We start from the raw sequence: 58,293 nt of genomic DNA on the forward strand, positions 1-58,293 counted from the left end.
TTATCAAACATACTGATCAGCTCTAGGAGATTTCTAGGGGAATCTTCACAGGCTCTTATGTAAAACATCACATCATCTGCAAGCAGAGATATTTACACTTTTACTAGTGTTTTCCTTTATTTCTCCACCAGAACTTTGTGTTGGATATTTGTCAACATGACACAAGCTAGATTTATCTGGAAAGAAGAACCTCAATTGAGAAAATGAGTTTTACCCTTATTTCCTTCATGGATGGCTTGTGATATGAAAGTGGTACTTTTGGTCATGGTGTTTTATCCCTGCAATAAAAATCCTAACAAGGACAGATTTTTGGTACCAAGAGTGGTATTGTTGTGACAAACCTGACCATGCTGATTTGGGGGAGTATTATGGAAGAGTTTAGAACTTTGCACTAAAAAAGCCACTGAGTACTCAGAGCCTACTGGACTGCTGGAGGTGGACATGGTGGGCTTGGAAGATGAGAATGCTGAGATCAGTGCAGATGAAGGAGCCCTGGCTTATGAAGTTTCAATGAGAAGGAAAGACTCTAAAATGGCCGTTTATGAAATATTCTAATTAAGAATCTGTAGTTCTGTTTATGTGGAGCAAAAGAATCAGCTGTGAACCACTAAAGTAAAACCCTTGCTTTCCTGGGACAGGTGGTACTGGTCACTGGGGTTGAAGACTCAGCATTCATTAAGAAGAGATCAACATATTGAGACAAAAACTTGTGTGAAGTGTTTCCACACAGCACATAAAAGCTGTAGTGCAAGAAACACAGTGCGGGGGCCAAGCCCTGGCTATGGCCAGGTCCCACAGAGGAGATAAGGAGTCAGCGAGGGAGGAGTGGGTGAGGCACAGGGATCAAGGGGAGTTTTACATACTCACTGACTGGTACTCAGTGTGCTTCTTTATTTATACAGAACTCAGTAGGCAGGGATAGATGCATGTTGTTCCAAAACATAAATCATAACATTTTTGTTCCTGGGCACATGTTTGAACTTCTGTTTGGTCATAAGCTTAAGCACCATTGATAAACCATGACAGAACAGATTTATCTTCTAAAATCATTTTCTCTCATCAACCCCTCAACCCACCTTTTAACAATATTGTAGTTCCAAGGGCATATTTTAGCAAAGCAGGACAGCCCATTTTTCAGGCTGGTAGTTTTTGTTGTTTTTTGGTTTTGGTTTTGTTTTTTGGTTTTAAGGGCACTAGACCGAAAGAAAATCTCCAAGCCAGCCTGGGCAGATTTTTATGTCCCAAGTAGTGCATTATCAACTTTTAATAGTCAGAGTGCTAATTGTCATTGGTCTCAGAAAAATGTTCAGGCTAAAGCTGCTCCCAATTTTTGGCATAATACAATGTTCGTGTTTTGCATATTTGTAGAATCTATTTATATGTCTAATCTTTTTATTATTTGGTTCCTTGGTCATATGCACCACAGTGGCCCTGAATGAGTTAACATTTTTTTAAGAAGATGGAGATCTTAATACTTGATTCTTTTATCATTTACCCACACCATTCTTGTCCATCAGTAGTAGAAGAGGCTTTTAATTTGATCTGCTGCCAACTCCTCTATCACACCGAATCTTGTTTACCTTTTTAAGTTTACTTTTTTCCTATTATCACGTTCCTAAGTAAGTTCAGGACCAGATGTGCCAAGGGTATCTTTAATTCAGAGCCTCATAAGGAGGTCTCTGGCATATTTACTTGAGTCACAACCTCCAGAGCATAAGGAAGACCTTCAAGTAGGGGCAGATAAGGATATCTCCCTAAAAACAGGAGGAGGAGTATGGTCCAGACATTCCTAGGGAAGCTGAGAAGCAGTACTTCTGGGAGAAATCATAAAAGACTCATAAAACTTTCCATCAATGCAATATTCCCAAGTTGTACAAATAATAAAAGCCCCCAAGCATGTGGCATGTAGAGATTGTTATTGATTATTAATATTTACTATTAATATTTACTTAATTTGTCTTTCAGTTAAGTAGTGGTTATTCCTAAACCAGCTGTATACCCAAATCACCACACAGAGACTAGGATTTGTTTAATTAACCTAGAGCACAATGCTGAGCAATGATTTTTCCATCCTAAACTGCCAAGCCCACCTAGCTTCTTCCCATTCAGATTTTCCACGTTATACTTCTTTTTTCGTCGTATTTCCTGACTTTTTCAGGTCCTCGCCTCTCTTATCTCTCTCCCTAATCCCTCCTCCCATTTGCTTCTTTCTCCTCCCCTCTGGACCAAAATGTCCCACCCTATTCTCTCCATTGCTCAGCACTGGCTGGTTGTTTTATTGACAATACAGAGAATAAATGGTGGCATATTTACACAAACTTGATACAGGGGATGCTTAAAATAAGCATCACAATGCAATATCCCGATTAAAACCAGATAGTGGGGTAGAGAAATTAGCATGTGAATGTGCAAGGGTAGGCTGTATACATTCCACAAGAATATTATACCAACAAGAAATTAAGGCCAAAAGAGTGGGAGACTATACCACAGCGATTACATCACTCGGCTCAGCTTTGCTGGATCTTTGTCAAACAGCTGTGCTGGCTTTATGATTTTTCTCTGTTTCTATTAGATATGGCTGTGCTAAGACAGCTCTTATCTTCAAGAGAATAAAACTTTAGCATTTATTTTAGAGTAAAAAAAATGAATGACCATTCTTGGGAATATAGATTGAGCTTACCCACCCCAAACCTTGCTACAGTGTTATATCATTTACATGCATTTTCAGTGTAACAGAACAAAGTCATAAATCAAGGCTTTTTTCAAATATGTTGGTAGAAACATTGGATAGGTTATGAAGATTACGGTGAAATAGAGACATCTCTCTTATAGGCATTGGATTTTGTCAGAGGCTATTCTTAGCTCTGGGACTCATGGACACTGAAAGTCTTTTTAAAGGCAATGTGATAGGCACAGCATGTCTATGTAGCAAAACAATAGAAATAAGCCTCACTGGTAGGGCTTATCTCCTCCCCCAGACACAAGCTTTTGACCACAAATAGTATTAGACATGAATTTCTTCTGTGGAGTGGGCCTCAGATCCAATCAGAAAGCCATTGGTTACACCTGTAACAGCCATGTCACGGGTGCAACAGTGGGTGTCTCTTGCCTGCACAGCTCTTTATTTACTTTCTGTTTTTATATACGATCTTATTAAGTTTCTCATCTTACTCCTGAATTTTATGAAAATTAATATTTGATCAATGAGGACACCCCCTTGTTTACGTGCAAAATAGCTCTTCTTGATGCTGTGATGAAATGCCTATCAGAAACAACTTAGAAGAAGGATTTATCTTTAGTTCACAAATTCAAGGGTTTCAGTCCACCATGGTGTTTAGTGTGGTGAACTAGCGCAGGGTACATATAGCAGACAGGAATCAATGCAGGGTGGTAACAGGAGAGGCCAAGATATAGCTTCCCAAGGATACACCCATATTGACCTACATTCTCCAGTTTGCATAGTCCTACCATCTCCCAACAGCCTTGAATCTACCAATTGATTAAGCTATCCATTCATTTGATCAGATAAACTAATTTTCCCTAAAACTTCTTCCTACAGACATACTTACAGATGTGCTAGATTGATCTCCTACACATTGGGCATCTCTCAGTTTAGTCAAGTTGACATTATTACCCATTACAATTTCACCAACATTAGATTCTATGGTAGAGCATTGGAACAATTGAAGATGAACTGAGGTTTGGAAGATAAGAAGCGTTAACTATTTAAATGTCCTACATTTTATATGGAGGATAGCTCTAGAATATATAAAGTAGATTGGAGTATAGTTGTGAGACAGGGAAGCCTATTTGGAGACTCTTGAAATTAATCCAGACAATAAATGGAAGGATTCTGATCTAAACACAGAAACATTAATATATAAGAAGGATGATCTTAACATGTATTAAGAATTGGTAACTAGTCAGCTGGCTAGATGGCTCTATTTCCTTTTTCCACCTAGAATAACTCTCTAACTGGATGTGATAGTATGTGGACCCTTTGTCTATAGATTGAGTACTCTGAACAAGAAAGAGAAATCCATAGCTAGTATCAGAGTCTGTTCTTGTGAGCATGAAACATTGAGAATGAAATGTAGCCAATTTATCAAATGACTTGTTGATTTTCTTGAAGAATGCCACACAATGCTCAGTACGAGTCTTCACCGCTCATGTGCTGGATATTCAGAGGTGGCAGTAGCTCAGGCTCAGAAAGTAGAAGCCAGTGCTGTTGTCCCTGTATGTGGCCTCTGTATCCAACACTTTGACCACCACTTTCATGTGTCCTTTGTACTAGTGCCATGGTAACTGCAGGCGAGGACTGACTTACACAACAGTCCAATTGATTTGGGGGTGGAAGCCTCTGGGGATATTAGGATGTGACACACACACTTCACACCTTCTGCCCACGCCCAGATGTCCATCCTTATGCTTCTTCGCTAGAGTCCCTTGCCGCTGATCATTCCATCTTTCTTTCCTCACAGGACCCTGATGATTAGAGAGAACTTTCACTACTGTTCACAAGTCAATAATATACTGGCACTTTGAGTCACTTCTCTACATGAGACAAAAGACCAGATGTACTGCTCCAAAAGTTCTGCTGGGGGAGCACAGCCTTTGCTAGTCTTTCTAGGCCAGTCCTCTTGTTAGATTTGCATTGAAGTTTTCTCACCAAATCTCTACTTCCTTACATCTTTTTTCTATTTTAGTATTATCCTTTTCCCTTCTCAGTAAGTTTCTTTCACTCCTTATTCTCCGCAGGCTCAGCTTTTCTAAGAATCCAGCTGACAACTTTGTACACTGGAGAAGTGACATTGAGCAGGAGGGTGGAAGAGGAAGGTGCACTTGTAGGCTGAGGCTTTTTGTGGAAGGTTATGGTAATTGTTTTATTGGGTGGGCAGGTGGTAAGAAAACAGGAAGAACTTAGAAGGTGTTGGGATACTCTCTTTGTGCACTGTGCAAGGTTGTCTTTGTATTATTCAAAAGAGAGAGCTGAGTACTGTCCGGACTTTGCTATTGTTATGTTTATGAAGCATCACCTGTCTCAGTGTTTTGTAAACATTTTCCTCAACTTCTGATTGATTTAGTAAAGAGCTGAAGGCATATAGCTAGGCAGGGAAAGAAAGCCAGGGCATCCAGGCAGGGATAGAAACTCGGGGAAAGAACTGAGAGATACAGATTTGCTAGCCAGACATGAAAGAAGTCAAACATACTGAGACATAGTGAGAGGTAGAGGGCTACATAACCAATGTGGATTAATATAGATGGGATTAATTAAGTTATATAAGCTAATTGGGAAGAAGCCCAAGCTATAAGACCTAAATTCATAAATAATAAAAAGCCAGACATGGAGGAAGTTGGACATACTAGGACATAATGAAAGGTAACGGGCCATGAAGAAAATGTGGACTAATATCGACAGGATTAATTAAATTTTACAAGTTGGTTGGGAACAAGCCTAAACTATAAGGCCTAAGCTTTCATAAATAATAAAAAGTCTCCATGTCATTATGGGGAGCCAGTGGGTCGAAACAGTCCAGCAATAAGAAGGAATGAAAGGGCTAATTCTCCTCCAACCTTGAGAATTTTGGGAAAATTTGTGATGTCTCCAGACTTCCCATGTTGTACAGGTACAGTATTGTTTTATTTGAGTGCTGGGGGAAGTGGGTGGGGAAGCATCACAAGGCTGGAGAATTCTTGCTACAGTGAATATTAAATAAACACTAGATTAAAATGATACACCAGGACGCATGTGAGGAAGGTGAAGACAAAACAGAATGTTAACTGAAAGTTCCAAGTCTGGCCTTGAATTCCATCTCTGTTATCCTGGCTTGAGAATCTTGGTCAGTCGGATTCACCTTGATGACCCTCAGTGTCCTCATCTGTAAAACCATAGTAAGGAAGGGTTAGTGTGAATATGAAACAAAACAACACTTGTAACAACATAGTTGATATGGTTCCTGGTCCAGGCTACATATACTATAAACGGCTGTTGACAAATTTCAGGAAACTTTTCATTCCTCAAATAATAATTATAATGCCCATACAAACTATACCATCTTTACCCTTGCAAACAAATTATTCACCTCATAAGATAACTCCCGCACCTCATCAGTCCCCTGAGGAAGACAAACATTTCCTAAGAATGCAGACTGGGTTCCTCACTCTTCTCTCACACATAGATACGGCGTTGTTATAGTTCAAGTACAGCCCACAGATAAATGTCGAAAAGGATATATTTGCCAACTGTACTTGTAAGTGTGTAGTATTTCTCCCCTACCTGTGCCTGCCACCTGACACATTAATGCTGATCACTTAGGATAGTAGTCACCAGTGATCATTTAAATCTTTGCCTGTACCACAATCAGAACACAGAAGATCTCAGCGTTGTTTAGTTCTTTTCAAGTGTACTCGGGGGAAACTTGCATTTGCATCCTCGATTTTGGGGCTTATATTCACAGCTGTGTTATAGCAACAGCCATATACTGGTGCAATTAGGACATGTAACAAAGAGAAAAAACTATATAATGTAAGTAAAAAGTATGAAACCCCAGTAGATAATTGTATTTTACCTCAGAACCTGAGTGTTTGCCCTATTGCTTTCTATTTGCCAATATCTAAGTATCTACATCTTATTCCCCTTTGATAAAATATCAGCTTCCATTCTCCAAAAAAAAGCAGTTTGAGGTCAGGAGTGTCTCTTACTGACTTCAAACTCAGCACAGCCCTGTAGTTGATCTACTCAGTGCTTCGCTACAAGAGGCATCTTTCATTTGGTTCTTACCATTACCTTGAACCTACCCTGTACTTAGATGACTCAAAGCATGTCATATATAAGAAAAAAACCCTCTGCCCTACATGCTACCATTCTGTATAGAAATATGATGAGATGCTTATGAATAATTTGCTTAAGAAACAACAGTGACTTAGACCAGAAAAGGTAGCCCTGCATGTGTAAGAAGGATTCCCATTTGGAATATATATAGGTTGTAGTTTTAATAGTAATCTCATCTCTCCATCTTTCTACTTCAGCAAATAGTTCCAATTTTATACAACACTCAGGGTCATATGTAAGAGTCATCCTTCATTTGTCCTTCTTCTTACCTATTCTTCCCACATTACTAGGTGCATCGTATTAATGAGACTACAAACAATGTGTATTCCAAATGAGACCACTTCTTATAGAGGCAGGGGTACATTGTCTGGCCTAAGTCAGTGTTGTTCCTTGAATGAATTATTCATTGGTTTCTCATCATATTTCTAACTTCACCTTTTACCCTCTTCAGTTTATTCTTTATGTAAGTAGACAAAGAGAATTTAAAAGGCCAACCAGATAAGGAAAGAAGCCACAGTAAGTGGATACACTGCCAACCATATAGGTTAGTCTCTGAGACAAGAAACAAATGAACAAAGTAGGCCCCAAGTCTTCTGATCTTACACTGCCTAATATATAACCCACAAATAAGACAACCAGAATGTTATTTCCCTTGTATGTTAAGATACTGACAGTAAAGGAAGGATCCATGGTGACAGGAGACATGCCCCTTTTTTTTCTGACACTTCACTGGACCCATAACAAGATGTTAAAATGAGATCTTGTTTCTGACCATCCTGTTTATATTTGTTGGACTTGAAGATACCAAGTCCAAAAAAGAAAAACAGGTGTTCAGTGAGATATCAAAGAGTAAGATCACAAGCTTATTTCTGCTCCCTTACTTTCTGAAAGGTGAATGAGTCAGTAATAAACAACACAGAGTGCCGACCTGAGAAGTTTCAGTTATGGGTTGTAGTAAAACAACTTTTCTGGCATTGTTATGTACATAAGAGCTTTATCACTGAACCACATACATAGCCCCAGAAAACCACTTCCTTCTACATTCTTCTGCGCCCTTTCCTGTGAAGTAAGGAGGACCATTCAAGCTATAGTAAGGTCCTTAGTTGGCAAAGAGAGCCTCGAATATCTTCATACCGTACTCATGCAGTCAGGAGCTTTCTTCTGCCCACGTCTTTCTGTGCTCTTCCCCATGTCCAAGTACCCACTTAGTCTCTTTTCAATCACTATAGATTAGTGTGAAATTTCTAGAATTTCATGTCATTACAATTCGTTACATACAATTACACAGTACACATGTTTTTCACCAAGACTACTTGTTTTTTGATACACCCACGTTGTACATATTAAGAGTTCACTTCTTTTTATTGTGTGTTATATTTCACTGTATGAATATATACACTTTGTTGTCTATTAACTGCTTTTTAAATATCCGGGTCATTTCCTTGTTTTGACAACCACAAATGATGAACACTTATCATAATAGTTTTGTATGGACACATGCTTTCATTTCTCTTGGATATAGATCAAGGGCTGGAGTAGATAATGTATATTTCATGAGTTAAGTCTTCCCACAGGCTGTTCTTCAAAGCGGCTGTACCATTGAACTTTCCCTGTACTATGTAAAGGTCAAGGTGTTCCAAACCCTCATCAAAACTCATCATCTTACTCTGTGTTGGATTGTGCAACCCACCAAATCTATGGCATGTCTTGTTATGCGTTCAGTTAGCATTTCCCTAATTAGGAAATGGTACCCAGCATATTTTCCCGTATTTATTTGCCAGTCACACATCTTTGGTAAAGTTCCCTCCTCTCTTTATGATGTTATGTTATGATAAAGCATGGGTTTTATCCATGCAGCAGGTTTTTCCTGTCTATGTGTGAATACTCTTTGCTGCCCATCCACAGAGGGAAGTTTAAGATATTTTTAAGTACACATGAGTACACAATGCATGTGTGTATAAACACATCTTAATCAGTTCAGAAAAAAAAATATGTTTTGCAAGAACATATCACAGAGTAAACTCTCCCAGAAATCTCAAAACCATTGCCCATTGGGTGGAGCTCCTTGGTTAGCTATATCTTACCATAGAGGTTTCTTTTTAAGCAATGGAAAGCTCAGAGCCCAGAGTCAGGGCTGGCTGTATGCTAACAGGAAATGCTGCTGTAGCTGATAGGACAGAGAAGCCAGTTAACAGAGTTCCTATGGAAACAAGATAGGTACCAAAAGCTGGGAAAAGCCATGTATACCCATGACATGACAGTGAGTTTAAATGCATAGATGCAGAGGTCAGGGAAGCTGGGCTCTGAATATCCTCCAACTATAGATGAAGGGGTCTTAGGCAAGTTTTATACAGAAATGTTCAACAAAAGAATTCTAGGCAATTGTGATATCGATTTTAAAAATTGAAAACCATTGCCCACTATCTTTGATTAGCATGAGTGCCTTCTGTGGAAGAAAGGACAAAGGAAGGGAAGCAAAGGTTTGTAGTGTGTCCACACATGCCAGGTAGTTCTTGCATAATACTTCACTTGGTCCTAACAACAACACCAGTTTCATTTTAGCAACAAAAAGGCTGCCATAATTTGAATTGGATATCCCCACGGCTCATGTGGCTAAGGCTTGGGCTCCCATGTAGCTCTGTCAGGAAACAGGAAGATATGTACGGGGACCAGTAAAAGGTCTTCTAGTCACGGGGAACATGTGCTTGGAGCGGACATGAGGGCCTCAGAAAATTTTCATTTCTAATCACACCCACAACCAGAACCTGCTCTAACCTAGTATGAGACAGTCACCAAAAGCCTCAAACTAGAGGCCAGCCAAAACAAACCTTTCTCTCTCTGAGTTGATTTACCTGAAATGGCCCACTGACCAACACAGAAGCTGATACCCAGTGAGGCTGTAACTACGTAAGCCGTGGGCTTGTATCTGAGCCCCATCCCAGGCCCTAGCAGTAGCTTCCTCCCATATCTAAGCCTCCCGAAAACATCCCTGTGTGTCCCCCCTCAGAACAGCTCATCCCACCTGCTTTGTCTCCTCCAGTGACATCTACATTTCATATTCCTTTTACCCTGAAATTATGCTGGACACAGTGAGTTGAATGCTTTTTTTAAGCAACTTGTAACTTTCCTGAACTTCCTCATTACTTTCTCTTTCCACTACCTGTTCCTCCGCCTCTTTAACACATCTTGCATGGGCTTTAAACCCTTTATTTAGAGAGCACAAAATAAAATCTGAAGCATTATGCAATTACTTTTCCATTTCTTTTTGCCCTAAAGGTCAGGGACAGAGGTGTTTACCATCACTCTTCAAATAGTCCACAGGCAGCCGCTCTACACTTCTGTTTAGCTTTACTGTCTCCTGACAAGCACCACACAACTGTTGATGTCTTCATTTAAGTTCCTCATTCTGGTTTGAAAGCACTTTCTATGGTATTATTTTCGCCACTGTGTGTGTGTGTGTGTGTTTATGGGTAAGAGAAACTAAACATTGATCCTTAAATCAGTGCTGCATTCCATGCTGTAAGGTTTAAAGATCTTGTCTTCCAACAGGTGTTTTAGTTTTCAGATTGATGTTTTATTTGTCTGACTCACTATCAGTTGTATGAGGCAAGAAGATCTTTACCTCCTTTAAATTGTCTTTACTTTCTTTTCTTCTTTCTTTCTTTAATTTAGTGGTCTTGTATTGCTAGACTATCCCTAAACTCACAACCCTCCTGCCATGACCTCACAAGCTCTGAGCCTACATATGTGCCACTATATCTGGCTTAAAACCTCTATGGTTAGTAATAAAAGAACCCGTTTCCCTCCCTCTTTCAGTTGTACTTCTGAGTAAAAAGTGACCAATCTTTCTTGAGTAAAAAGTGACCATCTTTCTTGCCAGCGTCAGCTGTCCTTAGCTTCCACATCCTTCTCATGAATCCTGAGGGTGTGGCCACATGACAGAGTTCAACTCACGTCTGTTGTCTTGTTGCTGTGCCGAACAGGAGCTGGGCTTTATTTGTAAACCAAAAAGTTGCCCAGGAGGAAATAGCACATTTAACTATTCCCTAAGTACCTATTTTGTTCAGAGCCAGCCTCTCCCCAGGAAAGGGCAATAGCTTATATTAGGAAGCCTTACCAATGCTACAGGCCACTGTGCACACTTGTATTACTATGCAACTGAAGTCACTAGGCTAGAGCAGATATGCAATACGCTTAGCAGCCCTAGTGAAGGAAGCCTTTCTGTGCACATGATGGGTTCCTTCATTTGTCTGCGGATCGTAGTTGAGGGGATATGTATTAAAACAAGACGTACTCTCTGCCTTATCCTTAACATTTGTCTTCAGGGTGGGGGTGTTTTTATTATACTCTCAAGTAAACTAACATTAAGAAAATATTTATTTGCTTTTGCTTTATGTGTATGAGTGCTTGCCTGTATGCATGCATATATCCAGTTCTTCACAGGCCAGAAAAGGGTGTTGAATCCCCTGGAACTGGAATTACAGACAGTTGTGAGCCACCATGCAGACTAGGGAACCCAGCCCGAGAGCAGCAAGTGCTCTTAACTGACAATGCATCTCTTTAGTCCTTGACCTTTGTTTTTGTTTTAAAGGACAAGTACAAATAATTTGAGAAATAAAAATAAAACATTACTTAGAAGATGAAAGTGAGTTGCATAAAGGGAAAGCAGTTAATGAGAGACAGAATAGAGTCATCATATCCAAAAGACTCTAAGTAAACCAAATATATTTCAAAACATAAGGCTGACTCATATTAATAATTATTTGAAGACTAACTATAAATAAACTGTTTTGTGTATTCTATAGAAATAATGTGCTGAGGACAATGATATTCCTTTGCCCCATGGCCATCAATAAAATAACTTGAGAAGAGGCGGTCTCATGACTAGCACAAGGGAATTGAAAGCAGGCAAAAGAGGAGCATTAGAATGGAAAGAGGAAAACTGTCCTCTCCTTTTTTTTTTTTAACTGACACCATAAAACTAAATCTGTAGTTAGAAAAAAAAATATTCCTAGGCCTTGCAAAATGACTCAGTGGCTAAGAGCACTGGTTCTTCTTCCAGAGAATCTGGGTTCAATTTCCAGCGCCCACACAGGAGCTCTGTCACCCATAACTCTAGCTTGAAGGAATCCAATGCCCTCTTCTTGCTTCCACAGGAACCAGGCATGGCACATGGTTTACATACATATATGCAGGCAAAACATCCATACACATAAAAATAATAAGAATTTTACAAGAAAATACTCCTTTGCATGAATATGTTGTTTTATACTTCAGGACAGGAGTCAGAATGAAAACTCATAAACAAGTTCCTGTTTTGAAGTATATCTCACTAGTAACGGGACCAGGGAGCTCTCAGAGCCCAAATGGCATTGGCTTACACTTCAGCCTGCAGAGCTACACGGCCCTGAGATTTGGAGACCTAACGGAGCTGCACGGCCTGTCAGGCTCCCCCACAAGCTCTGCATAGATTCCAGGCCCTCAGTGCAGACAGGTAGCTTGCCTTGCACTCTAGTCCTCTCTGCTCTCTTCAGACTGGGGAGACAAACTCGCCAGGCAGCTGCTCAGGCCCCTCACGCATGCAGGTATCCCTAACAAGCCAATTTTCTGTAAACCTTAAGAGAAACTCAAAGGCTAAGAGGCTGCCTTCTAATTGTAAGAAATGATGCATAATATTCCAGAGGAGAACAAAGGGAGAGCTCCCCAACCCCCTTTCAGACCTTGATCTTAGCGGCTTCCACACCTGGAAAGACTCTTAGGCTGCCCCTGGCTTCCTTGAGTCTGTTTCTCTGGAAATGCAACAGCAAAAGCTATAAACCATCACTCAGGACTAAGAGCTGCTCCTGAGAACTGTCTGAGCAGGCAAGAAAGCAAGCAGGCTACTCCATTATTTCACATAATCTCAGCCAAGAACAACAGCCAAATTACCAGAGAACAGAAGACAGATCTTAGTGCATCTTGCAACAGTTTCAAAGACAGATGCTTTCTGAGAAAGACCAGGAACATGAGAGCCAAGAGTCCCGACCTCGCCTAAAAAGGACACCAGCAGTACAACTGGAGACTGTTTCACTTTCATGGAGATAATAATCACAGGGCATTATGTATGTATTTGCTATTTGGCTTTTTTTTTTTTTCAACTAGAGAGGACCTCAAAGATAACCAGTCCATGCCTTCATTTACCACAAGAGGTCTCAAGGCCTGGAAAGGCTACATAGCTTATCGACATAGCTCATTATATGGCTTGTAGACACCGATGGCGTGGAGAGACCACAGTGAATGGACTGGTGCAGGTAACATTATGTGGCACATGGCTAGTTACACGCAGGCAAACATATCCCACTCCTACGTTCTTTCTGGCTGAATCGTCATAGACACGGACAAGTCATGGGCTAGGCTTATCCACTCATGTTAGGAAGGGATGAGGACTTGAACATTGTCCTTACTTCCCAGTCCGTGAGGCCACCTGGATGGCTTTGATCCACTCAGTACGCTCCTTGGAAGTGGCCGCCTGCAGGTAATAATGAACTTCATCTGCTGTGATGATCTCAAAAAGGTTCTCTTCATTGTTCTTCTTACCTGGTAAGAGAAAAAAAAAATAACCATGACACCAGAAGCTCACTTGACCCCTTCTTATTCCCCAAGTCATGAAATGCCTGTTTCTTAGTGTCCTAAGAAAATTCTACATGCATATTCATTGCCTAAGAATAAATGCAGCATCTGTAAAGATAGCTATGTAGCATGATCATTAAGAAACATGTACAAAACATTTTCCTTCATCATGTGTAAGTGTGTTAAATTTCTTGCCTTTGCACATCAATAGTGTCTACCAAACTTCTGATGGTGTTTAAGGAGTTACTTTGTTTTGCTCATAATATAAGCCAAGAGCCAATCTCAATGTACAATAGATTAAAATGTACACATATATTTATATCTGCAAACATGCATATATAATAAATCCAAACCATATCTAACATCAGTCTTGTTAGTATAAACTAAGAGCTAAGGCTCAGCTCTAAATGAGAGATGAAAAGGCAAATAAACCCAAAATGTCAAGATGAAGCCAGAGTGATTCTGTGGTTTGCTCCCCTTTAAATGGTGTGTCTTCATTTGACTCAAGATAAATTATCAAGACATGAAGACAGACAAGCACACATCAAACAAATTGTATAGTGATTCCTGCTGTAATCTGGTATTTGTTATATAGTTTACTCCATAATTTTGTGCTCAAAATACAAGTTTAAAAAAAAAACACAGAAAAAGAAAGTCTGGCAAGTGACAGGGAAGAAAAATGGAAGCAGAGTTTGAGCTGTGAAAGCCACATCTCAGTGACTCCACGTGTCCTCTGTGCCTGTCAAGGCAGTAGACAGCCACATGGTTAACCCATGTGTCAGTCATGGGTATGTGAGTGCAACAGAACAGAGATCATCTGGTGCAGCCCCTTAGCACCAGGATCCATGGCCACACTCTCTGTGGAAGCCATTTTGGAGACACAGGAGACAATGGATTATTCTAGCATTGTTCAGTAATATACTCAAGGCACCCACAAAGCCACCCTCATTTCCCAGGATCTGAAAGGCAGGTGAGCTCTTGGGAAGGGATGGCACTTAACTCGCTCCCAAGTTTTCAGACTGTGTATTTATGCACACTTGCTAGCTAATTGGCTCAATACCCACAGGTGTAGAAAGGCAGCAGTCACATTCCCCTCCCACAGAAGTACATTCTTACCATCCAGATTGGCCTCCACTGATGTCACCACACAGCCTCTCAAGTGGACAGCTCCCAAGGGATCTTCACCCTAAAGGAAAGAGGAGCTGCTGTGTCTCCAAAGTACGCAGTGTGGCCCTGCCTCATCCTGGAGCTGGAGACCTAGCACAGGCCCAGTCAGGTACATGCTGGGTAAGAGCAGAGGGAGATGAAAGAAAATCCTTTACAGAATGTACCCTCCCCTTGAAGCTGCATGAGAAGATACAAGCCAATCTGGAACACAGATCTGGAGGAAAAGGGGTAGGGAACTGAGAGATGCTAAGGTTATTATACCTCACTGAGGAACTGCCTGTTCTCAGATTTGATACAGCGTTTCAGTGCACACAGGCCTAAGTCAAGGAACACCATGTATGCGCAGAGGTGATGCAAACATCTTTTCCTTCATAATTGTAACTTTTGTTGAAGAAAAGAGCCTCATCTTTACTCAACAGCCAGGACTGCTGGTCTTAAACAGAGAGATCGCCGAGTTGTTCTAGAAGATGAATTATCTATTCTTGCATATTAAACTATGAGCATGTGATGGACAGAATGAATTCCTACAAAAAATATCAGATTGGAGAGTGCTTAAGGGTAACATGGTAGACTAAATGCTACTTTCCTATGAAAGTAAAGGAGAAAATTAAAATAAGAAAAAATAGACAAGACTCTGATAGCCAAAGGGAAAATTCTATCGCTGGTAGTGACAGTCCAGGTTTAAAAAGTGCAGAGAAAAGTACAGGTGACAGAAGGGGATGAAATCCAATCCTCACTCAGAGGCTAGAGAGATGGCTCTGTAAGACCTGGGGTCTCACAGCTCAGGAGTTCAATCGTGCCCTTCCCAGAAACTCCCCCAGACCAAGACTCTTTGCAAAAGCAAGAGGTTTATTAACCATTGTACAATGGGGTCACCCCTGCTGGTCAGCAAAGAGTGGCACCGGGAGACAAAGGCTTTTAGGTTTTTAAAAGAAAAATTGCGGGAGATTTGAAGTTTTAGTTTTGGCAATTTAGGATTGGATGAGGAAGCTATAAAGTAAGATAATTGGTTAGTCTTAGGTGTTCAAGCTTGGCCAGTCCTGCCAAGTGTGGATGCAGCTGCAATTGAAGGTGGGGGTGGTTAGCTCTTTCTTGAAAATTAGGGCTGCGGGCTCTTGGCTGAAGGTCAAAAGCTAATCAGAAGAAGTCTAGGTTCGTTGCTAAGAAACGCTATCTCAAGGACAAGGGTCTGGTCCTTCTTTTGCTGAGTGAAGGTCATTGCTTGCTTGCCCTTTTTTTATATCTGTCCTCACGGATAGGGTCACATTTCTTCACTCTCTGGAAAGGTACTAAGAGGCTTTAGCTTAACCTGGACCTAAAACTCAAAACTATAGGCTTTAGAAGACATATAGGTTACAAAGTTAGCCTAACCCTTCCAGCTCCACACTTAAGAGGGCCTTCTGCATATGTATGAGGACCAAGGTTTGGACCTCAACATCTATATAACACCTATATGTGTCCCCCACACACGTATAGCTGAAAACCTATAAATAGGAGAATTATGGGGGCTTGTGAGCATATGGCCTAGGTAGAAAAAACAAGAAAACGAGACTCTAGTTCCAGGGAGAGAACTCACCTCAAAGGAATAAATCAGAGAGTGACAGAGGAGCACATTATGCTCTGCTCTCCACATGTTTAGAGTCATGCACATCTGCACACATACATATAGGATACACACATACACACATATAGAACCTTACCTGAAACCACCTTGTTTTCTCCTATGCAAGTAGTAATACACTCAAATGTATGCTCCTCAATAAAAAAATTCCCTAATTAGAACCAACACTTACTCCAAGAGATGCACAGATCATAGCACAGAAACACAAGAAACAAAGTATGACTCCTCCAAGAAACCGTGATTCCTCACCAAGTGAATCAGAGATGCTGAAGTAGGAACAATGTTGGGTGAAGATCTACTAGTAAAATGATTAATAAAAGAGTTTACAAACAGGCAGATGAATTCAAATGTAAGAACTAGGAAGGAAAGTCAGCAACATAGAAAAACAGTCAGAAAAAAACCAAAACAGAAAACCAACAACATAGACTGAAAAGTGACAAAGAAGCCAGTCACAGTGTTACATGACTGTAATCCAGGCACTCAGGGAGACAGGCAGGTGGATCTCTACGAATGTGAAGCCAGCCTGGATTACAAAGCGAGTCTAGGACAGCCAAAGCTACACAGAGAAACCTTGTCTCAGGAAAAAAAGGAAAATGACAAGGAAGAAAATTCAAGGAAGATGAGATGTTGAAAACAGAAACAAAAACAAAAACAGAGACATTAAAATAAAAATCTCAAACAACCAAATGGAAAAATAGGGTGCAAAGTACCACCAATGGGTTTTACCAAACCAAAAATAAATAAATAAATAAATAAATAAATAAATAAATAAATTTTAAAAATTCAGGAATGAAGAAGAGTGGGGCATGTAACATCCAAACATCAATTAATATATATACATAAATAATAGATAGATGATAGGTAAATAGATAGATAGATAGATAGATAGATTGTTGATATAATTGTGTGTGTGTGTGTGTGTGTGTGTGTGTGTATCAAATGGGACAAAAAAAGGTATACTGAGTTAACCAAATGCATATAATTCACTGATATTTTCTTCAACTCCTGAGTTTTTGCTGGTCTAAGAGGCACAGAACTCAGGCATTGCCATGGGAAGTGGTAGAAAAAGTAACAGGCAGTAGGAAGAAAAGAAATCTGAGAACGAAACGAAAGGAATCAGAACAGAAGGGGCGTGGCTCGGGGGCGTGGCCCCAGCTCATACACGCTCAGGGCTTCTATTTGGATGGATTTATCTACCCCGTGATCTCACCCCGGCAGGGTCATAGTAATGCAGGTACGCTGGGTCTTCTCTCAGAATGAACTTTCTCACTTTCCAGTTTTTCCTTCTGTGCCCCTGTTGGGGAAAGAAACGGTGAGCTGCTAGCATCGCTGTACACACCGTGCTTGGTGAGAAGTCTGCTGAGGATAAAAGAATGCCACGATGAATTACTGGGTCCTGAACCATGTCCTCTTCAGGGAGACAGCACCAAGACCCATTAATAAGGCAGATGTTCTCGAACCAAGTAGATACGTTTAAATATTTCTCTGCTGCTGTCTTCCAGCTTTAGAATTATGTGAAATAGCACATCACCGTGTGTGACACGCTGAGCAGTGCTGGGCATATAACTTGATTCAAGACATTGTCCGGTTCTTTGAGGAGGTTGTGATCCATATGGCAAGAGGCTTTGCCAAAACCCAAAATACTAGGTATACGTGGATTTCAAAAGAATTAAGTGAGAAATACATAATTGTAGACATGGGCTATCAAACAAAGCATAAAAAAGATGCTGATTGCTCTCTCCGTCTATGTGTGTATGTACATGTGTGCATGCATATGCATATATACCTATGCAGGTGTATATATATGTGTGTGTGTGTGTGTGTGTGTGTGTGTGTGTAGGTTAGCAGTCAACCTCATTTGCCATTCCTCACATTTTTTTTTTTAATTTGCTCCCAAGCGATTCTGATACGAACCAGGGTTACTCGTGAGCTAAAAGACTTAAATAGGCAAGCATACAGAAAGCTCGGCAACTCGGGCTCTGCTTGGCGTGGGCTACACACACCGCTTTCCGCTTTCCTTATGATGCACTGGGTAACGGGATTCGCCCCTGCCTGGAGCTGCACAAACACCCGACTCTAACCAGAAAAAGAGGTCCCTCTTCCCCCAGCGGCCCTTGGACTTCCCTTTTGTGGTTGCTTTCCACTCTAACATGTCCTGAACCATGTGGGAGACCCAGAGACAAGAGACAAATGCAACTTGAACAAACTTTGAATTTGTATACAGTGAAGTGAATTTTTAGGGCAAATCTTCTATCATCATGCCTATAATTTTGAATCAATATAATTAAATTCATAGATTATGGCAAAAACACATGCAATTAAAAAAAAAAAAACTTAGATAACCCAAGACCCAGGCTTGACAATCAAAACAGAAGCACCTAAACTACACCCCCTAGAAACTAGTACTTCCTCCTTCTGTACTCCATGAAAAGAAGCTACACTGTGGATACCTGTACACACACACATACACACACACACACACACACACACATACACCTGTACTGTGCCTAAGCTCTCAAACAGGATCTGACCCTAGCCTACTATTCCTACAAAGATGGCTCATGCCATAGTTTTAGCTCTCATCATGCATCACCACAGTCTGGAATGGCACCTTGTTGTTCTAAAAGGTTACCAGAGAATGTGGCCTGTTCCTATTTTCTGGTCACCATAAAGTACTTTACCATGAAATATCTTTACCTTTTGAATGGCATCTCTTGGCCAACTTATTTCTTCTTATTAAGGAAAGGGAAATATTTTCTTAAAACACTTTGTATCATTATTACATTGGCAAAAGAAACATTTCACCATTTCTAGGGGCATTTTCTGCCTGTCCCAGTCCTAACCCAACATTACCTTCATCATCTACTAGGCATTTTGTCTTTCACTTTGTTGGTTTTGTTTCCTTCTTTATTATTGATCAAATAAGCTAAATACTATTTGATGACGTTGTCTCTTTTATTTCTTTTTTATTTTTATTTTTATTTATTTATTTATTTATTTATTTATTTTTTCTTTTTAAGATAAAGTCTCACTATTTAGTCCGGGCTGTCCTTGAGCTCACAGCAATCCCTATGGCTGACTTTATAGTGCAGGGATTATAGATAAGCATCAACATCCTCAGCTCACATTGGCAATTTAGAAAAAAAAAAAAAGTGAAAGGTGTGAAAAGGGGGAAATACCAGAGCAAAATCATGGTAGGTACTCACCTGCTTCAGCAAACAGCCCTGCTTGATGATAACCCCTCTGAATTCTTCTCTCAAAATCACGTCATCATCACTGGAATTCTCATCACAGAAGAACCCACTGTCTGGCTGTTGGGAAACCACACAGCAGGTTCTTAGGGGGCCCAAGCATGTTGCTGTCCACACCCACCTTGCTGTTGCAGATACCCTGACCTGAAGCTCCAAGATTACTCTGGGTTTGCAGTCTAGGCCCTCCCCATTTTCTCACTCCTGGATCCTGCTCCAGCCATGTCTCTATTCAAGTGTGATCGGATCAATGTCCTTTCGTTTTCTATGACTGCCCAGGCTATATCATAAGTCTAGCTCAGTCTTTACCAGGCGTATTTCTCACTTCCAAGTCTTTCTTGTCATGGGACTTTATTGTGACATTTAAAATCAGAGCAACAACCCTCTGATGCAACATTCTCCACCATGATTTGTCACTCAGCTCCTCCATCTGTCTCTGACCTTGAGAGAACCAAGAGTACATCACCAACTCAGCCCCTGAGGTCAGGGTAATTGATGGATTTTCTGAGCTATAAGAGAGTGACAAGCCACACAGAGGAGGAGCTACTGTGAGAATTTAATTTAACACCCTTCATTTAAATGGCTATAAAAAGCTAGCCCAAAGGTCTGAAGCATGAAAAAAAAAAAAAAATACTGCTAGTAGAACTTCCCCAAAAGTGAAATGAAACACCTCCTGGGATGTTCACTTCATTTGTATAAGAAAGATGGTTCTTAACTTGGCTTGCCTGACTTCTACATTCTGATCCAAATGTAGAAACAAAACTGTCAAAAATCCCCCTAGAAAGCCACAGTTGCTGAAAATTACCACAGGAGCCCAAGTTCAGCTCATGTTACAGAATGTGAGTTTAGCAATCTTGGCAAACATAAGAAGCATACAAGGTGAAAGGAGGAAGTGTATACAGAAGGACAGTGCACACTTCGGTATATATTTGAACACAGACAGCTCCTCACACTTGTCATCCCGTGGTCGAGCCTCTGAAAAGGACATCATGGCAGGATGGGAGCTGTTCCCTTTCCACTGCTGTGTTCCCTTTGTCTAGGACATGTGCTAAGCAGTGGCACACAATCTACTTTTCTAAATTAATGATTGCTTGGAACAGTGATTCTCACCCCTTGGGTCATGACCCCCTTGAGGGTTGAACAAACATTAGGTGACCCTTAAGACCATTAAAAAAGAGAGAGAGATTTACATTAGATTAATAACAGTAGCAACATTATAGTTATGAAGTAGCACCGAATGCAATTTTGTAGTTGGGGATCCCACAACATGATGAACTCTATTAAACGGTTGTAGCATTGGGAAGGTAGAGAACCACTCACTTAGAATAAAAATAAAGGAAATAAGATTTCAAAGGTGAGTTAGAAAAAACTATTTAAGTAGACAATCATTTTCTTTAAACTTCACCCAGTGAGGGCAGCATTTGAGGGAACAGCTATTAAGTCTAGAAAGTGCTGTTGCAATAGAAGGTTTGTGGGCCTCAATGTCTTCATAGCTTCTAGTTATGTGTGTTTAAAATATTTGTTTCTTTCTGTGTGAGAGAGACAGGTATGAGAATGTGCATGCCACGGAGTGGATATGGAGGTCACTGTGAAGTGTTGCATCTCTGAAAGAAAAGCCTTTCTACCATGTTCTCCTCCAACTGCTGGGCAAGTTTCCCCAGGGAAAAAGTAACAACTCTCCTCTGTCTGGAGAAGGAGATGTTTTCCCAGGTGAAAGTGTTACAGCTCTGCTCTGGCAGGGTGAACTTTTCCCAGTGAAAGCTGCACTCCAGCAGAAGTGTTACAGCTCTGTTCCAAAAGGTATCCTGGCAGAAGAAAGCCAGCGTCTGTACAACAAACCTCACACAAGACATTTATTGGGAGAGAAAACCACAAAAGGGTGACTGCCTCTGCTCAGGTGAGAAGCAGCAGAGAACTGGGCAAAATAGGGCTTACATAGGGTTTCTTGCAGGATAGAAGGGAAGAGCACTTCCTAAAATGGCCTAGGATTGGGGGGATTATATGACCTGGTCCTTGGGGAAGACTCAAGGATTGTGCAGGGCCTAGCTACTCTCCAGCCTCAGGGCTGGGAACTGCCATTGCAGCTATTATAAAACAACCCTTAAGGCTGTTAGGGAAGTCTGGGGGCAGGGAATGACCTCTAGAGCTCCTCAGGTGGGGGCCTGACCAATTTCCTGTCTTTGAGGGTATACAAAGTTTACAAGTATTCAGAGTTGAAGAAATCTACAGCAGAAAAGGCTTTCTCTCTTGAGTTAGTAGTGACAAGCCAACACCCAAAAGACAACTTGAGGAGTTGGTTCGCCCCTTCTACTGTGCAAGTTCTAGGGATTGAACCCAGGTCATCATGCTAGGCAGCTAGTACTTGTGCCCACTGAGCATCTCACCAGCTTGATGTTAACATTTTGTCTTCTCCAGCCTTCTCTCCCATCAGTTCTCTTTAGGACTAGACATTGTTTGCACATAGATCTATAAACTGATATCCATAGAAAATCTACCCTGATCCTATGTCAGGAAGAACAAGTGGGTAGCTTTCCACACTTACAAAATAGTAGAAAGCATCAGGGTTGTCCAGGAAAGGGTTTTCAGCTATTCCATCTGCTGCATTCTTGGACAGATCCCCAGCAGGCTGCAGGTACCCTTCACTGAGCAGGGATGCAGAGATCATGAGGCCTTCCTGGCGATTCCGAACTGACTTGTTAGAAACCAGCCAGTCAATGACACCACTACCTAAATGAGAACATCAGAGGAAAAAAATAACTCTCTTTCCCAAGCCACAAGCCACTGACTACCACCCACACACTGGCTGTAGTACACACAAGTGTCCATCTTGTCTCACCTTACTTGTTACTCCAAGAAGGAAAATTAAAATTAGTGAAAATGATACTTGGAAACAAAAGGAATCATTCAAAAATTAAAGCACACATACATATATATATGTATATCATATATATGTATCATATATATATGATATACATATATACTTACACAGCTCTTAAAATGAATATATAAATTATCTTTACTAACTCACACATTTATTGAGCTTGTATACGATACTAGATTACTACATGCAAGATGCAAGATAGTAGGGGGCAGATTCCTTAGTGAAAATGTAAGCACTACATTTATAGAAATTTGCTATAATGTATGACTAGGTCAAATCAGAAAATGATTCATAGAGAAAGTAACTGCACTGAGATCTGAAATATGAGAAGGTGTTTGCAAGCATTTGAGATGGGAGTTGAGGATCTGGCATAGACAAGGAGCAGCACATCACAGCCCATGAGAACACAGAAGGCAAGAGGAGACCGGGAGAGAAGGAAGATTGGGGCAGTGAGGAGAGTCTGGTGGCAAATTAAGGAATGTGTAGTGTAGAGACACTTCAGATTTTAATTATCAAATGGCATATATGGGATGTGTGTCCTAAATTAAAATTTTATTACATTACTTGTATCTATTGTTTCTCTTGCCATGCCTTTTAAAGTCTGTCAGGAAGGTTGAGTAGTAATTTTATTTAGCTTTTATCTCAAGGGAATGAAATGAAGGAAATCTATCAGGGGGTTATTAGCAAGCCAAAAATGAAAGCTTTGTATCCATAACGAGTGTTCTTTACAACTTCAGCCAGTGACACCCAACATGGCAGCCTACTAGTCCTGGGTCATCGGAGCTGGAGCCCTGCGTATGGGGCACATAAAAGAGCCATGACCCACATTAGAGAATGAGCCCTCTGTGAGTTTCACACGTTAAAAAACAATGTACCCCCCTTCTCTTTCTGTGAAGACAGCATTTCTGCTTTCAATCCTCACTACCCTGCAAAAGAGGTAGCAATTACTGACTCCATTTGAAAAATAAGAAACTCAGAAACTTAAGACTCAGGGAGTTTTGATGGGCCTCGGATGCATATGTCCCGGTCCCTCATTTTGTACCCTCTCACACAGAGTAGGTGTGCAGAAGTCTGAAAGACAACCTCAGCCCAGGTTCTCTGTCATGATTCTGAAGGCGCTCCACTGCTTGCATGAGCTGACTGCTTCCCAGTCTCTGCCTCTCATCTGAGACGACCTGACTCTCATGAAGACTCTGCTCATGGAGGGTTCTAGAACCTATTATGACTGCCCATGGGAAGGACTTGAGTTTTAATGAATATTCTGGGACTCGGGGATACATTCAACAGAAAATAAGTCTAGGACAGATCTGGTGGCCAAGTCTACATAGAAACCCCTTCTTGTTCCTTTGTGTGGGGCTCTCATAGTGTCCCCAGCCCCACAGCCTTAGGTCCCGCCTTGCTTTTGTTGTTTTCCTCAGTAGCTTGATGCCGAAGCTAGGTCTTGACCTGATGCTAAAGGTCTACTGGCTGCATTCTCTGAAACCCACTCCTGTGAGATACTGCTCCACCCAGTAGTGCAAATCACATCCTTTCCTCCTCACCTTTTGACTCTGACCTAAGACATTTTTGGGGATTTTCTGTGGATCTAACATCTTCTCAGATATTTAAACTGCTACAATTCCTCCAACCTGTGTCCCAGTGGCATCTCTTGAAAACATGTTCACTATGCTGAGTGTCTGGCACACTCACTCACAAGCTATACATCCCGTTCTGCTTTCTGTGAAGAGCTGGCAGCTCTTCAAGGTGGTCAGTTTATGTCTAGATGCATGTTCTGCACATTTCAACCCATAACTCATCATCGGAAATCTTCCCCACAAACTCCATCTACTGTGAAGTCAAATTGAGGCACCACTTTCTATTCACCTCAGTGACTTAGTTTTCTCTTTTCCAAATTTATAGTGCCATCACATGGATGTATAACAACTTTAACCATAACAACTATTTGAAAGCTTAGCACTCAGAGTGCTTTGTATGTGTCACGTACTGTTCTGCTACAAAACAACAAGCATGGGAAGTGGGTGGACTCTGGTTCTCCCCATTGTAGAGACAGAAAACACAGAACGACCAGCTTTTTGGCCTAAGGTTTTTGGGTAGTGAGCTGCAGATCCAGGGTTTGAAACCAGTGTGTTTCTAGTGAATGTGTTTTCGCTGATTTACTACACGGCTTAAACTGGTAACAGCTAACACCTTACTGCGAGCAGTGTCTGACACCCCTAACATTATTATTTAGATTTTATACTATGTGGCCGAATTCTTGTTTATCATAGTGTATTGCAGCATATTGAGCTGTGCCTTTTTCCAATATCTTTTCAACATAATGCCAAATATTGGGGCAAAGAGAAGCTTCATTGATATAGCTGTGATTCTAAAGTCTTATCCTGAAAAAAAAAAAGCAAAGGCTTCTCTACCCTTATTTCTGTTTCCAAACAGGCAGAATTCTGCTCTCCTGTCCATCACTCTGCATTCCACAATCCTGTGCACCTACTCTGCGCTCCACCCAGCACACGCAGATCCTGTGCGCGAATGCCACATTTCCTTCTCGTTGCCCACTTTGGGAGTGCACATCATTTTACCTGTGAAGCAGTGATTAAAGACCTTCTTGTCCTTCTCTAGATTCAGTTCCTTTATTCCTTTTTCAGGGTCTTTCATAGACAGATACAAAGCCCTGCACACAGAGAGAAGCAGATGTGAGGAAAAAAAACATTTCAGAATGCTGAGCCACCTCGATAGGCCTCTCCACAAGCCAAGCGTCCCCCCCTCCTTAAAGTAGCCCTGAGCCTAACCTCTCTGCCAGGCCAGCAGTAGTTAAAAGGTAGCCTTCCAATCTGCATAATCACTTGGCCTGCAAAGCATTTAGCAGATGTACTCCATATCTCTTACATTCTTTAATCTCTTTGTTGATTTCATTGGTCCTGACATTTGCCAAAGGTTAAGCGTTTCCAGGGCTAATTTTGTAGGAACGGCCCTGCAATTGTTTGGACCTGGCATGTCCTCCAAATACCTGTGCCTTAAATACTTGTGCCCCAGCTTGGTGCCATTTAGAGGTGGTTTAAGCTTCAGGAAATGTGGCTGGGGAGGGGACTGCTCTTTTAGTAAAGCGCTTTCCAGGGAAACGTGAGGACCTGAGTTTGGATCCACAGCACCCACAGAAATAGCAGGACAAAGCAGCTTGAGACACCCCAGCACTATTTGGGTAGAGATAGGAGGATTCCTGTTGGCAGGCTGGCCAGCTAAAATAACTGAGTCAGTGGGCTTTGGGATCAGTGAGAGACCTTGTCTCAAAAGTAAGATGGAGAACAATTGAGAAAAATACCTGAAATCAGCCTCGAGCCTCCATCCAAATGCACCTTCAACCATATGCACATAGACCCACATATAGGTACACACACACAGACACACACACACACACAAATGCAAACAAGTAAATGAAAGCTTTTCAAGTTACTGTGGACATGCTCTTGAAAGACATATGGAAATACAAGTTCCTTCTTTCATATCCCATGCACAAAGCGGACAGATACGCTCTGCTATCCATACCTGCCATGATGTGCTGCCCACCACGCCCCTGGGACTTAAAGCAATAGGTCAGACTATGCACTTTGACCTACAATAAACTCCCCTTTTCTAAACCGATTCTACATTTTTGTTTAAGCAATAGAAAGATAGCACAAGTCTCCCAAGGTTTTCAGGAGGCCATTTATTACAGGCAGTTGCTGTCAAGAAAGGGATTTTTTTTTAGCTTATCTTTTTTCCAAAAATAATGTAAAATAGTAAGCTCTTACTTTTTGTCCTTGGAAAACTAAACTAAAAATAGCCTCATCAGAATAATTTTAAATCTCTGTGGTTCCTTGTACCTTGAGCATCTTTCCAACTTGGTTCCAACAGCTCTAGCCAGTCATATGTCTGAAGCCAGCAGCTATGGTTAGACCAGATTTCTCGTCATGGGTCCTCACTCAGGTGAAAGAAGCACTAAGTCTTGTGAAGTTTAAAAAGAGTCCATCCCTGTGACATGCCAACCCTTAGATTAGTCATACAGTAAGTATGTTGTGCATGCCCTCTTGGAGACTGCTTTCAACTCCACCCTATGTGAACTGGATTCTTGCCAGACATATTAAGTGGCCAACATGGGATTCTTTCTAATGAGTATCTTGTTTCAGGTCATGCTTAACACAAAAAAACAAATCTACCAAGAAAAATGACACCCCTGGAGAAAGAAATACTCATGATTAAAGGTGACATAAACAACCCTTGGAAGAACCCCATTCCCAGTCCCTATCAGGACCTAGGATAACCTGTTATTCCCTGACCAACTATGTTACAAATCACTTGCATTTCCAAGTTATCAATAGCGCACATGAGAGGCTGCTCATCAATCCAGCACACAAAGACTTCCACCCAGGCTGAGTGCTCACCCTGACTGGCCATTCCTGACAGGGGGTAAAAGCTTGACTTTGAACTTGAAGCTTTGTCTGCTTGGATGCATGGCCCCAGCCTTTCCCTTTCTACCTACAAAATTTTAAATGTTCTTTCAGGACTAACTATAGATGGCTATTTTATAGATAAAACAATCACTCTATTGCCCTCTTTCATGTTTCTCCACCTTCTCTCTTCTCGTTCTCTTATTCCAGAGTCTCTGTCCTCTTCTCTTTCATCTCCTCCTTCTTTTCTGTCAAATTTTTGTCTCCTCTCTTCTGTATCTCTCTTCTCTCCTCTTTACACACCACAGGCCTTTCTCCTCAGCTACTAGGCCTTGAAGACATTGTAACCACATCTTTGGGACAACCTTTCCAGTCTACCATGAGCCACAGTCTACAGTAGCAAAGGTTCTGTCATCAGAGGTGGCCAAAGCAAGCTTTAAAATAGGATTTGTAAGCTAGAAGTAGAAAGCAAAATCAAAGGGTAGTGAGAAGGAAACTCAGAACATTACCCCAAGTCAATAGTCTCTGGCAGACGAATGGACCTCCTTGTGGACTTTCTTGCAAACTTCTGGCCTCCTTCAATGCATTTAATGGCTTTCCCGATGTCCCGAGCCCAAGCATCCCTTTCCTCCAGGAAGGCTGCCTGGAAGAAGTGGTCCTGCTGTTTGTTTGTAGTGATTTTCAACACAAACTGAAAACCAAAACATATTTCATTAGAAATGACCCCTCTCAAACTCTAAGGCCCCTCATGAAACAGCAGTTGACACAAACTTATTCTGGCGAAGAGAAAGCTCAATGTCAGGGTAACAAGTGATTTTGACAAGAGGGAGCATTTGTTCACAAATCACTGCTAACATCAGACAGACTCAGAGTTACACAGCGAGGCCCATAACCTGAGCCTTAAGAATGGAGGGGGGAGGAGGGAGCTAGGAAAGGCAGAATTTGAAAAGAACATCCAAGGCTAGCATGTGACACAGGGTCATTGAGGCTTGTTATATCAACTCACCATCCTTTTGCCAAAGTCTTGACAGGGGCTAGTGAGAGTGCTTCCTTTCAGGGGGATCATTCCTTTGGGGCTGTTGTCACTTTTCTTCTTATAAAACTCAATTCCATCTTCTAACAGTACAACCCACATGGGTTTCCAGGTGTTAAACACACTTCCCTGTAATAACAAGAAAGAGCTGAGAAGCTAGGGTGGAGAGGACGATTTGTGGCCTGTATTTTTCACTTCACAGAGAAGAGTCATACCTGCTTGGAGTTGACTTTAAAGTGTTTTTTAAATAATCTCTGTTGACTCAACACAATTTCTCCAAAGTGCTGACTTTTGGGGACACCATTCTATTTCCTACCGCTGAGGAATGCTTGAGCTGGCCATTCTCTGCATGCCCTTTCAAACTCTGCTGCCTCTCTTTGTTTCTCGCCTCTCCTCTCCATCCTTAAGGCTCAGCTTAGGGGCTAGCTGGTAAAGGCATTCCACACTGCCCTTTGTGGACTTGATCTGAAGGTCACCTTCCTCTTTTCTCACTGGTTGGCCTTTGCATCCTAAAACTTGGCTGAATGCTTCTTTTATAGTCAGTCCAGGGTAGCTTTCTGCTGCTGTGATAAAAACACGCTGACCCAAAGCAACCTGCTAATGGAAAGGTTTGTTTCAATGAATAGTTTACAATCCGCCATGGAGAAAAGTCGGGCAGGAATTGAAGGAGAGACCGTGGAGGAATGCGACCTGTTGGCTTGCTTTCCCTGGAATGACCCGTTATCTTTCTTGGGTTCTGCGTTTCCAGACCGAGCTCTTCTATACCAGTTACCCACAGACCAGTCTGTGGGGGCAGTTCCACAGATGAAATCCTCTCTTACCAGATATATCTAGGTTTGTTTCAAGTTGAAACCTAATCAGCACCTGCAGTTAAGTTGCCATTGTAGAGTTGTCTTTCCTTGCCAGGAATCAAGATTATCGGGTTCTTTTGCTCATTCATGTCATAGCTGATGTTTATTAAAATGATGACGGAAAAGACTCTTTTCCAAATTGCCAAATGCTAGCATCTGTCATGCTTTACTGGAAAAAAAAATATGACTAGTCCTTCTCATTGTCTGCTTTGTCATCCAGAGCCTTTACCTTCCACCACCCATAAAAACCACATTCTTACCCAACTGCTATGAGTAGGAACTCTTCTCTGTTTCATTTTTAAATATTAGTGTCTGTGTGTGTGTGTCTGTGTGTGTGTCACAGTATAGGCATGGTGGTCAGAGAACAACCTCTGTGGTGATTAATTCTCTCAAAATAAAAACCTTTTCAAAGAAATACATATGGCTGCCATTTTTAATTTTTTTTTTTCTTTCCACAAGGTAGGCAGATACACTCTATAAAGTAGAGTTTGTGAGACTGCTCAACAGATAAAGGCTATTGTTGCCAAGCCTGATGACCACACATGGTAGAAGGAGACAACTAACCAACTACTGCCCGATAGGGCTTAAGGTCCACTCCATATGTGTAAAGACACGTCTGGTACTGTGAATCTGACCAAGAACCTGTGGGTGAGCTCACAGGCCCCAGGGTTGAACCTACTAAATGGACTAAGTATCAACCTGCTTCTAAATTTGCGTCTCTCTTCCTGTAGATCTGTGAGGTCCTCAGGCCACATCAGAGAACTTTTTTATGCAGTGGACAGTGGTTACTTAGAAACAGACAGCTGGTTAAAGTGCAAAGACCAAGTGTCAGTAGGTGTTCAGCCACAAGTGGAACACTGATGTCACACCACCTCTTCTCAAGGCTCAGGCATCCTTTCCATCCACAGGGGTGGAAAGATGAAAGAACCTGAGTTCACAGAGGACCAGAGGAAAACAGTGTTCTTTGAACATTACAGGGACACTGAACTGATCTCACAACAGCTGTGGTTGCCTGCAGAAGACATTAAAGAGATCAAGCCAGGCACCGTTCTAGTTTAGAGTGGGAGGAGTTCACAAGTCTCTGCCCAACTGGTGTGTTATAGACATTCTGTGACTTCTCAGTAGGAACCAGTCAGTTTTCCTTAAAGGTGTGGCCACTGGTAGGTAAACCACACTCTGCTTGGTGGCTCCACACCCAGGAAAATATGGGTAGCATAAATTAGAGTTAATGGGCAGAGAGAGAGAGAGAGAGAGGAAGAGCAAGGATATGGAGATAGGTCTGGGAGGGGTTTAAGAAAGAGTAGGGTGGGTATAATGAAAACACATTGTATGAAATTGTTAAAAGTTTAGTAAAATTATGTTTTTAAATTAACCATTGTGCTAGACCAAGGAAGTCCTTTCTGGTCTCTATGCTCAGGGGGGTTAGAAAGTAAGGCAACTGGTTCTTGGCCTGGATCCTTTGATGCACCCTGTGTGACTGCCACAAATACAATTATTAACCATTTCCCGGCAGATCCTGCTGTGTTTCATGAAACACAAAGGCTCCCATATATGGGTCCAGTTGTCAAAACGGAAAATTACTTATGCAAAGAGGATGATAAATGGTGTCATTTTGCTTGTTCAAACACTTCCTTTATTCTAGTCCTGAAATAATTTTTCTGCTAAAATGAACTATCTTTTTCCACCCTGAAAGAAAAACTGACCAAACTAACAATGATTAGCCTTTTCAAAAAATGAACATTGATGATACATAAAATAACTTTAATTAAATTCTTTCCTGGCTTACAATTTTAATTATTTTAATTTATAATCCATTTATCCTACAAACTAATAAGTAAAAACATTCCAATTTTTAAATGGACAACAGCATTAAATGGGTATGCCATTCATGAATGCATCCAAAATCCTACAAAAAAAATGTTCAACATCATTTTCATTGAGGGAAGAGAGATTCAAACAACAGTGAGAAATTGCTATGCATTCAGTGGAGCACCTAACATTCATAAAAAGTGAGAAAAGCCTCACTGGACAAAAAGGCAGCCTAGCTGGAACGCATGCCTGATGCCTGTAGAAAAATGTCTGGCAGTTCATGTGAAAGCTAATGTAGAGTCATTATGACCAAGAGGCAGCAGGTGTTATATTGTTATATTGCCACTTATAAAAATGTAACTTTCCTCCAAGCTTGAAAGCGGTGTGATGAGTAATGATGATGGGATTTTAGGGTGCCTTCTCTGTCCGCCATGCAACTGCTACAAGCCACCAGTTTGTCACTCAGACAGCGTAATTAACCCCTACTCTTGTTGTTGCCTATACATTTCCCTTTCTATCCTCAATCTTCTGTTCACCCAAAGAATAACCCTGAGGAAGAAATGACTTCTCAAAGTACAGCTTGCTCAGGCACTGTGAAACTGGGACTGGAATCCTGGTTTCTTAATTCCTCATTAATGCTTTTTCCCTCCTCCTCAGATGCCATCTTCATTCATTAAGCAGTTCTTGAGTAACTGCTTAATTCTGGAATTTGAATCAATTGTGTGTGTGTGTGTGTGTGTGTGTGTGTGTGTTGGTGGTGGTGGTGGTTTTTGTTTTTGTTTTGTTTTGTTTCAAGACAGGGTTTCTCTCTGTATCCCTGGCTATCCAGGAACTCACTCTGTAGACCAGGATGGCCTGGAACTCAGAAATCTGCCTGCCTCTACATCCCATGTGTTAGGATTAAAGGCATGTGCCACCATATCTCTGCCTAGATCAATGTCTTGATACAATTTAGTAGGATTCTATGGTTTAATAGAAAGATAGATAGACAAACAGACAGGTAGATAGATGATATTCTTCCAAAATGATGTCTGAGAGTACCTTTGCTCCAGATTTTTTGTGTTTTTCTTTTTCAGGTTTTGTAATACATATGTTTTATTTTGTGAATGGAACCTACATCTAAAAATGGAATTTATTTGTATGCCATATACACCTTTTATACATAGTTAAAAAGAAATTTTATATAATATTTTAATAATTTTGTGCATGAAACAAAAATCTCTCGCAATAGGTAGGTTTTAGGTTATGAGTAATATTTAGTTTTCCCAGTGAATAACTGGTCCTCAGAGGACCTGCTATAATATAACCCAATACATTATATGAGAAGAGAAATTATAAGGGATAAGACTTACATGATAGTATTTAAAATGAATTTTGGATATTTTTGAAATACTTATAAAAACTGAAAATAAACAAAAGTTCATGATATCTATAATACACTATCATTGACTTAAAAGTTAATGTTCTTAATATGTACTTTTAAAATTCATTAGAATAAAATATATATGTGTAATTTATTTATACATGTGTAAGTATATAAAGTATTATATATAGAGTTTTCTTTAAATAGAGAATAATAAGAGCAATTGATTTTCAAAAGAGTTACTTAGAGCATGATAAACAGCATGTACTTTAGTAGTGTTGGATTCAAGCTGGAAGCCTAGAGAAACTCACTTCAGATAGTGTCTTAAAACAAAAGCTTTATTTTCTGAGCTAAGGCAGGCAGTCTGTTTGGGATCAGGACTGCATTGTTTATGGGAATCTGTGTTGTATATTTAAAGGGTGAAAACCGCAATTAGCTCAGATGGGGGTGAGGGGAAGAGGGGGCTCAGTGAACAGGGTAGTCATCGCTGACTCAAATTATTTTTGCTGTGTAGACAAGCAATTCTAGCTGAACTTGGTCCCAAGTTAAGTTTATGGTTAGGGCCAGCTGCACTTATGGTTGGGGAATTTCTGGGAACAACAAGGCCACAGAGTATGCAGAACATAAACATGGTTTTCAGTAACTCTGACCTTGTACAGAATTATTTTTTTCTTTATCAGCAACAAGTTGAGATGATATGGCTGTTAGGCCTGAAACAGAAATGGCTATAGTTATGGTACCCAAAAGGAGCAGGCCTCATCATTAGCAACCCAAGGAATTTAAACTGAAATTATTTAAGACAATCTTTCTAGTAAGATTTTTTTGAAAAGTTGGGATATGAAGCCAAAAGAGGTTTGAGTCAGAAGTTTGATGCCATATGTCAAAAAGCACCACACTTATGACAGGCTGTAGCGACAGGGCAGACCCTAAGGTGGAGGGGGCATTCTGTCTTTAAGATGGAACCATCAGCAGATGATTGCAGGCATGAGCTGGTCTACCACAGACCCAACACTTGCTAGAAATATCACTTAAGCACATTTACTTTAAACCTCATTTTCTACATCTTGAAAATGGAGGTAATAATATCTACATCTTAGTTGTTGTTTGGGGATTAAATGAAGCTGCCCATGTACATTGCTGAACATGATATCTGGCATCTAGAAACCATTGCTTAAATACTGCCAGTTATGCAGCTCAGTTTACAAAGCCAAGCCAAATACCCAGCCTAGATGTCCACTACCAGCTGAATAAATAAACACACATACACAAAAAGCTATAGCTTTACAAAGCTATAAAGAAACATGAAAACATGGCACCTGCACAAAGTGGAAACAACTAGAAATTACTGTGTTAAGTGAAATAAACTAGACCCCCCAAAGTATCATGTGATACCTAGATTGAAAGTTACATATGTGTGTATGTATATACATATATATGTGTGTGTTATATGTGTGAGAAAGAAAGAAAAAGAGTGAGAGAGCATATCATGAAACTAGAAAAGACACTGTTAGAAGAGAGGAAGAAACAGCAAGAGAACTGTGAAATAAAGAGAGTTAATAGAAGGGTGACCAGCTGATGGAAGGGAACCAGCTGGAGGCTGTGATAGGGCACTAGGTTGGGGATAAGAGAAGAAATGAGTAAGAGCAAAGTACAATGATGCGATGACACAAATGTATGAAGATGCCACTACTCTGTTTGCTAGAGTAAAAAAAAAAAAAATTATTTAAAAATACCTGTCCATGGAGGGTTCACTACTCTTAAGCTATGGAATATTGGGTGAATGAGCTTGAAATCACTGAAATAATGAAAACAGAAAGTTGAGAAATGTATCGAGGGCTGGAGAGATGCATGAGAGAGTAAGTGCCTTAGCTGCTCTTACAGAAAACTTTCTGAACATCGCAAAGCAAATGAATAGGTCATTGCTTCGAAAACACATAGATCTAAATGTAAAATGGTGGGGCATTGCACAATTTAGTCTTAATACTCTGGAAATACTAAAACAGATTACATTAAGTATTCTAAGAGATATACTTGAATAGAAAAAATAATGCAACAAAACATTATAATAACTTTAAGAAAAATAAAGAAGTGATCTGTTATTAAGTCCCGGCAAAGAGATAGATGAGTACTGTCATGCAGTTGAAAGATGATTAAGTTGTTAAAACATCTTCTTTTAAATGTGCAGGGAATCCTTCTAAACCACATTTTGCTAGGCAAACTTAAGATGTAAATTTAAAAGGCTAATTTTAAGACTGGTCAGGAATTCTTTTCCAACGCTTCATTTATCAGCCAGTGCATAAGTGTGTCTCAGGAGGGATGAAGTTCTCAGAATGAAAAGGAAGTCATGTTGGACATGGTGGAATTTGCCTGTAATCCCCAGCTGGAGAAGGCTAACAATTCTGAGGGAAGACTGAATTTCATAGTGAGATCCTGTCTGAGAGCCAACATCAAAAAAATATTTTTAAAATGTGCTAGCCTTTCGAAAGCAACTAAAGCTGAGAGGCCACCTGGCGCTAATGGCTTCCGACCTTGGGCCTACTTATGTTCTATTTATCATATTTGTTTCAGTATATTTTAGGAATTTTCATACCAACTCCAGCATGTCATCCCAGGACTGAATCACTCAAAGCTGAGGTCTAAAAACAGAGAGGAATCATAACTAATATGGCAGGAAAGAATAGTCCCTACACCTTTCCCCCTCCCTTTGGCTATCAGCGGACCTCCAGCAATTAGGATTTCCCCCAGGGATCCTATGCTGGGGGCTGGGGACAGAGAGCGGCAGATTGCCAGCCCAAGAAGAAACTTACAGCCTGGAAGAGATTTCACACAATTCTGACAACAGGCATCTTCCAGGAGGTTCTGGGGTCCCGACAAATATGGCTGAGTGATGGCTGTGGTCAGGGATGCTGCTCAGTTGTGAATGCTTTTCCAATTATCCTGAACCTCAGGACCTGCATGAAAACAGACTTGGGCCTGTTCCTCCTTCCACTGGGCCACACTGACTGTGTCCCTTTGCTTTGCTTTTCACAAGTATAGACTGCTAATTCTACAAATGCTATGTTTCTCAGGGACCAATGCTTCATGCATGGACCCTGATAGCTAAAATGAAATGGGGCCTGTTCAGAGGATGATGCTATGACAGCACTATCTCTCCAGGAGAAACTGAATAACTTTAGCCCAACAAGAGACAGGCAAAATAGATAAGTACTTTCTTCAAAAGTGTTTAATTTTAGGATTTCTGCTATTGTCGGTGGTGGTGGTAGTAGTTGGTTTTGGTTTTGGTTTTGGTTTTAGTTCTGTTTTGTTTTGTTTTATTTTATGGAGCCAGCCCAGGCTGGCCTCAAACTCACTACTTAGCTGTGACCTTGAATTTATCATTGCCCTTTCTCCATCCACCCCTCCAGAGTGATGGGATTTAAAATGTGTGCTGCTACCTCCCCCCGCCTTTTTTTTTTTTTTTTTTTTTTTTTGAGATGGGATTTCTCTGTATTGCTCAGAGTAGCCTTGAACCTGAATCAATGCTGCTGCCTCAGCCTCTTGAGTACTAGGATTATAGGCAGGCATGAGATACCACACCCAGCTTCTAGATTGCTTAGAAGATCCACTAAGTAAAAGTTTTAGAGAACATTTTTTTTTTTGCATCAACCAAAGGAAAAAAAATTTAACTTGTGAGCTCTCTATCGAGAGAAGTGTTGGCTACTAGTTGAATATTAATATATAAATCAAAATGTAAAGGCACAAATGAGAAACTCGATTACTGCTTCACATCCCTGGATCCTACATATTTGTCCTGTGGCACTGCCATACCTTCAGTCCTCTAACACTAGATCACCCTGACAGGCCCCGCTCTTCTCCTTTCATGCAGAAGTAGCATTAACTGCCAGGAGCATGTGTTGCAGGTCCCGTAAGGCCAGTTTAGAGGAGCTCTCTTCACCTTTTTGAATACCTTGAATGTTACTACAGTATGGAACCCTGATTCTCTGGTCGCTATAAGCCTAGTTGAGGCATATTTTTCCCTTGAGAAAAGTTGAGTCCTGAAATGATAGAACATGGTTTAGGATTAAGACCTGACCTGCATGTTTAGAGTGTAGAAATGAACACGAGGCAGGGCAGTCTCCATTCTCAGACAGTTCAGATCTAATAGAAGGGAGTACCGCCTCTCGTCAGCACGTCCAGCTTCACCGAGGGAAGCCAGGACTGGAGGCTCCGTGCTGAGATAAGCAGACTGTGTGCTCAGCGCCTTCCCAGACACTTCCTGGAATGAAGATCTCTTCTAACTTCCTCTTTCCTTCAAACTTCTCATTTCATATGCTGATAAAGAGCTCAAATTCAAAGAATTCTATTATGGTCAAAACTATGTAAGAACTGTGTATAATTACTCCCCCATACTATGGGGAGCTTCATTTCAGGTGAGGTTATACTAAACCAGTTTTCTACTTGTATTGCATTATTAATTGTATCATCTAGTTTCCTACTTGTACAACTTCTCAGAGACTTGTTTTATATTGTACATAAGCCCTTTGGAAGCAAGGGAATGAGCCTATCCAGTAATATATTTTTATATAACAAATTCTATCAACTTGGACTTTCCCTAACAAAAACACATTAAATAAGCTGTGTGGTTTACAACCTGATTTACTGAGTTTTAGATTTCTGCTCACATTTTGCCTTTGTCTTTTTCAGGCTCCGTGACCTTAAACAAACTGTTCATTTTTCCTAACATCAAAACCTCGTTTTGCTCATAAACATTAAAGCATATAATACACTTAAAAGATATTAGTACACTGTCAGCTTCTGGAAGGGCCTCAGAAATGGCCACAATATAGACAGATCTGAGTACAATTGTATGAGTAATACAGTGGGAACGATTCCGGCCTGAGAGTCTCCTTGGTCCCATCTATCAAAGAAAAGAAATCTTTGGAAAAGATCACTGCAGTTTGAACCCATAAGGACCACATGAAAATTTGTTACAGCGGTTACTCACAGGTTTGGGTTACTCTGGAGCTATATGCCTGGTTCCCCATAGTTTATTTTGGGGTACATTAAGCAAGACCCTCTGCCTCTCTACCTCCATTTCCTCATCTTCAAAATAATGGATAATTGTATGGTTTCCTAGGGTTATTATAGGAATGTTCTGTAAATGCACTGATGCACTGAATGCTTAGAACTGCCCCTAACTTGGTGAGCACCCCTAACTTGTGAACCACTATGAGAAAGAAATGCAAACTTCTGGGGATTATTTCATTCTCTTCAGAAGAAAACATGGCTCTGGGAGAGAATTCTTGGACAAAATCCCCAGTCTGTTCTGCTCTGTTCCGTTCTCTCTTGATCACAGATGTACCCGCTCTGGTTCATTACCTGCTCACCTTGACGATGTCATACATATGATATACTTTGATCAACATACCTTCCCAGGTCAGCCTCTTCTGTGTCCCTCCTACTTCCACCAAACCCCTTCTTCCCAATACCAGCTCCATACTGGACTCAACAGTATATACCTTCTGCTGTAAGTTTGTGGAACACCCTCCCAATCCTCTAATTTTGTCTTTCCCACCACCCTGGTTTCTGGGCTGTCTATCAACTTCACAAGACATTCAAGTCTTGTGCTGTTGTTTGAGTCTATCCTTCAGTACTTAGTGTTTGCTCGGCTCTTGTCATGGAAACTAGTTCTTGACAATGAGAGATAAAACATGGAGGAGTATTCTCTTTTTTAAAGTTATGGTTGTAAGAACACCCAATTCATTTGTATTCAAGGACAACCAAAGTATTTGTTTTCTCAAAAACTTCCCCCAATCAGAAAGAAAGAGAGCTGAAATTATTAAACCCAATATTATTTGCTATACACCTCTGCCTTTCAGAGCACTATGGGGTCATGAGATGGGGGCTTTGCTATTAGGCAAGCCTGAGTTTGAACCCCAGGCTATTCCTTTACTGTTATTTGATAATGAGCAAGTCACCTGCTCTCTGTGAAGTGTTAGGGACTGAAGAAAGAGCCTGTTGGCATAGCAGCCAGCTGTACCTACAAGGCTACAGAGGTCCTTAAAATAATCACAAGTGACAAGACTCAGAGGCAAGGAGTGCTATTTAGAATGAAAGGGTTGAGAATGACAGTCACATTTTTTTCTCTGCTTCTTAACCACAATCTCTATTTAAAGATCTTAGCCAGGAGGGAAAAGAGGAAACATAAAATATGAAATGTGGACGGTTATCTCTAACAGAAACATGGGCTTTCTGAGATGGCTCAGTAGGAAATGCACTTGATGCCAAGCCTGATGACTTGAGTCTAATCTCCAGGAACCACATGGTGGAAGGAAAAACCAACCCCTGCAAGTTGTCCACTGACCTCAGTATACATAGTGTGGTCACATGCCTGTACACACACACAGAGAGAGAGGGGGGAGGTGATGGGAAGGAGAGAATAAAAAAAGAGAATGAACAAAGAAGAAATATTTTAAAGTTTACGCCATTGACCATCAAGCCAAAGACTTGACAAAATTCTTACATCAGCACTTTCCGTTGTTCCATTTTTTTCCAACCAAAATACACTAACTCAAAAATATATTTCATAAGACTACAAGAAAGCCACGTTTTAATTTCTACCCTGGAATCTTGAACTCTATAAAAGACAAAAGCAAAGAGAAGGAATTCACTTTCATTATCATTACTTGTCTTGCTTTCATCTGAGCAGCCACACTCATGGCTTCTAGATCTCCACAGAAGTAGATTTTTGTGGAGTTTTCCTAAGGATTTGGAACCATCACACATCTCACAGGGTGTTGCGGTATATGTGCTTTCCGATATCAATCTTCACTACCCCGGTATTAGAGGATCCTAGATAGATAGATAGATAGATAGATAGATGATAGATCTTTGACTCACATTATATAACTAAAAATCAATCTTAAAATATAAAGAGGTTAATAATTTTGATGACTAATTAGGAAATCCTAGTTTCAGGTTTACGCCTGCAACTGACAAAAATGCCAAATTAGAGGGTTGGAGGTACAGCTCAGTAGTAAAGCACTTTTGCCTAACCATATGTGAGGATTTGAGTTCCAATATTGAAAAAAGAATTCAAACAAAAGTAAAGTGCCAAATTGGAGAATCTTAGTATCCTACAAGAAGGAGTGTCTAAGTGGCCCTGAGGAAATGCAAAACATGAAAAGAAGCATATTAGATTGAATGTACTGTACATTTAAGTGTGATATTAATTGTGCGTATTCCCACAATAGTTATGGGAGATGAACATTGTAAAAATGTCAATGTGCGTTTTCACTATGCTCTCTTCTAGAGTCTTTCCTAGATTGACACTTGTTGGCCATAATCTGAGAGAATTACTGAAACTAATATAAAGCTATTAAATCCAGGAGTTTCACAGTGCTGAATCTACCACTCCAACTTTCTAGTGAAAAGGCCTCACTTATTGCAGATTGGATCGACTACATTCTTGTAGTTTTGTAAATGTAAAATATAAGCACACAAACGCAATTTTGTCATTTTGCATTAAAACAAAGCCTGGCCTGTGAGGTGACTCAGCAGTTACTGGTTCCTGCCAGCAACCAGAATGGCCTGGATAGAGAACTGACTCCAGCGAGTTTTCCTCTGACCTTTGCACACACATCATGGAAGTTATGCACCCACACAGATCCACAGACACAGAGGAACACACACATACACACACACACACACACACACACACACACACAGTGTGTGATTCAGTGTGATCAGGAAAGAGATCAGCCAACAGTTCCTATGGGCTCTCAGAGAGGGAGTAGAGGGATGCTGGTGACCAATAATCTACATCCAGCTTTTTCATTTAGAAAGGATGTCTCAAACTTCAGCTAGCTTAAGAGGATACACTGCAGGCCCCTGTATCCCTCAGCACTAATTCATAACTCTCGACAGCACAGATACACTGTGAGCGCTAATGGAGATTAGCCTCACCCTAAGGTGCAAAGCAGAGAGCTCCGTCCCCAGGAGTGAGGAAGTATGTCTTTCCTGACTCTGTCACACCCTCATGCCTTAACTTCTTAGTCTCGTCACAGAAAAATCAAAGTGTCTTTCCAACCTGAAATAAAAATGGATGCAGGCCACAAAGTGTACAATTTTGTGTCCATAGAGCATTTTAAGAGAAAGAAAAGAAAGAAATTAATGCTCTAAAATCAAATTGCAGCAGCAGGGCGAGGTTGTTCATTCCTGCAATCCCAGGGTTTGGGAGACTGAGTCAGGAGACTTGCCACCAGTTCAAGGTTGGCCCTGGACATACAGTAAGAGCTCTAAAGTAAAACTCAATCTCAAAATTTGATAATTAGCTAGCCTGGATTGAGCTGAGTTTAAGAAAAAAATAAGTCACAGTGTCTGCTCAGTTTTCAGAAAACTGCTCGTGAATTTAGTCAGAGCAACATTTGTGAGCCCCTGAAACCCTCCTGGCTTCATGTGAGTGTGTCTCTACAGAGTATCGCCCACAGGATGCCAGCAGCCCCTACGTGTGAATCCACCATACAAGGAACTTTCACAACTCAAAGCACACAGCAGCAGCAACAGCAGCACAAAGATTAGAAACATGAACAAAATTCAAATTTCCATGACACTTAACAATTTTTAATATTCTCACATCCTCACTTCTGTTCTTTAAAATGGTATCTCTAGCAAATTGGTGGTCTGCTATACAAATTTACTAAAGTTCTGGGTAAGAGGTAGCAGCCAACACCCGTTACCACCTCCAACCACCCTTACAGCCTTGAAACAAAAATGCAAGGTCTTACAGGTAGTAAGTGTAAGAAGGCCCAGGAAATTAACCATATTGTCAGTTTATACTGTTATTCACTCCCACCCAACCCACCCCTAATCCTTCCACCCTGCTGGCAATTTAAATAAGAATTGAGCAGTTCTCCAAGCAACTTCTGGAACAAAAGAATTTGAGGGTTTGTTTTATTTTTCCCCAGAAGGCAATGTGTAGCTGTTGCAAAGTGTTTTAAGTCATGGAAAAAGTAAATGTGGATTTTCACCTTCCACACCCTGCAGTCTGGAAGTCTCAGGCTTGCGAGGACAAACTGTGCTGAAGCCTGAACTAGGTTGATTCACTTTTAAGGCAAAAAGAGTAGAGGAACAGGTGGAAACAGCCCCACATCGACACACTGTCTGTATGATGCACTGTCTCATCCCAACCCAACAGATCCAACATGGAAGATCCCACAAGGGATGGGCAGGGTATAGAGCAAGCACCAGCCCTCTGCAAGCCCTGTTCTTGATCCAGCCTTGTAAGTGGGCTTCTACTTACCTTCTTCACCAGGTAGCCCTCCCTGATCCTCTTTGGTTCCATGCCTGATGGACAGACAGCCGGGTCCACTCTTCAGACGCGTTATCTGAGGAGCTCAGTCTCCTCTGAGAGTCGAGGTGCTTGTGGGCTTTATGCTGAGGTCTCTTTTGAAATTTCTCTTCTGCTGGTGACTACATGATGACATCCTTTTCCCCTCACTGGGGTGACAAGTCAGAAAAAGGAACTGCACAGCTGAACAGCCCATGCTTTCCTAGTGCTGGAAATAGTCAAGTTCAGCTTAGTCAAATATTTACCCATGTGTAAAACTCTCCTAAAAAGAAAAAAAAAAAAAAAAGATGAGATGAACAATAAAACTTTATTGGTTGAATCTGTCCTGCTCTTGAGTTATTCTTGAAATAGTAAAAGTACTTAATAAAAATGCCAAGAAGCTGTCTCCATCCACTCTGGCCAGCCCAGTACGCCAGCCCAGTCAGGTAAGTGCATGCCACCCCTCTACATTGTCTGCACACTCCTAAGGGACCCAGCTCTTAAAAAAATGAAATTTCCAGGTAAGTGGATGGAACTGGGCAATATTATATAAAGCAACCCAGCTCCAGAAAGACAAATGCTACTTGTCCTCTCTTATTTATTAGTCCTTGCTACAGAATTGAATATGTCACCTGAAGTAACCATAGAATCCAGGAAAATAGAAATCGATCATGAGTGGGAGGGGGGACCATACACTCTAGAGATGGGTTTAATAGGATACAGGTGTTGTGTAAACAGGGACAGGGGAAAGTGGAGGAGGGGCTTTAACTGGGGAGAAAGGAGGAAAGGGAATACACAGGGATAGGGAGGACAGAGAAACAAATAACACTGAGGATGTTTGGGAAAGTGCTAGGGAAAACATTATTTTATACATCTATTTTTTAAAATACATGTATGTTGTGTGTGTGCACGTGCGCACATGTGCATGCATGAGTGTGTGCATAAGTGCTTGTGTGTGTGTGTGTGTGTGTGTGTGTGTGTATGTTTGAAATGGAGTTGTGCCACAAAAAACAAAGACTATCTACCAAAAACCCCAGTGCCAGGCAGGCATTGGGAAGCTCCCTTCAAATCATTGGTCAGAATGGTTCAGAACAATAGAGGGAAGCATGGTGGCACATGCCTTTAATCCCAGCAGTCAGGAGGTAGAAGCAGGTGGACTTCTGTGAATCTGAGGCCAGCCTGGTCTACATAATGAATTCCAGGATAGCCAGAGCTACAAGGTAAGACCCTGTCATAATCAGTGGAAACATACATATATATATACACACACACACACATATATGTATACATATGTATACACGCATGTATGTGTGTGTGTGTGTGTGTGTGTGTATGTCCTGCTACCATTGTCCTTGGTTGACTCCCAAATCTTTAAGGTAGGATCCTCCTGCTGAAGACAGTACACACTTGACACTTCAGACCCACGACTTGGAAGACTTGGAATGGAACTTACCTGGAAGCCTCCTCTATGAGGACTGGCTCTCATAGTATCAGAAGGTGCTACGCAAGCTGTCAAGGAAGAACAGATAATCAGCAATCCTCTCCAGCTATATAGCCTCTGAACCACAACAATCACTGGCACATTAGGATATACCCAGTGGTGCAGCAGTGGTAGCAGGAGTTAGAGGAGTAACCAACAACTAACGTGTAACTGGATTTAAGGCTCACTTAATAGGGAGAAATTCATGGGCTGTAAACCTAGCAAACTACCTATGGCTGGAGAGATCTTAGGTCCTAAAGGAGATCCTACTACTGCTGTTTTTCTAAGTCAGAACAATATACTTTCTAAATGCATTCTTAATATTATCACCTATAGATAAGTGTAGCTCTGGCCCCACATCAAAGTCGCTTTTTGCAGACTGAGGTCATTTCAGAAATGCACACTGGTCAAATGCAAAGAACAACAAACTGATCGTGGGGTTCCTAGCCCCAGTTAAAATACATCTACAACCCAACCCCTACACCTAAGGCTTGGGGACATCATGGAAGAGGGGCAGGAAGATTACAAAAACCAAAAACCCAGGATGCTAGATAGTATCTTATAGACAGAATGAGAAAACTGCACCCATGAAATCTTAACAACATGGTTGCTTAAATATGCTCTGTATAATCATACCAGTTGATAGACCATCCTGGACAGTGTATCTCCCAAGATCCAACCTCTACATGAAGAGCTACAGCCAATCAATGGCTGGTGAAAGATGGAGAATCAGTTTTCTCCAGGAATGAGGCCCTGATAGGTTAGCCAATCCCAAGTACTCAGACCAAAACGTAACTACAGAAAATCAATACCAAACACTAAATGGACCCAGTAAGATTTTCTGGGTTTTTTGTTTTGAGGTGTGACAATAATAATATAGAGGAAGAGGCCATCAAGTTGAGAGGGTTGGGAAGAATATGGGAGAAATTGGGAAGGGAGAAAGAGGCGTCTAGAAATTATTTAAATATTACTCATATATGAAATTGCCTAAAAATAAAAAAGTTAAAAACTGACAGGAAATTCCAGACCATCTGTCTAGCATAACAAAAGTACCCACTCTTAAGTACCCACTTAAGTACGTACCTGTTCCTAAGCCAGACACTAAAGCAGACATTGTTGAGTCAACCTCATTTAATTTACTCTCTCAAGAAACCCACGGGGAAAGTATTGTTTCTTAGAAATAAGGAAACTCAAACTCAGAAAAGGAGTGCTTTGTCTCAAGTAACACAGCAGGTAAGAGCTAGAGCCACAAGGGAAGGCACCTGCACCAGGCTCCTCCCAGTGGGCTGAGAGCAGACTAACAGACGAGCGTCACTGCACCCCAGATTTTGCTGAAGAAATTCCTTTAATATTCTCAAACTTACTTGACTGCAGAATTATTTTTGAGCAATCCTTCATAACATTTTGTTGTGAGTTAAATTAAAGAAAGAAGTATAACAACCCCCTACCTCAGAATGCAACATATATGGAAATAGAGTCACCAGGGATGTAAACAGTTAAGGAAAATGATATCATACTTGAACAGAATGGAAGCAATCCAATATAACTGCTCATATAAAGAAAAGAGACACACAGAGAGAAAATCCCATTGTAAACACAGAGGCAGGATTGTAGTAAAGAGTTTAAACCAAGGGATACCAAGGGCACCAGCTAGAAGACATAAGCAATGCTGTCTTTCAGAAAACATGGCTCTGCAGACTCTAGAAGCAGGAGATAAGGGGTTTCTGTGTTTTAAGCTACGCACTTGGAGACACTTGATTTTGACTACACTAAAAAATTAAATGCAGTTTTGAAAAGCTAGTATCCTATCGAATAAACTTCTATATGATAATGGGAAAGTTACTTAGTCATAAAAATATGATACATGTTAATATTTAGAACATTGTGTGGAATACAGTTGAAGTCAGTAAATGATAGTTATTCATTACCTTCAGGCAATGCTGTAACCCCCAGGAGGAGGTGATCAAAGAGCTGGCCACTGAGTTAATGTCAGAAACAGCTCCTGCTCCCCTTACTAGGAAACCCACTTGGACACTGAGCTGCCTATCAACTATATCTGAGCAGGGTGTCTAGGTAGAGATTTGCTGAAGAAAAATAAGATGATTCATAAACTTGAAGGAAAGAAGAAATCATGGCAGCTGTGGGGGTCCGAGGAAGCAAGAACCTCCAGAGTCATTTTAAGATATCAAGAAGACAACGTGCTCATGATTTCTAAGCCTCACACAGTGTCCTAGTGCCAGGCTTCTAAAGGGCCTCACTTGACCTTGAAGTTTCTTCTCATGAAGACCAAACACCCTCAGTAGACACTGAACAGTAGAGAGAATGGACTATTTCCCCAAAGTGAATCCACGTGTTGCTAAGCGTGAGAGGTAACAGTGAAGTGTGAAAGGCATCCGAGAGCCTGGAGAGGTGGGAAGAAGCCAGTTGATAGTTCTTGGGGAGCCTTCCACTTCATTCCCTTCCATTTCCTGCCCTGTTTCCAACAAGCAGTCACCACTTCTCTATTTTCAATGTTTTATAATACAAGTACTCATCACATAAAATTTTAAATGTTTGCTAACAGGTCTTCATTAAACTGACATTAATTAGAAATTATTAGAAAATATAGCTAGGTGAAAGAGTAAGCATTTGATGGCACCTGCACAAAACAGAAACAGATAAAGACAATGATATGTTTTGTTAATATTCAGACAGACATTTTGCTATATCTAGAAAGACAGTGGAAGTCACCATTCATGAGGTTGCCTGTCTCAGTTCATGACCATTCATGAGTTTACTGGCCTCATTTCATGGCGGAGTTGATGTTGCTCCACCTACCCTCCTCATGACTTATGAGCAACACCTGCTGGTCAATAATAGAAATTCTTACTCAATGTCATTCAAGATTTCAATTTCCCACATGAAGAGCAAGCTGCACATCTGCTACATATGTGTAGGGGGCCTATGTCCAGCCCACAACTGCTCTTTGGTTGGTGGTTCACTCTCTGTGAGCCCGCATGGGCCCAGGTCAGTTCACTCTGTAGGTTTTCTTGTGGTGTTCTAAACTTCTTAGGCTCCTTCAATCCTTCCTCCCACTCTTCCACAAGACTCCCTGAGCTCTGCCTATTGTTTGGTTGAAGGTCTCTGTGTTTGTTTCCATCAGCTGCTGGATGAAGCTTCTCAGAAATGCAGCTTGTTCTTCATGTTGGTCCCCTAACAATTGGAGGGGGGCCTGTCTCTGTCTGCCTTTGGATCTCTTTCCCATAGCTGGACTGCCCTGTAGGGCCTTAGTGGGCAAGTGTGTGCTTAGTCCAGCTGCGACTTGATGTGCCAAGATGGGTGGATACCCAAAAGGGGCCTCCTCTTCTCTGAGGAAAGGGTGAGGGAAAGTGGGGGGAAGAGGGCAGTGAAGGTGAGACTGGGAGGAGAGAAGGGAGGGGATCTTCAATCAAGCTGTAAAGTGAATAAGTAAATAAATTAAAATGGAAAAGAAAAAATACTACTCTGCTGAAAGAAAGAAAGAAAGAAAGAAAGAAAGAGAGAGATAGAGAGAGAGAGAAAGAAAGAAAGAAAGAAAGAAAGAAAGAAAGAAAGAAAGAAAGAAAGAAAGAAAGAAAGAAAGAGGTATTGATTTTAATTTCCCTAAGGAGTTTGTGTTTGAGCAAATCACTAGAGTCTATTGCAGTACCTCTCTAAAGTAGGTGCCCAGACTTTTCTTCCGATCTCTTCCTTGTTAATTCTCCCACATATCACCTATAACTTTAGGAAGCATGTAGGACATGTTACTATTAATGTAAAGAAAAATCTAAGACTTTAGAATGAGGAAAAAAAAAGACTATGGGTCTACAGTATAATACTGTCATATTCAGCAAAGAGTTACATATTGCTGTAATGGTTGCACCTCTCCTTATCTAGGGGTCTTTTTATAATTCTAAGTGTGGATAAGTGGTGACAATGCAAACCCTAAGACTGGAACTGCATTTCAAGAGACTATATCCATTCCTGCTTTCCCACTCCACTTCCTGTGGTAAACCCAGGGTTTTGTCCATTGATGGGTGGATTTCAATACTTCATTACTCTGCATACATTTGTCTCTGATATCTCCTCTGAAGAAGTTATGATGTTGAGCTGGAATTTGTTTTTCATTTATTCTTCATGATAATTGCAATAGTATCCCTCTTGACTTTTATCCTTTAGCTCTGATTACTCAAAAGGATATTACATTTACCTGAGATATACCACAAAATTGCAAGTACTAATCCTAACTTGAGGTAAAAATATCCAAACCATGATGAGTCAGAGATTTTCTTCCGCTGCAAACTAACAGCTGCCCTGCCAGTCTCAAGGATGCTGACGGACAGGACTTCTGGACTTTTGGATGAGACCAAGGACTCTCTCTCTCTCTCTCTCTCTCTCTCTCTCTCTTTTTCAGATTGTCACTATACAAATATCAAAAGAGAGTGCCTGACTGCAAGGATCTTTACCTAAGATAGCCATGGAAATATTCACCTCACCTCCCCCAAAATATTTTCATTTCCTCACTCATTAGAGGGTATATAATCGGTGCCCAGTAGACAGGCTTCCAGATCAAGAGACAGGAAAATTTACATGGGATGATTTTGTATGTGAATAATGTGTGTATAAAGGTACAACAACTATACATTCATTTGCCTTAAAAAAATAATCTTCCTTTGCTTTATCATCTATGATGACCTGTTGTTACACTATGGTGGCAGCAACAGCACACTTGGATCTCAGATCTTGATTTTTAATATTAATCCAGTAAAAAGAACTAGAGCTGGGTAAAGAAATGGATGATTTTAGAATTCTAATATGAAATATACAAGGTGACCCAAGAGCATCTTGTACAGCCAAAATTAAAGTGTTACTAAGAAGTATTTAATTTGAAGATGGAGAGGTTAAGAACACTGGCTGCTCTTTCAGAGGACCTCAGTTCAATTCCCTGAACCTATATGATGTCTCACAACTATCCAGTTCCAGGGGATACAACAGGCAGAATCATATTGTACATACATGCTTGTAAGCAAAACATTGATACATAAAAAATAAAAATAAATTTAAAATATTTTAAGTATTTAATTTGAAATTTAATAGGTGAATCCACAATTATGTGTTGTGTCAAAGACAAACTTTTGAAAATGCAATCAATGGTCAAAGCTAAAACCACTTAGGACACATCACACTAGCTCTGCAATCTACTCGTGAAAACAGTCACTAAAGGAAAATATTGAAAAACGTGCAACTAAATGAGATATGACAGAATTTTTGTCATTATGACCTAAGTATCGTAGCTTTACAACTGTTTGCACATTTACTGCTTTGTGGCCCTTTGGCTAAGGTCAGCACACAACCTTCACACTGAATTAGGTACTATGGACAATCTAGAGATAATTTTAATTATGTAAGATTATATATATATATATATACATATATATATATATGTTATACTCAATTACCATGAAATTTTACATATATAACTTGGACAGCCTGAAGCCAATGCCCTGATGGTGTTGAAGGGTGAATGTATTGGATTATAGATCAAAGTATAAAGTGGATAAATAATGTGGAGTACATAAAGCAAAGAGACATTCATTCCAAGAATTCAAATAATTTATGTAGCTAGGCTACCCAAGGAAATAAAAAAATATTCCTATTTCTTCATCTTGGTACTGTGCATTATGACTTCTTTTCACCAAATAAAGAAGGGGAAGAAAACAACTTTATACTGGGGCTAACTAAATCTTGTAAAATACTCAGCCAGAGCCTACTGATGAAGGTTATACAAGTTGTTGGTGGTAAATACTTCTCTATCCAATCATGAATCAGTAATTAGATAAGGCCCAAACTGATTTGTAGTCTACAAAATATGTGAATAAATTCCTCAAAAAATGTCAAGGTCATACAAAACAAAACAAAAACAGCACTTCTGAGAAAATGCCAGAACAAAAGAAGCCTCAGGAGACATGACAACTAAAGGTAGTGTGAAAGAAAGGATATGCATACCCGTTTATGAAAGCTTACCAACAATAGCTAGCTAGCAAAGACAAATGTGGCATATTAATGTAAATGCTAACAATGGAAAAACTGGTTGGCAGGTATTTGAGAACTCCATACTATCTAAGTGTCTATGAATCTAAACTGTAAAGGTTTGTTTTCATAAATAGAAAGAATTTGTGAATGATATTCAACTCTATTTGGCCATGTTTAACTAAGGATTTTCATACAACCATCTGAATGTCATTCTCTTCACAACATATCTGTTCAGGAAGGTTTGCAATTAAGTGAATCTGACTTCAATAGTAGCCTTTGAAAATGTTTGAGTTGAGGACACAACACTTCCTCACACCTAAGAGTTCCTGACATATAAATGAACCATTTGTCTTAATAACTGAGCCTTTGCCAAGTTCAAATTTTTAAATCTGAAAATGATTTAAAACAGGATCTAACCCTTTGCCTGTCATAGATACAAGCACCCAGCTTCCACCTGGATGCTGAATGGTTCTTTTGCTCGCTTGATGGTTCTATGTATTTTTGTTACAGAGGACATGGCAGTCCAATGGGAATTGACCAAAATAGAATCTTGAAAAAGAATAGTAGAGTGCTACCCCTCTCTGAGGAGCTAATGGCGGCTATTTGTTGCTGGAAGAAGGAAAATCTTTTTCTTTGGTGCCATAACCACTAGCAACTTATCTCTGTGCCAGTACATAACCCCTCATCCATGTTCATGCAAGCAACCCTAATTAAATTCAAAGGGTGACAAAAAAGTAGGAAGAGGACTTGTGAAAAGGAGGGGTTCTACAGGAGTGGAAGGGGTTCTACAGGAAAGAGAGAGTGGTTGGGTGAAAATGAGTAAAATACATTATATGCACTTATGAGGTTGTCAAAGAATTAAAACAAACACTGAAAAGAAGAAAGGAAGCACTCACTGGATCATAGCACTGTCTAATTCCACAGAGTCATCTGCACAATCTTCAACACACCCGGAAGACACTAAAGGAGGCCAGAGTTGCCATCAACAACAGTATGAAGGACTTGAGAAACACCATGCACGCCTGCTGTTACGATAAGAGATGTCCCCAGACTCACACAGCCAGGGACACACTGGTCTAGGTCTGCACCATGGCCACTAGACACTACAGGTGTCTTCATTCTTCCCTGTTCTCAGACAAGTGATTTCATAAACTGGCTTCCTAGAACACATCTGCTTGGAGATCCAAGTGTCACTTACCCTTCTTACATTTCTTGCCCACATCAACATGAGCTAGTGGGATTAAGTGCAGCTGAAGTCACTGAAAAGATTTTTGAGGAAGCTATTTTAAAAGCCACTGACGTCATCAGCTCAAAGCTGGAATTCCTGTATCAGCTCCTCCTCCTCCTCCTCCTCCTCCTCCTCCTCCTCTTCCTCCTCCTCCTTACAGCAGCAACAGTCACAGTTTTAGCTTATTATTGCCTGGCTGCAAAGGGCGAGGGAGAGCTGGATGTGGTCACCAAGCACTGGCAAGTCTCCTGATATCTAGTAGTGGGGCTCTCACATAAATTAATAAGAATTTCTTCCCCAATGAAATGAAACATCGGAATGAGACTTGGTTACAAAAATGTTAGAGTGCTAAAATTTAAATCACATAAACATAACTCATTATGACTCAAGCCACTTCTTTCTTTAAAAGATACTTTTAAAAGATACTTTATCACCACAGGGGAGAAAGTTAATAGTTGGAGTTATTTAAATAGTTATCAAATAAGTTAGCAAAGACTACACTGGCTGACTTCACTATGCCTAGATGCCGCAAGTCCAATGAAATGGTGCTCTCTTTTTTTAATCTCATCTAATCCTCTCAATTTAATGAGTCAACAATTATCATTAGTATTCTCCTTGACTTACAGTTGAGGCAGCAAGATCAAAGAAGTTAAATAACTTGACAAAAACAACACAATTTGTAACGATAAAAATTGGGATTTGGCTGAGCTCTGCCTCACTCCAGAGATTACAAGCTCAACAATACCTGACATAATGTCGTGCTACCTTGATTGGCACGCAAGAGAAATCATTCATGAAATTGGCATCAGCTCCCCCAAATCCACCTGCCTATGGAGTAAATAAGCCTCTCTTGGACTTTACTTCTTGTATGGTATTGCCTACTATGTATATTTATATAGAAGGCACTCTATATATACCATGTGTGTCTTTCTGCTTCTGGGATACCTCACTCAGGATGATCTTTTCTAGTCCCCACCATTTGACAGCAAATTTCATGATTTCCTTGTTTTTAATTGCTGCAGGACAGGAGCCTGCCACAGAGGGCCTCTGAAAGACTCTACCCATCAGGGTATCAAAGCAGATGCTGACACTCATAGCCAAACTTTGAGCAGAGTAAAGGGAATCTTGTGAAAGAAGAGGGAGATGAAAGACCTGAAGGAGTCAGGAGATACAAAAGGAGACCAACAGAACCAAAAAATCTGAACACAGGGGGCTTTTCTGAGACTGATACTCCAAGGACCATTCATGGAGATAACCAGAACCTTTGCACAAATGTAGCCCATAGCAGCTCAGTCTCCAAGTGGGTTCCCTAGTAAGGAGAATGGAGCCTGTCTCTGACATGAACCCAGTGGCTGGCTCTTTGATCACCTCCCCCTGAGGGGGAGGGCAGCCATACCAGGCCACAGAGGAACACAATGCAACCAGTCCTGATGAGACCTGATAAGCTAGGGTCAGATGGAAGTGGAGAAGGACCTCTCCTATCAGTGGACTGAGGAAGGGGCATGGGAGGAGAAGAGAGGGAGGGAGGGCAGGATTGGGATGGGATGAGGGAGAGGGCTACGGCTAGGATACAAAGTAAATAAATTGTAATAAATTAAATAATTTATAAAAACTTAGAAAATCTGAGAACACACACACACACACACATCAGGAGATAATACTTTAAACATTCCTCCATGTGAGTGCATATTCATTCCAGAGACTGAGACAAAGATTGAATCTTTGGCAAAACTTTATAGTGTGTGTTCTAGAACATGAGTTAAGGTCATATATGTGTCCACTAAAATATCACCAAGTTATTGTTCAGCAAATGTTGGCATTTCAATGGTTAACCTTTAAAACCCTTCCTTGCACAAATGGCAAATATTTTATAGAATTTAGCTGTCTGTGTCGGAGACAGTCCCTCTTCCCATTACTATGTAACCCACTTAGACACTAAACTGCCATGGATTACATCTGCACAGGGGTTCTAGGTTATCTCCATGCCTGGTACTTGGTTGGAGTATGGGTCTCTGGGAAGACCCCTGTGTTCAAATTTTCCAACACAATCTGATTGGCCTGCTCTTTGATCACCTCCCCCTGAGGGGAGAGCAGTCTTACCAGGCCACAGAAGATGACAATGCAGCCACTCCTCATGTGATCTGATAGACTAAGATCAGAAGGAAGGAGAGGAGGACCTTCCCTATCAGTGGACTTGGGAGGGGCATGTGTGAAGAAGGGGAAAGGGAGAAGGGAGGGGCTTATGGGGGGGTAAAAAGTGAATAAAGTGTAAAAAAATATGAAAGGAAAAAAAGAATTTAGCTGTCTGTCTTTCATACTATAAGTGACACCCAAAATTAGGCTAATAATAGTGTAATTCTAAAAAATTAAATAAAAAAACAGGCAGGATGTAGGACAGTTTTTTATGTTTCCAGAAGAGTCATATGTACTTCATCCTACTTAATGCAAACTATATTTGCACCCCATTTAGCCCTGAGCATTCCTCAGTCACTTATTATATACATATTGGCCAGTTGTGGTTGTCTACTGCAGATAGAAACTCCTCCGATAAAAGTTGAGGGATGCAGTAATCTATGGGTAAACATGGATTCTTTAGGAGTTGGCTTAAGTGCTATGTCCCATTAGCAGAGTAATAGTAGCAGGTTCTTCCCTAGGGCCAATGACCCTGTCGTAGGTTCTCAGCCCTGATAAGCCAGGTATAGGTACCATATTGAAAATTGGTCTTAAATCCAATCAAAAAATGATTGGTGACCTGCAAGTATAAGGTTATGGTGTAACTTAAATGTTGATTTCTAAAACCTCCATATCTGGGTGTAATACTTGTTCTGAGACTCTAAATATTGCTCCCCAATTATTCCCTGATATGCCAATAAAGCAGCTTACAGGAATCGCTGAACAGGGGAGAAAATAGGGCTGGACTTCCTGCCAGGCAGGAGAGGAGGACTTAGGGGAGGAAGAAGGGAGTGCAGCCAGGGAATTCAGCCACAGGCAGATGTCCAGGAGAGAGAACTCAGCAAGGAATGCTACAAAGTGCCAGTACCTCTGGGGCATATGCTGGGAGGAAGACAAATTAGCTTCAAGGGTTAAGAATGGAGTACTAACTGCTCAGTTCTTGTGCTGTGAAGCTCGTTAAAATACCATAATAAAGTCTCAGGTTTTGTGGTATAGCTAGAGAGAAACTAAGAAACAAACACAGTTTTGTAAAGATAACACTAATATTTTGAAACCAAACATGGGGCTGAATGTACATAGAAAGTCAAACTACAGAACAGTTTCTTAATTCTTTCTTAAGAGAAAAACCACAGTTTCTAAGGCAAGAGCCACTTCTCAAAGGGATTTAGCATCTTGCCTTAGCTATGAAAGTCTGTCTTTTATTTGGGAAAAGTTTTATAATCAGAGACAATTAAAAATACATTAAGTAAATGATGCATTGTGGAGCTTTGAAAACAATATCTAAAAAAAATTCCAAACAAACTACAGTTGGGATACAAAGTGAATAAACTGTAATTAATAAAAATAAAAATATTTTAAATCCAAACAATTCATAAAATTAAACTTTAAGAAAAAAAAAGCCTAATCCAAAAGCATCCCATGGAATTAAACAGTCTTCAAGAGAAGAAGTACAACTGATTAATATATATGTTTTAAAGTATTCAACACCTTTAGTCATCAGAGAAATTCAAATTAAAAATACAGTGAGTTCAGTCTCACCCAGAATGGCTATCATCAAGAAGAAATGACAACAAATGCTAGCAGGATGTTGAAACACGGAACTCTTATTCAGTGTTGGTGGAAGTGTAAACCAGGTCAGCCGCTATGAAGCTCAGTGTAGACGTTTCTCAAAAGCAAAAATAGAAATGCTATATGACCAAGTTATTCCGCTCCCAGTCATATACTCAATGTATTCTACATGCTAATAGAGAGGTAGTTGCAAATCCATGTTCACTGATAATCCCATTCGCAGTAGCTAGGAGACTGAATCGGCTTAAATGCCCATCGGCTGATGAACAGATAATGAGATGTGATACAAACATATACACAATGAAACACTATTCAGCTGTAAAAAGAAAATGAAATCACAAAACTTACAATAAAATGGATAGTGCTGGAAAATATCATACTGAAGTGACCTAAGCCCACAAAGACAAACGTTGCATGTGCTCTCATATGAGGAACCTGTCTTCAAAGTTTTAAATTTGGAGTTTAACTTGGAGTACCTGTAGAGGCCCTGAAGCTCATAAGAGGTCATGAGGAAATAAGAAGAATACATTAAATTTGGCAATTGTAGAACACAGTGATGAAAAGATGAGGAAAGACTCAGAGTTCATCAGGGATTCGGGCAGGAGATGGTGGAGAGAGATGGAGGAAGAGTTAACAAAAACTTAGGAGATACGAATTGCCACAAGAAATCCTACTTAATACTCTCATTAAATATACAGTTTTTAATATATATGAACGGAGGCACCACACATAGATACACAATGTGGCTCCCAGAAGCCACAATTTCCTAAATGAAAATCCCAGTGCCAGTATCCCAGTGTAGACTACTTCCTTGTTCATTCCAGAAGCATCTCAAATAGACTGTTGCCAAACTGAATACTAAGATGCCATTGCTGAAGACACCACATGTGTACACAGGACATAGAAAACTCTAGCTGAAGCTGAGACTGAAGTTTCTCTGTGAGCTAGCTGTCACAGTGCTGACTGCTACGCAGACACCCAGCTGCGAAACCCTGTGAGAATCCTCAAAGGTCTTGCCCAGCTGTGAACCTTGCGCACTACAGTATTACCCTGCCAGGAATATGTGCCCAATGGTACAGTAATGACAAGGACTTTATAGGGGTAACCAACTGCTTTCTGGTTGGAATTGAGGGTTGCTTATGGCAGGGAATTCATGTCTTAAACTGTAAACTGTGCCTGGGAAGGGTGTAATTGCTGAGGGGAGGGGAGATGGACTGTTTGCTTTGTTTTGTTTGTTTGATTTTTGGTGAAGGGACATGGTGTCAAACTACCTTCTAAATAGTACGTTTATACCTACAAATTGTGCTGTTCTCTGCCTTGGTGTGTTGCAGTTAGCAACAACTGATGCAGAAACTCACAACTATCGATGTGCCAACAATAAGTGACTGGTGAGTGTTTGGCTCTGTCTAGTACAACTCTATCACCCTCTGCAAGGCCCAGAGAGCATCCCAGAAGATGGAGCAGAAAGAACATAAGGACTGGAAGACAAGAGGGAATGATATATGATCTACTGGACATAATAAGGCATTGTGTCATATAATCACGACAGTCAGTTACCTGCACAAAATTTGTACAGTATTAGGCCCATTAATACTCCACCATATATGGGGCCTCCTAAACACTCCACCCAACAGGGTCTCAAAGCATATGCTGAGACTCATAACCAAACTTTGGGCAGAGTGCAGGGAATCTTATGAAAGAAGGAGGAGACAGAAAGACCTGGAGGGTACAGGATCTCCACAAGGACAGCAACAGAACCAGAATATCTGAGCATAGGGGTCTTTTCTGAGACTGATACTCCAACCAAGGACCCCTGCACAGATGTAGACCATGGCAGTTCAGTCTCCAAGTGGGTTCCCTTGTAAGGGGAACAGGGATTCTCTCTGGCATGAACTCAGTGGCTGACTCTCTGATCACCTCCCCCTAATGGGGTGCAGCCTTACCAGGCCACAGAGGAAGACAATGCAGCCAGTCCTGGTGAGACCTGATAGGCTAGGGTCAGATGGAAGGGGAGGAGGTCCTCCCCTATCAGTGGGCTACGGGAGGGGCATGAGAGGAGAAGAAGAAAGGGGGATGGGATTAGGAGGGGATGAGGGAAGAAACTAGACCTGGGATACAAAGTGAATAAATTGTAATAAATTTAAACAAATAAATAAATTTTTTAAAAATAAAAAATATATTATTATATGTTATTATTAAAATATGTTATTATAAAGACAAAAAGCTAGAGGTTGTAAAAAAAGACAAAAATATTGGCAAGAGATTATTTGAATTTTCTTTTTCTTAGATATCAATAATATCATATATAATATTGTTTTCAGTATAATTTGTAAATCCCAAAATTTCTAATTTTTCTCCATTGGTCTGAAGTAAGTCCAGACGCTTATACTTCTCAACTACATGTATTGGCTGCTTGTACAATACAAATCATTTATTTTCTTACTTAAAAAAAAAAAAAGAGCTTACTTCTCCTTGAGAAGTCATTGGTAGTTAATTATTGCAGCAGAAGAGAAAGTAATATTTTTCAGTGGTACATCCTTTGCTAACTTGCATATGCTCTGGGAAATAACCCCAAATTCATGCTACTACAACAACTCAAATTAAACCCTGTAGGTCACAAAAGAAGACATATATATAAATAGGAAGGGAACTTGTACAGTGAGAGTAGGAGGAATAGAAAGGAAAGTAATGAATGTACATGATGAAAACACAACATATAGATATTTGAAATTCTCAGAGTGTGAATTAAAAAAAAAAAGAAACATAAGGTAAAATTGAATGGGGATATATGTTAGCCGGGAATTGATACTGTGTGTTATAAGGATTAATGGCCTAAGAGCAGATGTTTAAGGTCAGAAATGAACAGAGCATGAAGGAAGACACTGAGCATAAAAAGAGCTCAAAGAGAATGAAACTTCACAATTGATGGCAAGCTTATCACTTATCAGTCCCACAACCATTCCCTAATAAACCTAGAGACTGAGAAACCAGCAGCATGCCAGGCTAACCATGGGCTTTTCGATTCTGTGTTGCTGGGAGGTGGCAGAAATTCTACCAATGCTCTCATTGTCAGTATCACTGTGAGTTTCCAGTCCTTATATTTAGAGTGTGAGATTTCACAATTCTCAAAACCAATCTGTCTTGTCACTCCTTCTAAAATGAACCTGGGTCACCATGGTAACAGCAAAAGCAGTCAGTGAGGTGTTTGTGTTTTAACACTACTAAAATAGCAGGTGAAAAGTAAAAGTCAGACAAAGTTTTCTCTTTAGGATCCAGCCCAGCCACTCTTCCAAAGATGGCAGTGAGGAGCAGATATTGACCCCCAGGAGTCACTCTGGTGCCTACTATAGAGCTGGATTTATAAACCTCAGTTTGTGCATCCAAGGAAACCACCATTATATGCATCTTTCAGAAGGGTAAAATGAGGCATGAGATGGCATGAACTTCTCTATCATTTAGTAACTGCCAAAAACAGGATTGAAATTTGGCTCCATCTAATGCCAAGGTCAGGTTCTCTATGATGCAGAGGCATTCAGGTGCTCATTCAGAAACTGCTTGTGTAATCCTGTAGGTTATTAAAAAAAAAAAGCGCACAATCTGGTGAAGGTAAAAATAATCAAAGTGTAAATTTCATGCATTTAAAGCTCCAGAGTGCATTGAGAATTTATATTTAATTCCTTTTCTCTCTCAACTTTCTACCAAAAAATATAACATTAGTAAGCAATAAGAAGAAATATCCTCCATTACAGAAACTTATGAAGAAATAAACAAAAAAACCTCATGAAAGTATGGGCCATACAATGGAATAAATAAAAATTTTACTACTCAGTTTAGGCTTCCTCACGTAAGTCCTTGAAGATGCAGAACAATGCTAATCACATCATTCCCATATAAGTATTTTATTGACAATTGTAGGTGGAGACTGGAGAGAAGACTCAGGAGTTAAGACTGCATGATGCTCTTCCAGAAGACCCAGGTGAGTTCCCGGTGCTCAAACACACACCACACACACACGCGTGCACAAGTTCACTCATGCATGTCATACATTCATACAAATGTATACTCATCCACAGAAAATAAATCTAAGAACATATTAGGTGGTACTTTGCTAAGACAGACCTCTTAAGCTGACATAATATCTTGGGTGTCCTGGAACTCCCTTTGTAGACCAGGCTGGCCTCCAACTCATAAGAGTTTTGCCTGACTCTGCCTCCAAGTACTGGGACTAAAGTGATGTATGCACCACCACTGACCAGCCCTAACATAATACATTAAGCACAAGATCTGGAACAAAATTCTAGGTTACTAAGGTATTTCTGTAAATTCTCTGAAGACAAGAAACAAAGCCAGCTATGAGTGGAAAATATAGCTGAAGATTTTATGTCAAGAGAGCAAGCATGACTGTCCATAAAAATAATGAATAAAAACAATCATCTTTCTGTAAGAGTGATGAAGCTATCACAAGGAGCCAAAGGTACATCAAAAGAAACACATTGCATGAAAAAACAGCTCAGACACACAATCCTTGCCCAAGTTCAGATTGTACCAACTTTGGCAAATCCCGTGTCCTTTATGCCTTGTTCCTCACCTGATCTTTAAGTCCAGTCAAAACGATAGTTCTATTCCTCATCAGTTTGGCCCATAGCCGGCTTCAGCCTGGCTGCTATCCTTGTCA

The 58,293-nt window shown here is 40.6% G+C and overlaps 1 protein-coding gene across 2 annotated transcripts; it reads right to left on the reverse strand.

The window, feature by feature from the left end:
• Positions 1 to 2,024: 2,024 nt before the first annotated feature.
• Plek (pleckstrin) lies at positions 2,025 to 41,342 on the reverse strand. 2 transcript variants are annotated; one of them, XM_021663739.2, is made up of 10 exons: positions 41,113 to 41,336; positions 27,783 to 27,938; positions 27,286 to 27,467; positions 24,932 to 25,023; positions 22,020 to 22,204; positions 19,436 to 19,540; positions 17,440 to 17,523; positions 14,558 to 14,627; positions 13,276 to 13,408; positions 2,025 to 5,879 (listed from the first exon to the last, which is right to left on the reverse strand). In XM_021663739.2, exons 1-10 carry the CDS (start codon positions 41,152 to 41,154, stop codon positions 5,876 to 5,878), a joined length of 1,053 nt encoding a protein of 350 aa, XP_021519414.1. In that variant the 5' UTR covers positions 41,155 to 41,336; the 3' UTR covers positions 2,025 to 5,875. The 2 variants fall into 2 exon arrangements, with proteins under 2 accessions (XP_021519414.1, XP_021519415.1); XM_021663740.2 differs by lacking the exon at positions 2,025 to 5,879 and having other exon boundaries at positions 13,272 to 13,408; positions 41,113 to 41,342.
• Between the last annotated feature and the right edge of the window lie 16,951 nt (positions 41,343 to 58,293).

This window comes from Meriones unguiculatus, chromosome 12, assembly GCF_030254825.1.
Source record: "Meriones unguiculatus strain TT.TT164.6M chromosome 12, Bangor_MerUng_6.1, whole genome shotgun sequence".
NCBI lineage: Eukaryota > Metazoa > Chordata > Mammalia > Rodentia > Muridae > Meriones > Meriones unguiculatus.

What these genes read in the sequence shown, in the direction of transcription:
- Plek (XM_021663739.2), bottom strand. Translation starts at nt 41,154, where the DNA reads ATGGAACCAAAGAGGATCAGGGAGGGCTACCTGGTGAAGAAG. An exon ending in AGGGCTACCTGGTGAAGAAG is followed by an intron (nt 27,939 to 41,112) that starts GTAAGTAGAAGC and finishes TTGTTATTACAG; the next exon opens with GGAAGTGTGTTTAACACCTG. An exon ending in CTTTAATCACTGCTTCACAG is followed by an intron (nt 22,205 to 24,931) that starts GTAAAATGATGT and finishes GTTCTCATTTAG; the next exon opens with GTAGTGGTGTCATTGACTGG.